General features: G+C 48.7%; 1 pseudogene; it reads left to right on the forward strand.

Moving 5' to 3' along the window:
- Positions 1 to 6,123: 6,123 nt before the first annotated feature.
- LOC148443402 (interferon-induced GTP-binding protein Mx1-like) lies at positions 6,124 to 57,593 on the forward strand (annotated as a pseudogene).
- Positions 57,594 to 72,089: the final 14,496 nt, after the last annotated feature.

The raw sequence follows: 72,089 nt of genomic DNA on the forward strand, positions 1-72,089 counted from the left end.
TCCCACACCAGGCCCACAAAGTGAGTATAATTCCGCACTTACAGCCACCAGGCAAGTGGTGGAGCGCTGTATCGGCCTTTTAAAAGGCCGATTCAGATGCCTCCACCGCTCTGGTGGCGAGCTCATGTATTTGCCGGATATGGTGTCGAAAATTGTGGTCCTGTGTGGGAAATTTCACAACATCGCCATAAGGAGTGGTGTCCCAATGCAGCCAGAGGATGCCTTACCTGAGGATGGCCCCCCCGAGGTTGGTCAGAGGTCAGTATGTGGGGGGGCCATACGCGATGATGTGGTGGCCAGATTTTTTAGGTAAGTTTGACCCAAACTACAGTGTTTATACCTAATGTGTTTGTGTTTGTTTGCGAACATCTAATTTATTTATTTTTTTTCACCATCTTCTGTTTGTTCACATAATCTTTGCCACTCCAACGCTCACTACTTCCTGCTACCCTTACCAAACCTGGATCTGGTGATTTTGTCCATATATTCTGGAACCCATATCGCAACGCCATGTTTGTGGAATCATGTTGGCATGGTCCTTCGTCAACCAGTTCTTGATTGTTTTTTTTAATTAAATATTTTATTTGTATGTGTTGTATTTGAGATTATCACTGTTTTTTTTTTTTGGGACTGACCACTTTGATTTCTCATTTATGTTGTGAATAAATGTTTGGAGAGTGAAATGGTCTTCCTTTTTTTGGACGTTAACAGCAAGTGTAACCAGGTTAACACACCTTACATTTGACTAAAGGGTAATCCAGTACTGACACCAGTTGATGTAAACTGAAATATGTTTGCAGGTTCCCAACCCACACCAAAAGGAAGCCTGTCCAAACCTTTGGATTTTGAAGATTGGCCTAAGCAGCTTGCACACCAACTAGGAACCTGTAAAATGGCGAAATATCTAATTGACACTACACCCAAAAAGGGAAATGACATTGTTACTGTTATGTGTTTCTTGTGGCTGTTTAACATACAAATACAAAATACAATCTAACTTTTAAAAAAGGGAAATCCTTGCAGGAACAGTCTACTTATGTCAGGGAAAACTATTTTTGTTTTTGAAAAAAAGAATGAGCCAGAACGTATATTAGAACTACAAAATTTATTTACAAAACGAAAAAAAACAAAAAAAACTACTGGCGAAGGATGCCAGACAGCCGGTCAAGGGCCACAAGAATGCCAATGACATGTTGGCGCATCTGGCCAACACAATCGTCCACCTCTTGTCGACGCCTCTGTTCCTCTGTGGGTGAGAAAAGTGTGTGGATTAATAAAACAATAGGGAATCCACATTAAAAAAACAAAAACACAACGAAATCACTCCTAAACCGAAAAAAGAAAAACCAAAACAAAAAGGGGGTGCTGCCAAAAATACAAGGCCTATGTACAAATTCACACAGGTGTGATATGTGTATGTTGAAATCAGCAGGAAGAGGTAAAGGCAAACTGCTAAATCACCAAAAGTAAACCAAACAAGCACGAATAAAGGCACGACACATGATTACATACAAACAGTTTGTGGTTAAAAAAAATGAGAAAGAAAAACATACCGGGAGCCAAAACGGGAGCTCCGGAAGTCCCTCCATGTTCCTCCTCGGAGGAGCCTTCATTCCCCAAAGAACGGGGAGGGGTAATGATGGACTCCGGGGAGGGGGTAATTGGAAGAGGGGTGGGTGGAGGAGAGGGGGAAGTGGGACGGAGGGGAAGGAGGCCCGACAGTTCCGGGAGAGGGTCTGGGAAGGCTGGGGAGGAGTGGGGTATAGGGGAAATATTTGGGGTGGAGTGTTGGCTGGGGGTTGGGGATAGTGGCCGGGAACGCCGTCTGGCCGGACGGTGACGGCGTAGTCTTGGCTGTCCTCCTAAAATATGTCAAACAAATTGAGGTTAGTTTCTGGGCAAATCCGGGGCCCAAATAAAAAAAAAAAAACCAGCAACAAAAAACATGCAAAAAGGAGTAGAATGAAAAAAAAAGAAATAGAGGGAAAACAAGCACACGCTGATATGAGAACAAATAATTAATAGGACAGACAGGAAAACATGCACACGCAGATATGAGGACAAATAATTAATAGGACAGACAGGAAAACATGCACACGCAGTTTGCCCCACAAACACAAACATGAAAACCACAATACATAACACTTACTTTCAAGGATCTGCATGCGAAAGCATGCCAGCAAGCAGGGCGTTCGCCGTTGCAGGTCTGACCACCTGCGCTCCAGCTGCCCGATGTTGCGGCGTGAACCCAACGACCGCAGGCGGGACCGTGCCTCCGCATACGCGGAGCGCTTCTGCCGGTTGGTGATGGGTGGAGGCTGGCTGGTGATCCGCCTATCCATCACCTCCGTAAGCACCAGCAGCTCGCGCCTGGTGAATGCGGAGGCTCTCATGATGGCAATGGTGTTTTTCATACAAAACATTTTTGATAAAGTGTGGCAAAAATTTCTGATTGGCTAATGTATTTTGGAAATTAACAGGAACAATTTTATTGGTTAGTGTATGAGTCATGTGTTCAACAGGGCCAGAAATCTCTGGAGAGTTATGATAGGCTTGATGCAGTGACATGCGTTTGCAAATTTAAATAAAGAAATGAACCCCGGAAAATATGCGGGGACCCACAGCAATAGAACAATTGTTTAATTGTGGTTCACATGTTTTTTGAACAATAAAAGCGAATGTTCTATCCGTACGTATTCTGCGGGTAAACACAAACACGGACAAGAGTAAAGTTTCTTGCATTGTGTTGAAAAAAAACAAACAATTAAGCTAATTGATACATTGATTGGCATGATACGATTGAGGGAGGCAGGCAGAATAAAGGAGCAGGTAATCGACATCTGACAAGGCCACTTCCGGTTTCACTTGTGCGTGCGTTCCCTTCAAGCCATTTCGGGGATGTACGCTCGCTATTTCGCACGCTCGTTAGTTAGAGGAGGGGTCGCCTGAGTTTAGGGAGGAATTTTAGATGCGAACGAAAATACGAGCGAGCCATTGAATTTAAATAATTTTGTACGTACGCCTAACGTACGTGCGCCCGCTTGCGAGTGGGTCTGAATGAGGGCCATTATCTGTGTGATATAAGCACCTAAGAGTTTAGCAAAGACCAGAACTCCCGCACCAAGCTATTAGTAGATGTAAATAGCACCAGGGGAATATTGTCTATAATATTCAGCTTATAGGGTAAAGTTTCATGCCTATAAGTGAGTAATTGGTGCCACCACTGATTCTATTATATATGCAAAGTTCCAGAAGAGAGAAAGAAGGGAATCAGGGCCTGATTCAGCACAGATCGCAAGGCTGCGTTCGCACGTACCCGGCCGCATCGAAAATATGCTAATGAATGCATATGCACTGCCGTCGCAGCACGAGTCGTAGACGCCCAGCACTACATAATGCCGCCCCCTTACCCTCTACTCACATCCGTACAAATGCGCAAGTATGGGAAATCATCGGTAACATTGAGTAACATCGGAGCTGCACGCACGCTTGTGGTTGACATGACCCTGCCGCAGAAGTTGTTACATTTCCTGCGCGCAGTGAGTCCTCAGGCTGCGCATGGGTTCACTGTGAATAATTTATGCACGCCCCTGCAACAGAAATTCGAGCGCACTGACACGCCTGCATTCGCACGACCACCCACCATCACCACCCACATACTGCACTTCCTGTCAATCACGGAGTGATGGGTCTGCGTACTGCCTGCGTTCGCGTTCCCTATCGCAGTGCCTGGTTCGCGCACGTGCACTGCATCTTATACGTAGAATGCAAACATCATCCGTCTGCGTGCGAACACAGCATTGCGATCCAACCAGAATCAGGACCTCAGTTTCAGTTGGGTGCACTCATATTCCCAAAACACATTTATAATTCTATTTAAAATCATTTCTTTATTCGATATGCATTATAAACAGGTATCTTAATTCCCATGTGATAATGAAAATGCTGATGATTGCTTAATATTCCAGGTATTTAAATCAGTAATATCAGTAAAAGGAATAACATGAGAAGTCTATTTTAAGTGAGAATGTGGAGTAACAGTGTTGCATAATAATGAATTTATAATAACTAGTGATGAGCGGGTTCAGATCTCGGACCAGAATTTAGCAGAACCGAGTCAGATCCAAGCAGGCTCAGAGTTTCCCGCCAGACTCGGATCTCGATACCGAGGAAAACGATAGAGTCTGAAATCTCGCGGTTCACGAGCTTTCGTCTCTATGATCAATGTAGTATATAAGGGACCACGCGACGGACGCCATTTCACTCCAGCTATGGAGACTGAACAGGGAGGGTGGGTAGTGTAGGGCTGGAAGAGGTGCTGGTGCTGTCTGCTGTGTCCTGGGCTGGTGACTGCTGATCCATTCTGGGCTGGTGTTTTTCATGTCTGCTGTGTCCATCTGGGCTGGTGCAGAACTGCAGATACATCTGGGCTGGTGCTGTGTCCATCTGGGCTGGTGCAGAACTGCAGATACATCTGGGCTGGTGCTGTCTCCATCTGGGCCCAAGTTCTGAACTAAAAAAAAATATATAGTAAAAAAAACAATCAATCAAAGTGTCTTTTATATGTTTCTGTGTGTGTGTGTGTGTGTGTGTGTGCGTGTGTGTGTGTGTGTTAGGCTTAACCGCAGTACTGCACAAGATCCAGCCAGCAACCGAAGTTGCAACCTAGTGCTGCCTGACTCCAGTCGTGATCAATCTGTGCTCTGGGCCCAAGTTCTGGAGCTGAAAAAAATAACAATCAATTGTCTTTTTTTCTAATAATTGTCTGTGTGTCTGTGCGTGTTAGGCTTAGCCGCACAAGATCTAGCAAGTTGGCAACGCAACCTAGTGCTGCCCGACTCCAGTCGTCATCAATCTGTGCTCTGGGCCCAAATTCTGGACCCGAAACCCCCCCCCCCCAAAAAAATAGTGTCTTTTGTCTATTTATTTTCTGTGTGTGCGCGTGTTAGGCTTAGCCACACAAGATACAGCAACACAACCTAGTGCTGCCCGACTCCAGTCATCACCAATCTGTGCTCTGGGCCAAAGTTCTGGACCCGAAAAAAAATAAATAGTGTCTTTTGTATAGTTTTTTTCTGTGTGCGCACGACTGCACGTGTGTGAGTTTTGTAACCGCACCTTGGCTACACTATTGGTGCTTGTGACACTGCTTCAAGACTGCAGAAAATATGGAGGGCTGTCACATGACAGGAGAGCAAGGCCAAGAACCACATGTTGTAGCTGCTGCCAGCAGTCATCACGTTAATGCAAGGCCGTCAACTTCCTTGACCTCTATGAAGGCCCATGCCTTCAATCCTCAAGGGTATCCCAACCATCATCTTTGCACAGTCCTCAACTCTATTAATAATTATATCAACCAGTTTTGAGCCAGCAAGCTGGATGCAACCTTTTGGCCCTTTAACTAGATGAAAAAAATCAATATTGTGAGCTGTGAGGTAACCAAAATTGACTGGAAACGAGTGGAAATAAATGTTATTGAGGTTATTATTACTGTAGGAACAAAAAAGGCACATTTTATGCGATTTTATCGTTTTTTTTTTATTTTTTAAGAAAAAAATCCAGATCCAAAACCAAAACACGAAAACAAAACACCAAGGAAAAAAAATCCAAAACCAGATTCAGATCAAAAAGCAGGGGAGATCCAGATCCAAAACCAAAACCTAAACATGAGGGTCGGCGCACATCTCTAATAATAACAGATACTGCTAGTTCTCTTGGTATAAGAACAATTCACTGGAAATACGGGGCCTGATTCAGACCTGGTAGCAAGGCTGCGTTCGCACGCAGCCGGCCGATGTTCGCAATCTGTGCATGCTTATAAGACGCAGTGCGCGTACGCGAACCAGTCGCTGTGATCGGAAAACGCAAGCATGAGTGACAGGACGTGCTATTTGCGGGTGGTGACAAAGGGAGGTCTATGGTAGCGGGAGTGTGGTAGTGCAAACGCAGGCGCGTCTGTGCGTTTAAACGCCATTTCAGGGGAGTACATAATTAAGATGCATCGTCAGCATACACGTCACATGGCTAAAATAAGCACAGCAGCACTCGCAGTGCTTGCGGTACGGAATCCGTACGGGTCCGATGTCAACCGATGTTACCGATTGTTTAATACACTTCCTAGAGATGACGTATGTCACTAAGGGCAAGTGGGCATCTTATGTCAGGCTAGTAGGTGTCTAATTTCATTCCGCGATCGCACGGCAAAACATAGTGGGCGTGTTAATGTCTTGCTTGCGATAGCGGGATTTGCATACTTTGAATGTGGACGGGTGCGTCTGAATTGGACACACAGTACCATCCACTAAAAAAAGAGAGATATGATTCTATGAACATAGCGACAATAGCCCCAGTATTATACTCTCACATCCTGATCATTACACCCAAAACACGGAGGCTCTAAAAAAAAATTATCACCTGCTTGTATAACCCTGTTACCTATAGATAGAACCCTGCCTGCATATATAACCCTGCTACCTATAGATAGAACCCTGCCTGCATGTATAACCCTGCTACCTATAGATAGAACCCTGCCTGCATGTATAACCCTGCTACCTATAGATAGAACCCTGCCTGCATGTATAACCCTGCTACCTATAGATAGAACCCTGCCTGCATGTATAACCCTGCTACCTATAGATAGAACCCTGCCTGCATGTATAACCCTGCTACCTATAGATAGAACCCTGCCTGCATGTATAACCCTGCTACCTATAGATAGAACCCTGCCTGCATGTATAGCCCTGCTACCTATAGATAGAACCCTGCCTGCATGTATAACCCTGCTACCTATAGATAGAACCCTGCTACCTATAGATAGAACCCTGCCGGCATGTATAACCCTGCTACCTATAGATAGAACCCTGCCTGCATGTATAACCCTGCTACCTATAGATAGAACCCTGCCTGCTTGTATAACCCTACCTATAGATAGAACCCTGCCGGCATATATAACCCTGCTACCTATAGATAGAACCCTGCCTGCTTGTATAACCCTGTTACCTATAGATAGAACCCTGCCTGCATATATAACCCTGCTACCTATAGATAGAACCCTGCCTGCTTGTATAACCCTGTTACCTATAGATAGAACCCTGCCGGCATATATAACCCTGCTACCTATAGATAGAACCCTGCCTGCATATATAACCCTGCTACCTATAGATACCCTGCCTGCATGTATAACCCTGTTACCTATAGATATATACCCTGCCTGCATGTATAACCCTGTTACCTATAGATAGAACCCTGCCTGCATGTATAACCCTGTTACCTATAGATAGAACCCTGCCTGCATGTATAACCCTGCTACCTATAGATAGAACCCTGCCTGCATGTATAACCCTGCTACCTATAGATAGATACCCTGCCTGCATGTATAACCCTGCTACCTATAGATAGAACCCTGCCTGCATGTATAACCCTGCTACCTATAGATAGAACCCTGCCTGCATGTATAACCCTGCTACCTATAGATAGAACCCTACCTGCATGTATAACCCTGCTACCTATAGATAGAACCCTGCTTGCATGTATAACCCTGCTACCTATAGATAGAACCCTGCCTGCATATATAACCCTGCTACCTATAGATAGAACCCTGCCTGCATATATAATCCTGCTACCTATAGATAGAACCCTGCCTGCTTGTATAACCCTGTTACCTATAGATAGAACCCTGCCGGCATATATAACCCTGCTAGCTATAGATAGAACCCTGCCTGCATGTATAACCCTGCTACCTATAGATAGAACCTTGCCGGCATATATAACCCTGCTACCTATAGATAGAACCCTGCCTGCTTGTACAACCCTGTTACCTATAGATAGAACCCTGCCTGCATATATAACCCTGCTACCTATAGATAGAACCCTGCCTGCTTGTATAACCCTGTTACCTATAGGTAGAACCCTGCCAGCATATATAACCCTGCTACCTAGAGATAGAACCCTGCCTGCATGTATAACCCTGCTACCTATAGATAGAACCCTGCCGGCATGTATAACCCTGCTACCTATAGATAGAACCCTGCCGGCATGTATAACCCTGCTACCTATAGATAGAACCCTGCCTGCATGTATAACCCTGCTACCTATAGATAGAACCCTGCCTGCTTGTATAACCCTGTTACCTATAGATAGAACCCTGCCGGCATATATAACCCTGCTACCTATAGATAGAACCCTGCCTGCTTGTATAACCCTGTTACCTATAGATAGAACCCTGCCTGCATATATAACCCTGCTACCTATAGATAGAACCCTGCCTGCTTGTATAACCCTGTTACCTATAGATAGAACCCTGCCGGCATATATAACCCTGCTACCTATAGATAGAACCCTGCCTGCATATATAACCCTGCTACCTATAGATACCCTGCCTGCATGTATAACCCTGTTACCTATAGATATATACCCTGCCTGCATGTATAACCCTGTTACCTATAGATAGAACCCTGCCTGCATGTATAACCCTGCTACCTATAGATAGATACCCTGCCTGCATGTATAACCCTGCTACCTATAGATAGAACCCTGCCTGCATGTATAACCCTGCTACCTATAGATAGAACCCTGCCTGCATGTATAACCCTGTTACCTATAGATAGAACCCTGCCGGCATATATAACCCTGCTACCTATAGATAGAACCCTGCCTGCATATATAACCCTGCTACCTATAGATACCCTGCCTGCATGTATAACCCTGTTACCTATAGATAGAACCCTGCCTGCATGTATAACCCAGTTACCTATAGATAGAACCCTGCCTGCATGTATAACCCTGCTACCTATAGATAGATACCCTGCCTGCATGTATAACCCTGCTACCTATAGATAGAACCCTGCCTGCATGTATAACCCTGCTACCTATAGATAGAACCCTGCCTGCATGTATAACCCTGCAACCTATAGATAGAACCCTACCTGCATGTATAACCCTGCTACCTATAGATAGAACCCTGCTACCTATAGATAGAACCCTGCCTGCATGTATAACCCTGCTACCTATAGATAGAACCCTGCCTGCATATATAACCCTGCTACCTATAGATAGAACCCTGCCTGCATGTATAACCCTGCTACCTATAGATAGAACCCTGCCTGCTTGTATAACCCTGTTACTTATAGATAGAACCATGCCTGCATATATAACCCTGCTACCTAGAAATAGAACCCTGCCTGCATGTATAACCCTGCTACCTATAGATAGAACCCTACCTGCATGTATAACCCTGCTACCTATAGATAGAACCCTGCTACCTATAGATAGAACCCTGCCTGCATGTATAACCCTGCTACCTATAGATAGAACCCTGCCTGCATATATAACCCTGTTACTTATAGATAGAACCATGCCTGCATATATAACCCTGCTACCTAGAAATAGAACCCTGCCTGCATGTATAACCCTGCTACCTATACATAGAACCCTGCCTGCATGTATAACCCTGCTACCTATAGATAGAACCCTGCCTGCTTGTATAACCCTGTTACCTATAGATAGAACCCTGCCTGCATATATAACCCTGCTACCTATAGATAGAACCCTGCCTGCTTGTATAACCCTGTTACCTATAGGTAGAACCCTGCCGGCATATATAACCCTGCTACCTATAGATAGATCCCTGCCTGCTTGTATAACCCTGTTACCTATAGATAGAACCCTGCCTGCTTGTATAACCCTGTTACTTATAGATAGAACCCTGCCTGCATATATAACCCTGCTACCTAGAGATAGAACCCTGCCTGCATATATAACCCTGCTACCTATAGATAGAACCCTGCCTGCATGTATAACCCTGCTACCTATAGATAGAACCCTGCCTGCATGTATAACCCTGCTACCTATAGATAGAACCCTGCCTGCATGTATAACCCTGCTACCTATAGATAGAACCCTGCCTGCTTGTATAACCCTGTTACCTATAGATAGAACCCTGCCGGCATATATATATACCTGCTACCTATAGATAGAACCCTGCCTGCTTGTATAACCCTGTTACCTATAGATAGAACCCTGCCGGCATATATAACCCTGCTACCTATAGATAGAACCCTGCCTGCATGTATAACCCTGCTACCTATAGATAGAACCCTGCCTGCATGTATAACCCTGCTACCTATAGATAGAACCCTGCCGGCATATATAACCCTGCTACCTATAGATAGAACCCTGCCTGCTTGTATAACCCTGTTACCTATAGATAGAACCCTGCCTGCATATATAACCCTGCTACCTATAGATAGAACCCTGCCTGCTTGTATAACCCTGTTACCTATAGATAGAACCCTGCCGGCATATATAACCCTGCTACCTATAGATAGAACCCTGCTTGCATATATAACCCTGCTACCTATAGATACTCTGCCTGCATGTATAACCCTTTTACCTATAGATAGAACCCTGCCTGCATGTATAACCCTGTTACCTATAGATAGAACCCTGCCTGCATGTATAACCCTGCTACCTATAGATAGAACCCTGCCTGCATGTATAACCCTGTTACCTATAGATAGAACCCTGCCGTCATATATATCCCTGCTACCTATAGATAGAACCCTGACGGCATATATAACCCTGCTACCTATAGATAGAACCCTGCCTGCATGTATAACCCTGTTACCTATAGATAGAACCCTGCCTGCTTGTATAACCCTGTTACCTATAGATAGAACCCTGCCTGCATGTATAACCCTGCTACCTATAGATAGAACCCTGCCTGCATGTATAACCCTGTTACCTATAGATAGAACCCTGCCTGCATGTATAACCCTGTTACCTATAGATAGAACCCTGCCGGCATATATATCCCTGCTACCTATAGATACCCTGCCTAGCTAATGTGATCATAGGATCCGGTTTATTATTCATGATCACAATAACAGCATAACATTCCACAACTACAGTGATAAGATCCATATATAACCAAGAGGGAAGTAGCTCAGTGAATGAGGGATTAGCATTTGTGACCCTCCCAAGCAAGAGCAGAACAACCGGGCTCTGATTTACACAGACTACACAGCGTGTGCGTCACATACATCTGATGTCGCTGGAAACTCCTTATCAGTGCTATAAATTATAAGTACCTGAGCAGTACAGATCTCTGTGGCTATAGGAAAAGACCTTTCATTTAATTAACACTGTGCTGACCAAAACTTAAGGACGAGTATTGACAGAGGATATCACTGACAATATCTATTAAAGGAATGACAAGAGAAGTCTATTTTAAGTGTGAATGTGGAGTAACAGGGTGTCGCATAATAATTAATTTATAATAACAGATACTCCTGGTTCTATTGGTATAAGAATGTCAGTTTTGGGGAGATATCTTGCAAAATGTGTTTAATAAATTTGCCCCGAAGGGAGATTAATAAAGTAGAGAAGTATGTGTTACCCACGTGGCTTGTACTAGAACTGAAACACATGCGACAATCACAGACCCATCTTGCCAACCAAAGAGGGGTCCTCTTCAAAGCCCCCAATCCCGTTACACCATTAGTCATGACCCCATGGTGGTACCTCCAGTTACCCAGTGTGTGACCTGCACTCATGCCACTACATGGCCATTACATGGATAGTTCCTTCCTTTAGGGGTGTTGCACCCAGTCATTTACCTAATGTTGCTTTACCTATTTCTCATTTGCAGCTCAGGACGCGATGGCTGGTACAGGTTTTGGGATCAGTTCTGATCTTATAAGCCTTGAGGTGATCTCTTCCGAGGTTCCCGACCTGACGCTCATTGATCTCCCTGGGATTGCAAGAGTGGCAGTTGGTGACCAGCCAAAGGACATTGGAGACCAGGTGAGATGTGAGACCTTTAGTGAATTAGCTGCCACTGGGCCTGATTCAGGGATGGAAGCGGAACACATCGCAGCTGCTTCTTTGGCTGCAGTAGCGATGTGTAAGAATGCTAACGCTGCAAGAGGCGCCTGAAGGGAAAAAAAGCACCCATCGGGTTTACATACATCTCTAAATCAGGCCCCTGACTGCACTCTGTCTAACACTTGGCTACTATATTACTTGTTTAAATGACTGTTCTAAGGGTTGTACGACTTCTGCAGTCACCAGTCTTATAGTTGTGTCAAATAATTAAATCCCTGTTTGCAGAAAGTAATTCCTAAGGGCTCTATTTACTACAATCCGCATATTGAATGCGGATTGTAGTGTGATATTACCGAGTGAATTCGCATTGCGAATTCAGGCAATATCACAGGGATTTACTATAAATCCCTTGCAGGGACAGAGCTTGCGATAAAGCTCTGTCCCTGCGGATCCCATCCGCACTCTAGTCGCGGTATTTTCGGAAAAAACACAGCGACTAAGAGCCCGCGCATGCGCCGACCGACCGCCGCTATTACCCCCCACCGACGCTAAGCCTCGTCCCCGGTGCTAAGCCCCGCCCCCCGCGACCGCGGACCCCCGCGACCCCCCCTCCCTTCATTACACTTACCTGCATCCTCCTGGCCTCCGGTGGTCTTCTCCAGGCTTCCCGATCAGGTGATCTCCCATACTGCACTGGGGCCCGATCACCTGATGACCGGGCCGCAGTGCACTATGGGAAACCAAATGACCGGAGAAGGAGCCATCACCGGAGGTCCGATCACCGGTCCCTGGATTCAGGTAAGTAAAAAAAAAAATGTTTAATTTTTTTTTCTTTTTTTTACAGTAATCAGCTTGCGGTCTACTTAGACCACATAGCTGATTACTGGTACCGGCTCCCGCCTCTGCTCTCCCCGTTAGAGCAGAGTGGGAGCCCGGTAACTGGGGGAGACCCTGGATAACGCCACCTCCAGGTGGCGTTATTATCACAGGGCTTCCCCCGGTATTTTTTTACAATTTATTTTTAGTAACTTAGGTCGGATCACATTTCCCATTACAATTATGGGAAATGCGATCTGCTTTACTAAAAATAAGTGATACTGGGGGTTGGAGTAGAATTTTACTAATTCTACTCCAATTGCCCTGTAATAACTACAGGTGAAGCTAAAATTATGTGAAAAGGGTGTGAAAACACCCTTTTTCACTTTATTTTAGTAAAAATAATGTTAATAAATAGAGCCCTAAATCACAGAGGACGCATCTGTTCATTTTTAATGTGCACAGATGGTATAAAGTTGAAAACAAAACTGATGAGCAGGGGTCTATTAAGTGAGGAGGGGGCCAGTGTTGAGTCGCTGTCCAGGCCCCCTCCTCTCTAGCTGGCGGCACAAGCATGGGATTGTGCCAGAGTCTACTGCCCATACTTAGGTCTCTGGGAAGATGGCTACTGCACCATTTTCCCGGAGACCAGCGCAAAACACATGCGCAGATGGGTTGCCGCCACGGAGAGTTATACAGAACATGGGTGTGCGGCATCGGCCCATGTACACCATGCACCCGTTATAGATGCGCCACAGTGATCAAGGGCCTGTTTGTTACCGCCGGGATCGTGAGTGCCGGCAACCCGTACACATCCCGTGTCAATCAGCCTCTCCCTCTGTGTCAATCAGCCTCCCCCTCCCTCTCTCCAGGGAAGAAAGCAGCCTCCATATGTTTCTATATATGGGAATGAGGTGAGAGGTGATATAAGCGTATGGTGGCTGAGCACAATTCCTTTTGAATGCCGTGAGTAGACGTTTCCCACCTGCCTGCCCCTTCCTTGACGGTTTTCTATGTGTGGAGTGAATTTATTCATGGGTGGAACAGCATCATCATCAACTAAACATGGGCAGAGTGATTCACTCTACTGGGTTGAGCCACATGGCTCAGCTCAGTGGAGTGTCTCGAGAAAGTGTCTCGGGAAATGACTCTTTGACTGAGCATTGGCCGGGTGAGTCGCTGATAGCTCCGCCCCTCCCAGCCCCGCACTGCTGCTGACGGATTAATCTGCACTGACTCTCCCGAGTCATCGCACTCACCGGGACCCAGCTCTAGCGGCGCGACTCTGAGTGAGTCACAGCTCCGCCCCCCCACAGCCCTGCACTGCTGACTCCCGACTCGAGTCAGTGAAGGCAGGCACACTGGCAGGATCACATGAATGATGACTCTCCCGGGTCCCGACTCCTGGAGCTGCCGCAGACTACAGTAATAACACACATTTACACACTGTAACCTCTGGCTCCCTCTGACTATGTAACTGTGGGAGGCTAGAGAGGTGGGTGGGTGTCTCGACTCCCCAACTTTTGAGTGACTCAAATCGTTCGAACATCTAAATGATTGGAGTCACTGTGTGGAGACACTCACTCACTAGCCATCTCTATCAGCAACAGCAGCAGATACACAGCGAGTGGGAGATATACAGTACTTGGGCTGCACCACGTGTCATGTGATGACTGGATAGCGCAGCTGACGGGGGAATGTTTTTGTCGCCACCTTATTTTGAGATTTCAATTTCCAATTAATTTTTAATAAATTGTGACAAATGTTTTCGCCAAACACAAGTCTCCGTGTCTTTATGTCTTATTTATGTATCATGTAAGATTTAGGGGCATATTTATCAAGGTCATTTTTTAAATTAATCTCCCCAAAATAGGCATTTTCGGGGGGGTATCCCACAAATATTGAGCATCCCCTGGATGTATGAAGGGGGTTCTGCTATATACATCCAGGAGATATCGGCTGTGTATATAACAATGCCGGGATTCTGCACTTTACCTGTATTATGTTATGTTTACAGATTAAAAGGCTCATCACAGAGTACATTGGGAAGCAGGAGACCATCTGCCTGGTTGTGGTCCCCTGTAATGTTGACATCGCTACAACGGAAGCTCTGGAGATGGCTCGTCTGGTGGATCCTGGCGGAGAGAGAACTGTGGGTGAGTTCAAAGGTCATCTTATAAAGGGGCTCACGTAAGAGTAAGACGTAAATGTGTCATTTGTCTAAAATAAGTGTTATCTAACTGTGCAGGTGTATAAAATAAAGTATGTATACGCCCGTATACATATTTGGGCTCATCTTACACTCGGAGATGGGAACTGTGGAGGACAGGGGGTGTGAAAGTGTTGGTCAACAACAAGGGTCAACAAGAAGGTGGGAGGGGTGTAAAATGTACACAGGACAGGCAGAAGGATGATTAACGCCCACCAGTTGGAAACATGTTCAGCTTTTGGATAGTGTATGTGATTGTGTTTCCTACCGTGTTCCCTGTAGCCCAATACTCCTGAACATACAGCCGGCATATATCTGTGTGATACGTGCAGGCTACATGTGTGGTTTTTTATTAAAAAGAAAGACACACTGCTCAGGAGGGGATCTATTTTAAACCTCCATTTTTAACCGATTTTGCTTAGATTACACCCATACAGAGCCGGCCCTAGCCCATTTGGTGCCCTAGGCAAAATTTTTACTGTTGCCCCCTAACAACTACCCATACGGAACTGAACAGCCCTACAGGAAAAAAAACAGGTGGCCCTCCTTATGGCCATGGGCCTAGTGCACGCCTACTTTATTCAATAGTGACCTGGGCCTAGTACCCAGATCACTTACACCTAATAGGGTATAATTTCCTCTAGGGCCTAATGCCCCCTATGTAGCCCGGGCCTTGCACCCGCCTATACGCCCACCGGCCTATAGCCCGACAATGCCCCCACGAGCCTAGTGCCCGACAACCGTGGTGGTCTAGGGAGGGGGTATATGGTAGACCTCATGGAGGGCCTACCTGCTCTGTTGGAAGAGGCTGCAGGGGGGAGCTTCGTTGGCTCTTTTACTTTCCACCCCACGCAGTCCTCTCCGCTGTCTTCCTTCTTGATCGCGGCGTCTTCTGGCCTCTTCCTCCTATTGGCTGCTGGCCCGCGAGCTGGGTTTGGCTCATGGCCAGAGCCAAACACCCGCCATGGCCGACGCTGTACCAAGGCTACCGGGTGACGGGCTATAGTAAGCCCGCACCCGGAGCCAAGTCCTGCCCGACAATTGACCGGCGCCAAGTCCTACCCGCCGCCTATGCTTCCCCGGTGCTGGGAGCAGAAATAGCATCCCAGCGCCGGACACTGATGTGTCCCGTAGGGAACACATCTCCTCTTGCTGTGCCGATGCTGGGATCAGCAACTTGATCCCAGCACGGCTTTCCACACGGCAGCGGCAGCAGCAGGGCAGGGGGAGGGGCATGCAGCAGGGGGGGCGGGGACTGCGGCAGAGCCCTAGAATGCCCCTAAGCATTCCAGTTGCCCCTAGGCATTTGCTTATTATGCCTATGCCTAGGGCCGGCTCTGCACCCGTAATTATAATAACGATTTGTGGTAAATTCCCATGTCGTATTCCTGTCTATGGAAAGTACTGCCGTGTTTAGACGATGGTGTTTTATTTTCTATTTGTGTTTACATGTGCATTTTAACGTTGGGTTCGTCCCGTGTTCCCCTCCGAAAATACGGAAAACACTCCCGTGTTTGCCATAGTAAATCTCTGTGTTTGAAAGAATAGCAAAATACGCGATTTTGGAAAGGGATCTAGGAGTCACTATTTCAGGTGACTTCATACTTGCCGACTATCTGGCTGCCCCTTCCGGGAGGGAGCAGCCAGATCAGCTTGAATGGGGGGGCGTGGCCAGCAAACGGGGGCGGGGGAGGCCAGACGACAAGAGTTTGCGGGCGGGGGCGGAGCCAAGCTGTGCCATTGCATTCGTCCCAACGCCGATGTAGTTGCCCATTGCAGACATCGTCTGCAATTAAATTGACCCCTTTCATTTTTATAGGTAAAAACAACAGTTGTTTATATTTAATTTGTATCTGGTTTTCGTGTTGGTATGTAATAATATTTTATATTCAGAGTGTGACTTACGCATTTATTAATAACTTTCCAGGCTCTATTATCTTTTGTGTATATGACCTGTCATTACATTACTATATTCTGTACACATAGAGTAATGCTGCTTCTGCACTTCTTACTAACACCAAACCACTTGTCTATGCTGTAACTATTGTGGGGTGTAAGTATACACACTTGTTACTGCAGATGTGCGTGGATCCCCGTATTTTTTAAGAGGTCGCCCACCAATGATCCCAGGTGTTTCAGGATACGGCCACGCCCCCTGAAGCATATAAGGTGACATTTTCATGCCTGGCAACACTCCTCAGTAATGGGCCCTAACAGAGATCCCAGGGGCCCTGCCTACAGGCACCTACTGTATAACGTGAAGGCTAGCTGATGTATACTCCGAAGCACTGGGAGAGCACATTCATATAAGGCTGATAATAGGTGCATTGCAGTTACAGGAGTTTACACTTGCTCTAAGGCACCTGGCACAGGGATTTCCTCAGCGATCTCTTTATCCTCATTATTCAATTTAGTCCCTTGTTTCCCGTTGCAGGATTTCTGACTAAACCTGACTTAATTGACAAGGGCACAGAGGAGACGATTGTCAATGTACTAAATAATAACGCTGTCCGCCTAAAGAAAGGCTACATGATTGTGAGGTGCCGAGGCCAGCAGGAGATCCAGGACAGGATCTCGCTGAAGGAGGCCATTGAGAAGGAGAAGACTTTCTTTGAAGAGCACAAATATTTCTCGTGAGTGTTTCTTTATTATTTCTCTGGGGTTTTTCTTGCTCTCAGTAAGGATCATTAGGAGAAAACAGGGGAAAACAGTGTTTTATCCTCATTTATTCATTAAATTATTAATGAGAATGAGGGTGAGCGGGCTTAGGGGCCCATTCATCAAAACATCATTATCACTTGTGATATTTATGGTATGAACTCGCTGCGAGTACAAACACCATTTAGGAGGCATTCATCATGCCTCCTGCCCTAAACTATCACTTCTGAAATACTGCTGTTACTACAAAGTCAGTCTTTTGGAAGTGAGAGACTTTTCTCCTGCTCCGCCGGTCTTCCTTCAGTTTTCGCTGCCTGTCTTCAAGCTGTGCATGTGCGGCTTGAAGACAGACTGAGAAGAGACTAGCAGCAGCATGCGAAAAGAGAACCTCCTTCCCTTCCACTGCCTATCTGCCCGTATGCCCGCCCGCTCACCAATTCTGATGGTGTCTGTGTCCAGCCCAAACCCCCCTCATCCTCCGCAGAGCTACAGCTGTCAGCATGGCCGAAATCTGTGCCCCCCTCCACTGAGACATGCAGCCCCCCACCACTGCTGTGCCCTCTCCCTTGGCCCCGGCTCACAGGAGGACTGCTCTGCGAGGCGGGAGGGAGCTGCTACAGGTAAGAGGACACAGCAGGGAGGGAAATCTGCTCAGTCAGGTACTGTACGCCATCTGAGAATGGCGTACAGTATCTGTCAAGTTCTGAAAAATAGCTTTTTCGGAACTTGATGAATTACATAATGTACACATCCCCATACTATAGTATGGGGAATTTGGAAATTATCGGGGGACAATTGTGAACAGGAGATATCAGTGATATCTTCTGCGTTACATGTATGATGAATAACCCTGACACTTAATTTATACAAAAGTAGGTGAAAATCTTTTGTATAAATGTAGTGATAATAAATAGACCCCATACAATCCATTTTTATTTCATGTGTCACTATTGTGTATTAGATAGTTTTTATTATTTTGCTTTAATACAGTACCTACCTATAATTTGGCAAATGTCCCCCTAAGGGCCCTAATAGCTCAATTCACTAAAGAAACACAATAATTGAGTGATCCAAAAGCGTTGTCTATGGTAGAATAATAGACAGAGCTTTTGGACCATTTAATGGATATTTTATATTGGCAAAGGACTGGTGCTCCTGAGTGCTTTGGGCAAAACTGTGGTTTACCGGGCACAATGAAGCAACAAACATTGTAAGAATATAGCGCCTTTTAAATGTATTGCTTTTCAATGTAATAGTGGCCTCTTTTGATCTAATATGATTAAGAAATAAAACATAATAGTACAACATCTAAGACATGGCTGTATCCGTCTTACTGTCTATAACCCACATATAGGGGCATATTCAACCTAGAGAGATATTGGATCACGATATGCGGCTGCACGCGACGCTGATATTTATGAAAGCTTCATTTTATTACCCACCCCCAAGGGGCTGCGATGTAAAATAAGCAATGTTGAGGGGCTGATTTGCCGATGCTCAGAAGAGTAGAGCAGGGGACCCTGGAGCTGATAGACAAGCATCACAGGGCCCCCCAAAATAATTTTGTAAGCGTTCTGGTGAGTGAGGTCCCATACTGGCGATTGAGTGTTACTCTGTGAGCCCAGTTGAACATACACAGTGGGAGAGGTGTATGTGAGAATGCACTGTGTACCCGGGGTTCGAGTCTACTCCCCTCACCGTCGGAAAGAGAGGAGGGGGAACACATGGAGACTACACATGGGCCCCCCCTTCTCATAAGCCATCCTTGCACCCAATGCACCTATGTTGGATATACTCCAAGCTCGCACAGCAAAAGAATAAAGAATTGGAGGTTCTTTCATTGCATTATAATTGAGACACATTGCTAAATGTATCAAATAAAAGACATCAGATATTGCAATAATTCTAATTAATTTGAAATCATTAATTTTGCTTCTACAGTATCTTCTCAGATGCCTCCAAGTTGTTTCTAAGCAAGCAGTAAGACCGGCAATAGAACTCCTGATGCTGGAAACAGAATAAATATTTGTTATTGGCTGACAGTGTATAAAAGACTATTTAAAAAAAGTAATCAGTAACGTTTACTCTTTGCACGGAAATTGACTCTTTGGGCTAAATGTAGTAGCCTCCGAACTTCTGAGGCTGTGGGGGTTTATGTGAGTCTCCCCGTATTTTTAAAGTGACAATCCTTTTTAAGGCTAAACCATCTTGTTTAGCCTTTAAAAGGATCGACACTTTAAAAATACGGGGAGACTCGCATATATTCCCGCAGCGTCAGAAGTTCCGAGGCTACTACATTAACCCTTTGGGACTGATTCTGAGGGGTAAATTTACTAAAGTGAGAGTTTTTAGAATGGAGATGTTGCCCATAGTAACCAATCAGATTCTAGCTATTATCTTCTAAAAGGTGCAAGCTAAAGGTCAATAGAATCTGATTGGTTGCTATGGGCAACATCTCTGAAACTCTCACATTAGTACATTTACCCCTGAGCATCCCATGATGTTTAGCAGCATATACATAACTTTATTCAAGCATGAGCGATTCCCGGTTGGCCACATCTCAGTCGCATCATAAGTGCGGCTGATTGGGAGTTACTAAGTGGCAAATAGGAGGTGATGGGGCATTTGCACATAATTGTCCAGTGGCCATGGCATGTCCGCGCTGACTGAGTTGTGACCTATTCTGAGGTGAGTATGCAGAGATCTGTCCGCCTTCAGTCTCGTTTCCTGCGTAGTTGCAAATGCTGATACTAGTAATGAGGGTGGCTCTCTCAAGCGGAGGGCTGGGGGCAGTGCTGTCACATAATGCGGCCAACTTAGATTTTCACATGAGACTTCCTATCGCAGTAGGCGGCCGGAATTGTAACCACATTACGTTCTACTCAGAATCAGGCCCTTTTCCGGTAGTGATGCATCTGCTAATGTAATTCTCTCATTTAATTGCTGCAGTGACTTCCTGAATGAAGAGAAAGCCACTGTCCCGTTTCTAGCACGACTCACAACGGAACTGGTGGAGCACATCAATGTAAGTTGGCCGGAATGTCATGATATTCGATGGCATTTATTTATTTTGTGTACAGGGCTTCTATTTATTTCTATATAACATTCATTTCCATTGGATTTCCACATGAAACACATACCCCATTGAAATTAATGGCCTATTGAAAAGAATGGTAACATCAAAAAACACTATTTCTACTTCAGGGTCCATAGGGGTCCACAGGGTGACCTTGGGGTATAGCTGGATCCTGGATCCTCGAGCACCACGGAGTTAAAGCTTTTAGCTGCTCCCAGGATGCACTTGGGTCATCCTCCTCTATACCCCGCCCCCGAGCCACAGGCACCTCAGTTTATGATTGTGCCCGGCCGGAGTCGGGTCACCCTGCGGGGGGGGGTCTGCAGGAGCAGCCCCCTAAGGCTTTTTTTGACTTAGTTACATTTATTTATTTTGACTACAGTTTTTTCTTTTTCTCCAGAGCGGCAGCGATGGGCTGTCTGTACAGACGCCCACGCTGCCGCTCCTTCTCCCTGCTGGCGCCGCGACGCCAGCACTGAACTGGGGATCGCGGTGGGGGAAGCCAGAGTCTGTACTAGCTGGACTCTGGTTTCCCCCGGGACTGCTGCCGGAGACGCCGGGGAGATCAAGGTAAGCCGCGCACCGCTGATTAGCGGCGGTGCGCGGGTTCCTTTTAAATGCAGTCCCATGCCCCCGGTCTAGGGGACAGACCGGGGGCGCTAGCGGTGGCGGCGGGCTCCCCCTCCATTGGAGGCATACCCCGCCAGACCACTAGACCACCAGGGTAAATAACGCGGCAAGCGGGATGCCGGCAACCCGGGGGTTAATATGCTAGCCAGGGGAGGAAGCCTTCCTTGTCTAGCGGCTCCTCCCCTCAGCTCAGCGCGCCTTTCAGCTAGTAGTCTGGCGTCGCTGAGCTGCAGATACTCGGCCACTCCTCCTCTGAGGTCTCCAGCAGCCATTTTCTCCAGTGGCAGCGCAGATACTCTCAGGGAGCACGCGGACCGGTCCCCCTGTGTACCTCTCCCCTGCTAAAGAACAGTGTACACAGCACTATAGCCCTCCCAGACACTGAATCTGGGCGGTTGATTGTAGTGGAAAGGTGCAGTGAGTATATCTTCCTGCATGGTATGTGACTTTTGCTAGTGCTGCCTGTCTGTGCTAATTTCTACTTACTGTCAGCCTATACCTATCCCTTTCCTTCTCCTACAAACCCTACAGGTGTGCGGGGGAAGGGTGTTTCTACTGACCTCACTTATATAGATGACGTATTTGTGAGGTCCGTCACATACAGTTGTGTGCTACACAGGGCCATATTGTGGGCTGTTGTCCAGCACACTGGTGAGTGTGCACGTTTTCTTCCTATGTCATAACTATATTTAATTATATAGTCTGTCATGTCTGAGGAGGAGATTGAGCACTCCGTGGCTCCGGTATTGTTCTCCTGCAGGCGCTGTTCTGCAGGAGTGGATAGGGAGGATTGGTCACAGGACGGTCTGTGCGGACGGTGCCAGGCGGTCCCTGGTACGTCTAAACCTCCTATGTTGCAGGAGCCACCATGGGCGATGTTTTCCCAGGTGCTGGTGTCCATCGCGGACTGTCTGTCGGTCCCGACTGCCGTCCCTACTAGGGCGTTGCCCCAGCCTACCATCCCCCATTCCCCGGGTGTCCCACAATTATTGCAGACTCCCCCGGGATCTCAGCCTGTTGGTCCCTATGCGGGGTTGCCAATGTATATACAGTCCACCCCTGTGGCACAGCAGGCTGTGGTGCCGTTTCAGGCTCCTGTGGCGGCTCCTCCACCCTGGGTGGATGCGCTTTCCCACACTGTCCAAGATTTGGCGGCAGCATCTTTGGCTTTTCAGTCGATGTTGCGCAGTGACGTGCCCTCCAGGGCGTCTAAACGCACAGTTATGGCGCGGGCTGCGCATTTTTCGGACTCTGAGGGGTCCTCAGATGATGGTGATGTGCAGGATGACTCAGCCTCAGATGCCTCAGTCCAGGAGGTAGACACTAAGGCCCTGATTCAGAGCCGGACGCTCTGACCAGAGCGCTCGCTCTGAATCAAGGCCCACCTCCATAAATATGGAGCATCCTCCTGGACGCTCGTATAGCTGTGGGTCACCACCCACAGCACATACGAGCGTGCAGGATGATGGTCGCGATGGTCTTGACCATCGCGACCATTGCCACTGCGAGCAGAAGCCTGCGGTTGAGTTTCTCAACCGCAAGGCAGGGAGTGATTTTGGCTCTATCAGAGCCAAAATCACTCCCACTGACATCACTAGTGATGTCAGTGGGGCCGGCTTCTGACGGTAGGCGTTCCCTTGGGAACGCCTCCGTCTGGCAGGCACGCCCCCGGCACGCCCACCAAAGGGGGCGTGCTGTCAATCAACATCGACAGCACGCCCCCTTTGATCAGACACTACGAGCGAAGGAAAGTCCTTCGCTCGTCGCGTCTCGCGCATGCGCACGACGGAGCTCCCTCCGTCGTGCGCATGCGCAGTGCAGACCATCGACCCACTTGCGAGTGGACAGCCGCTCGCGAGTGGGTCTGAATGAGGCCCAAAGTCTTCCATCAATGTGCGGGCTCTGGTTAGGGCGGTGCGGGCCATTCTTCTGACTGAGGATGAGGCACCCGCTCCCAAGTCGAGGTTTCCTAGTTTTAAAAAAGCTAAGGTTACTTCTGCAGCGTTCCCCTTGTCTGATCAGTTGACGGATCACATGGCGGTGGCCTGGCAGACGCCCAGTAAGCGATTCCTGCCACAGAAGCGGTTGGCGGCCAATTATCCATTTCCGGAGGCGCATTGTAGGAAATGGGAAACTCCGCCTGTGGTCGATTCCCATGTAACACGCCTCATCAGGAGTGCTACTTTGCCATTTCCGTCTATATCCTCTCTGAAGGATCCTACGGACAGGAAGGTGGAGACTTTTACTCTCTCTCAGGGGCTGTAGCCCGGCTGTCCATGGCCATCTCCTGGGTGGCCAAGGCCATTGAGGGTTGGGCCAACGCCTTGGAGGATACGTTTCCGGATGAAGCTCCGGATGTCCAGAGGGCGTTGTTAGGACAGATGAGAGATGCCGCTTCCTACATTGGAGAAGCATCTTTGGATGCTAGCCTGCTGACCTCTAGGGTTTCGGCGGCAGCAGTGTCTGCTCGCAGATCCTTGTGGTTGAGGTCTTGGAGAGCAGACGCTGATTCAAAGAAAGGCTTGGAGGCCTTACCTTTTAATGGAGAGTTACTATTTGGTCCGGACCTGGACAAAATAGTAGATACCCTGGCAAAATCCAAGTCAGCCTTCCTCCCTTCAGCTACGACACCTGCTAAGGTCCGGAGCTCGGCCTTTCGCTCCTTTCGGGTTCAGGGCAAGGCAAAGGGTCAGTCTTCCCGAGGCAGTCCGCAACCAAGACCGCCTCAAGGCCAAAGAAGCAAGCCTGGAGTGCTAGGCGCCCTTCATCCAAGCAAGAAGATAAGCCTTCTGCATGATGGGATGGGCCTCCCTCTAGGGGACCCCAGAGTGGGAGGCCGACTTCTTCAATTCGCCCAATGCTGGCACAATACCACCACGGATGCCTGGGTGCAAGAAGTGGTCTCCCAGGAGTACGCCCTGTCTTTTCGGCACAGGCCCCCTCGCCAGTTTTTTTGCACAAGTCCTTCTCAGGACAAAACCAAGGCCTTGCAGGTTCAGGAAGCCATAGAGGCCTTGCTGACGGCGGGGGTCATTATACCCGTACCACAATCTCAACGTGGGATGGGGTATTACTCTACGCTGTTTCTGGTGCAGAAACCCAATGGCTCTCATTGCCCCATCCTCAATTTGAAGTCCCTGAACAGGTTTCTCAGGGTTCCCAAATTCAGGATGGAAACTTTGCGTTCCATCATTCTGGCGATGGAACCGGGGGATTATATGGTCTCCCTGGATATCCAGAACGCCTACCTCCATGTGCCTATAGCAACATCGCACCAACGGTTTCTGCGATTTGCTATTCTCCACAACCACTACCAATTCAGGGCTCTACCCTTTGGCCTCTCCACGGCACCAAGGGTATTTACCAAGGTGATGGCGGTCATGGCGGCTCACCTTCGGAGCCAGGGGATACGGTTGCTACCGTATCTAGACGACCTCCTCTTGCTGGCAAGCTCCCCGGAGGTACTGATCTAGCATCTCCACCTGACGGTCGCTTGTCTTCAGGCACACGGGTGGTTGATCAACTGGAAGAAGTCCTCCCTCATCCCATCACAGCGGATGGTTCATTTGGGGGCCCTGCTGGACTCTAGTCGGCAACGGATTTTTCTGACTCCACAGAAGGTCTCCTCCTTACAGCTGCGGATTCACAGTTGTCTGAGCAGTGGCAGAGTGTCGGTGCACTCAGCGATGAGAGTTTTGGGGTCCATGGTGTCGGCATTCGACATGGTGGAGTTTGCCCAGTTCCATTCCAGGCCCCTGCAGAGGCTGATTCTTTCGGAATGGAACGGATTGCCACACAGGATCCGATCTCAGATGCTGGTGTTGTCCTCAGAGGTACGTCTGTCCCTGGCCTGATGGCTACAGACGGCTCATCTCCTCGAGGGGTGCCCCTTTTGGATCCGTAATGGGTTCTGCTCACGACAGATGCCAGTCTCCGGGGTTGGGGGGCGGTGACAGGCTCCTTGTCACTTCAGGGTCGTTGGTCGGTGGAGGAAGTGATTTTTCCCATCAACATCCTGGAACTGCGTGCAGTGTACAGAGCCCTGCAGTCGTCCGGCACCGCTCTTCACGGAAGGGCCGTTCAGGTGCAGTCAGACAACGCCACCACGGTGGCGTACATCAATCACCAGGGAGGGACTCGCAGTCGAGCTGCGATGTCGGAGGTTTCCCGTGTCCTGGCTTGGGCAGAGCGCTATCTTCCAGCTCTCTCGGCAGTCTTCATCCCGGGAGTCCTCAATTGGGAGGCAGACTTCCTCAGCCGTTGCGACGTGCATCCCGGGGAATGGTCGCTTCATCCAGAGGTATTCCAACTACTCATGGACAAGTGGGGGCTGCCAGAGCTGGACCTGATGGCATCCCGTCACAATCACAAGCTGCCCGTGTACGGGTCAAGGACAAGGGACGCAGGCGCAAGTCTGATAGACGCGCTGTCGGTGAAATGGCTGTTTCACCTGGCTTACTTTTTCCCTCCGATATCTCTGCTGCCTCGGGTCCTGTGCAAGTTCAAGCAGGACGGAGGCACACTCATCCTGGTGGCCCCAGCGTGGCCCAGAAGGCCGTGGTACTCCGATCTGCGGAGCCTGTCCATCGACGCTCCATACCTCCTACCTCAACGGCGGGACATGTTGTCTCAGGGGCCCTGTCTTCACCCGGATCTGGGTCGACTATCTTTGACGGCGTGGCTCTTGAGACAGCCGTCCTGAGGTCTCGGGGCTTTTCTAGCTCCGTTATCACCACCATGCTGAGGGCGCGCAAGCCTGCTTCCGCGAGGATCTACCACAGAGTGTGGCACACTTACTTTCAGTGGTGCGAAGCCAGAAAATATGATCCCCAGGTGTTCCGAGTTTCGCGTATTCTGGCTTTCCTTCAGTCAGGTTTGGATTTAGGATTACGTCTTTCCTCACTGAAGGTGCACGTGTCTGCTCTGTCGGTGTGGTTCCAGCGCAGGATTGCTGCTATGCCGGATGTACACACCTTTTTCCAGGGTGTTTTAAGAATCCAGCCTTTGTGCCACCTGTGGCCCCGTGGGATTTGGCGGTGGTTCTTCGGGCCTTACAGGGTCCTCCTTTTGAGCCCTTGGAGTCAGTGGAGCTCAAGTGGCTAACTTTTAAGACGGTTTTCCTCTTGGCAATTGCTTCTGCCAGGAGGGTTTCGGATTTGGGGGCGTTTTCCTGTCGTCCCCCTTTTCTGGTTTTTCATCAGGACAGAGCGGTGCTTCGCACTCGTCCTGATTTCCTGCCTAAGGTAGTTTCCAGGTTCCACATTAATCAGGAAATTGTTGTACCAGCCTTTCAGTCGCCTGATCTTTCGGCTGGGGAGGCTTCCTTAGACGTTGTCCGTGCACTCTAGCCCGTTGGTTTCGTTCTGTTATTATTGAGGCTTATATGCAGGAGGGTTTACATTTTCCAGTCTCTGTTAAGGCTCATTCCACTCGGTCTGTGGGCCCTTCTTGGGCTGCTAGCCGTGGCGCCTCTGCTGTTCAGCTGTGTAAGGTGGCCACCTGGTCTTCCATTCAGACCTTTTTGAGGTTCTATGTGTTTGACACCTTTGCCTCTCAGGATGCATCCTTTGGGCGCCGGGTTCTCCTATCAGCACAGGAGCGTCCCCGCCCTTAGTTTGACTGCTTTGGGACATCCCCAAGGTCACCCTGTGGACCCCTATGGACCCTGAAGTAGAAAACAAGAGATATGGTAAGAACTTACCTTTGTTATCTCTGTTTCTACGAAGTCCATAGGGTCCACAGGGCACCCGCCCTGACGCACCTGGCTTCATATGGGCTCTGTGACTGGTCACCGGTTTTCCGTCTCCCATTTCTGTGAGTATGGTTCTTGTGTGTTCCAGTCTTCCTTCTCTCTGTTTCGTCTCCTCCTCCGGCCTGGGCTGCTTACCAACTGAGGTGCCTGTGGCTCGGTGGCGGGGTATTGAGGAGGATGGACCCAAGTGCATCCTGGGAGCAGCTAAAAGCTTTAACTCCGTGGTGCCTGAGGATCCAGAATCCAGCTATACCCCAAGGTCACCCTGTGGACCCTATGGACTTCGTAGAAACAGAGTTAACAAAGGTAAGTTCTTACCATATCTCTTGTTTTACGCCATACGATGTTGCAGGAACCACATGGCTTCACATTAGTCACCATCGGTTGCACCATCGAACCTTGCACTAGCCGTATGGCAGGTGCAGATTATCCGTCTGAGTATAGCCTCCTATGTGAGCGGTTCTGCGTCTATGGGCCTGATTCACAGATGAACGCAATGGCGATTACATACACAAATTGAGCGATCGTTTTCCATTGTGCATGCGTATAAGCTGCACTGCAATTACGGATGCACAGAGGAATCCATCGCAAAGTGAGTGACAGGCTGTCACAGAGGAATCCATCACAAGTGGTGACGGGGGGGTGGTCTGATATACGCAGGCGTGTCTGACCGTCTGAACGCCCTTACATGGACGTGCATAAATTAGCCACTGCGATCTCCTATGCAGCTCTGTGTGTCAGGAGAGCTGCCAAATCTGCGTCCAATCAGACCTTCCGTAAGGGCAAGGTGGTCGCTCAATGTGCGTTGATGTTATAGATATTTACGCTGGTAAGCGACATCGTACGCATGTGAGAAGGCGGCAGTGGGCATCTTTATGCCGGCTGGGCTGTGGGGTGCATTAGCATATTTTTGCAGCTGCCTTCCGTGCGTAATCGCAGCTGCGATTCCATTAGCGTCCGTCTCTGAATCATGCCTTATATACGCAAATACTATCGGTGACACGCCATAGACACTACTGTGGGAGGCAACATCTCTTGAGCCACGCCCCTGTTACATCCCAGTCACCGTCCAGGAATGCCCCTTACATTGCTTATACCGTGCGTGTACATTTGATCCGCCACTCTGTGCGAACAAACAGTGGCGCCATTATTGGGGTGGGGAGATTCTGTATTGCGCGAGGCAACATGCCGGCCGCTAAGATGAAGTAAACAGCGAACAGGCACCAGTTTCCCAGAATCCTATAACTATATACAGCTAATACATACATCCTGAGATTCACCCACCACATTATTATTATATAGCACCCACATATTACATCAGTCACTGTAATGTATATATCCTATAACTATATACAGCTAATACATACATCCTGACATTCACCCACCACATTATTATTATATAGCACCCACATATTACATCAGTCACTGTAATGTATATATCCTATAACTATATACAGCTAATACATACATTCTGACATTCACCCACCACATTATTATTATATAGCACCCACATATTATATCAGTCGCTGTAATGTATATATCCTGTTATATAATATGTATACACAAGGGTTATTTTCTATTCCAGAAGCTAATTAACCTACCAGTATATTTTGGGATAGTGTAAGGTAGCTGGAGTGCCCGGGTGAAACCCACACAAACACGGGGAACATACAAGCTCCACACAGATAGCGCCCTGGTTGGAAGCGAACCCATGACTCCATCGCTGTAAGGCAGCAAAGCTGACCATTATACCACCGCGCTACCTGATTGGACCTATATGCCTAGAGTAACCCAAACAGACAAGGAGCAAGGGCCTCATTTATCAATGAGTTTTATCATATGCAACGAGATTTAAAACTCATTGTGTATGATAAATAGTGCTCCAGCCAATCAGCTCCCATCTGTCATTTCTGAGTGCGAGGGCACACTAGGGCAGTGGACAGTACGGAGGTGGTGACCTGGCATATGCATATTATCAGTTCACCTTACTATAGTGGCAGTGGGGTAGGGGCAGAGTAGGAGGGCACAATGGGGCAGTGGACAGTACGGAGGAGGTGACCTGGTATATGCATATTATCAGGTCACCTTACTATAGCGGCAGCAGGGTAAGGGCAGCGTAGGAGGGCACACTGGGGCAGTGGACAGTACGGAGGAGTTGACCCGGCATATGCATATTATCAGGTCACCTTACTATAGTGGCAGTGGGGTAGGGGCAGCGTAGGAGGGCACACTGGGGCAGTGGACAGTATGGAGGAGGTGACCCGGCATATGCATATTATCATGTCACCTTACTATAGTGGCAGTGGGGTAGGGGCAGAGTGGGAGGGCACACTGGGGCAGTGGACAGTACAGAGGAGGTGACCTGGCATATGCATATTATCAGGTCACCTTACTATAGTGGCAGTGGGGTAGGGGCAGAGTACGAGGGCACACTGGGGCAGTGGACAGTACAGAGGAGATGACCCGGCATATGCATATTATCAGGTCACCTTACTATAGTGGCAGCGGGGTAGGGGCAGAGTAGGAGGGCACACTGGGGCAGTGGACAGTACGGAGGAGGTGACCCGGCATATGCATATTATCAGGTCACCTTACTATAGTGGCAGCGGGGTAGGGGCAGAGTAGGAGGGCACAATGGGGCAGTGGACAGTACGGAGAAGGTGACCCGGCATATGCATATTATCAGGTCACCTTACTATAGTGGCAGTGGGGTAGGGGCAGAGTAGGAGGGCACAATTGGGCAGTGGACAGTATGGAGGAGGTGACCCGGCATATGCATATTATCAGGTCACCTTACTATAGTGGCAGCGGGGTAGGGGCAGAGTAGGAGGGCACAATGGTGCAGTGGACAGTATGGAGGAGGTGACCCGGCATATGCATATTATCAGGTCACCTTACTATAGCGGCAGTGGGGTAGGGGCAGAGTAGGAGGGCACAATGGGGCAGTGGACGGTACGGAGGAGGTGACCCGCGTATGATAAAACTCAAATCTGACTGTGTGTATCAGTCATTAGTAAACTTCTGTAACTGTGCCCTGTAGGTGTCAGCCTTTTGGGCACACGGCCTGATTCAGGCTGAGCGCTCGCAAGCGGGTCGATGTTGGCCCAGTGCCCATGCGCACGAGGGAGCCGGCTCCCTCGTGCGCATGCGCGAGACCCGAATAGCGACGGCCAAGCCGTCGCTATGGGTCTCATACCAAAGGGGGCGTGCTTTCGATGGTGAGTGACAGCATGCCCCCTTTGGTGGCTGGCCAGATGGAGGCATTCCCATGGGAACGCCTACCGTCTGGGGCCGGCCCCACTGACATCACTAGTGATGTCAGTGGAAGTGCTTTTGGCTCTGATAGAGCCAAAAGCACTCCAGGGCTTGCGGCAGATGAGACCCTACCACAAGGGTCTCGTCGCAAGCCCGATGGTTGCGATGGTCTTGACCATCATGACCATCATTTTGGCTGCTCGCATAAGCTGTGGGTGGTAGCTGACAGCTATGCGAGCAGCCAAGAGGCCCCAACAAAAAAAAAAAAAAACGCCCTGATTCAGAGCGGGCGCTCGTTCAGAGCGTCCGGCTCTGAATCAGGCCCACAGTGCCTGATTCAGACCCGTTCGCGAGCGCATAGCGCTCGCAAGCAGGTTGCTGGTCCCTCACTGCGCATGCACACGCCGGAGCCGGCATGCGCGAGACCCGCCAGCGACGGGCGCTTTGTCGCTATGGGTCTCGCACCAAAGCGGGGCAGCTGTCGATTGTGATTGACAGCTTGCCCCGTTTTGGAGGTGGGCAGGGGGGGTGGCTGGCCAAATGGAGGCGTTCCCGAAGGAACGCCTGCCATTTGGGGGCGGCCCCACCATCACTTGGCCGCTTGCTAAAGCTGTGGGTGGTCACCCAGAGCTATGCGAGCGGCCAGTCGGCCGTCTTTAAAAAAACAGGGACGCCCTGATTCAGAGCGAGCACTCTCAAAGAGCGTCCGGCTCTGAATCAGGCCCACAGTTACAAGAGATACGACCATAGATGGGGGGAGATTTATAAAATCGTGGAGAGAAAGAGACACCCCCAACCAGCTTAAAACTAGCACATTACAGGCTGTGCTAGGAAAATGACAGAAGCTGATTGGTTGGTAATTTATCTCTCTCCTCTTGTGTCCCCCCCTAAGGCTTAGTACATCTTCCCATGTATCTCGCTTCACTTTATTTCTTTCTAAGATTTGATAAATCTCCCCCAAAAGTAAGAACCAGCGACGCGTACAACCTTCACCCCAAGCTGCCGATTCATATGATCAAGTCGCTAAAGAAAGAACTTTTTTACTCTCTTAGAAATCACTTCCAAATCTTGAAGTTCAGATAAAAAACAAACTTCAGTTAACAAAGGATGAGCTGGAGAAATGTGGAAAAGGTGTCCCCGAAAATGAAGGTGACAAGCTGACGTTCCTGGTGGAGGTAAGTGTGATCATACTGTATATGCTAATTATTTGTCACTTTATGGATTATGGTTGAAAATGATCTAATGTTTCCACTCTCTTCCTTGACATACAAAGTTTAAATGAATGGTGATTAGCCTACAGTAAGTATTGTAATGCAAAACATCAGTGGCGTATCTATAATGGGTGCAGTGTGGCCCCGCACCGCACACCCTGCACCCATATTTGTTTTAACTTACCTGTCCGTAGTCCCGCGTCTGGTGTCGGCGCTGCTCAGAACACGGGAAAATGGTCGCCGCTGCCATTTTTCCGGTGTTCTACGCATGCGCAGTAGACACTCTAGTGCCCTGAGTCTACTAATGCTCCGATGGCTGGCCAGCCGCGTCAGTCGGCTGCCGTCCACCGGGGGGGAGAAGAGGTGGCCCCGCACGGGGAGTGCACACGGGCCCCCTCCTCTGTTAAGACGCCCCTGCAAAAAATTATATATATTTGTCACCCTAATTCTATATGTGTATGAAATAACGTGGTATGATTCCCAAATAAATGGGCTAAGCTGATGCTCTTTGCAGGAGATATGGGTGAGTGGGTCAACTTATAGCTGCACCATCCCCCTGCACCCAGCTCCAGCACCGACACTTATCTTACACTAGCAAGGTCTCCGCCATCCTGCTTTCTGTTCCTCTCCTCTTACATCGGCTTCCTCCCCTGGTCTTCAACTCCCCTTATTACATCCATTCTGAGGCATTCTGCCCCCCCATGACACCCCCTCCTCATATCACCCCTATAATCCAAGTCCTCCCCCTTACTGGTCCAGCTGAAAAGTGTTAAGGGGATGTAGTTAAGTGCGGTCACAATCCCGATGGCAGAATGCCGGCTCGGGATGTATGATAGGCATCAAGATACCAGAATCCAGAACGATGCGGGCCCGAACGAGGTAAGTCCGGGGCCGCGTCTACTTAGCCACGGGGGGAGGGTTTGGTTAGGGGGCTCCCGGGGGGACATAGGGATAGGCACCCTCCCCGGGAGGGTTAGGGTTAGGCTTGGGGAAGGTGGGGTTAGGGGTAGGTACCCCCGGGGAGAGGTTAGGGTTAGGAACCCCCTTAGGAGGGTTAGGTTTAGGCACTGCTGGAGGAGGTTAGGGTTAGGCACTGGGGGGGAGGTTAGGATTAGGCACTAGGGGGGGTGGTTAGGGTTAGGCACTAGGGGGGAGGTTAGGGTCAGGCACTAGGGGGGGGAGGTTAGGGTTAGGCACCCCTAAGGGAGGGTTATGGTTAGGGGGGGGAGAGGGAAGGGGTAGCTTTACTTACCTCCGCTGTCGGCATTTCATCCTTCCGGGCTCACGTTGTCAGGATTTGAATCAGCGGCATTACAATCCCATCCCCTGTTAAGCAGGAGTCATGACTGTCCATTCACACGGCCTCAGTATAAGAGGCAGCTGCCAGATATTGCCATTCCTTAATAAATAATATATATATATATATTGCTATTTTTCAGCAGGAGCTCAGGGCCTGATTCAGACCCGGTCACAAGTGCTGAGCGCTCGCAACTGGGTCGATGGTGGCCCAGAGCGCATGCGCACAACGGAGCCGGTTCCGTCGTGCGCATGCGCGAGACCTGGATAGCGACGGGCAATCCGTCGCTCCGGGTCTCGCACCAAAGGGGGCATGCTGTAGATGTTGAGTGACAGCACGCCCCCTTTGGTGGGCGGGCCGGGGGACGTGGCTGCCCAAACGGAGGCGTTTTCATGAGAATGCCTACCGCTTGGGGCCGGCCCCACTGACATCACAAGTGATGTCAGTGGGAGAGCTTTCGGCTCTGTAAGAGCCGAAAGCTCTGGGGCTTGCGGCCACGAGACCCTACCACAAGGGTCTAGTCGCAAGCCCAATGGTCGCGATGGTCTTGACCATCGCGACCATCATCCTGGCCGCTCGCATTAGCTGTGGGTGGTCACCCACAGCTATGCGAGCGGCCAAAAGGCCGCACCAAAAAAAAAAAAGCCCGGCGCTGATTCAGAGCGAGCGCTCTGTCAGAGCGACCGGCTCTGAATCAGGGCCTCAGTTCCTAAACCTCTCATTAACTATTATGTAATGTTCTGGGCCAAAATGTATTTTCCATAAGATAAGTTCTATTTTTTTTCTATAGCTCCGCCCCCAGTCCCTGAACCTATTTTTACAGGAAAATAGCCCTGTATATGTATGCATGTGTGTTTGGAGGAAGGGTCAAGGATTAAGGGGGCCCCGGAGATATCAGTGTACCGAGCCCCAAGAATTCTGTTGCCGGCCCTGATGACACGCCCCCGTTTCCAGAAACGCCGGCCGTCCCCGCCCCCGCACCACCCTTTAAATGCCTCTGCCTGCCAAATCAAGCAGATGCATAGCAGGGGCTGCGTGCAGTCACATAGGACCCGTTCTGCACATTCACAGAACGGGTCCTGCGCACGCGAAGATTCAGCAGAGCAGCTCTGCTATTTTGGTGTCACCCCCTCGGATGGTGTCACCCAGTGCAGCCCGCACCCCCCTAGTGACGCCAGTGGTAGTAGACTCACATCACCATTTTCCCGGTGGTTTCTCTACTGCGCATGCACCAATCTCTGGAATAATGTCTGCTGCATCATATTCCTGGTGACTTCTGCAGCGCTGACACTGGACTCTGGAGAGGTGAGCATAGTATGTTGGTGCAGGGTGTGGGGTGTGGGCCGTTGTGAACCGAGGGGGCTGTGTGTACCGCACGCCATGCATCCATTATAGATCCGCCACTGTGGTGAATATGTGTAGTTGCCCAAAACCATACAGCGCCAGTTTCCTAAGCAGGGTGGTTCTGAAGGCTTCGGTAACTCACACATTAGTATAAGGGCACAGAAAGGAGAACTGCGTTTTTTCAGTCCCTTTCATGTCAGTAACATTTATCAGGTTTACTAACACTTATTATTGTGCCGCAATACAGAAAATTCAGCAATTTAACCAGGACATCGGCCGCGTCACACGAGGAGAGGAATTCGTGTCTCTAAGAAAAACTCTATTCAAGACTTCGACGGTTCTTCAGCAAATGGAAGAATGATTTGGACCAGTCCATCATGCAGTGTAAGATATGGCAATGATCACCCGTTATTGTATTTGTATGATGTACATGACCCCTAGAGACTTTACTAACTCATGATTTAAATAAAGGCACGTGAGTAAATAAATAAAAATATATATACTGTATCTGCCCTGGCAATTCAACTTATAATGCAGCACACAGCTTGCTCCAGTGCCCTCCTCGAGGGTCACCCCCAAATACACTCCAGTAACACACGAGGCGGCACTCAGACTTCCAAACAGTGAACCCTATGGGGTATATTCAATTGGGCGCGAGGTTTAGTGAGGCTAAAACCTTGCGCCCCTCGCGGTCAATTTCGGAAATCCCGCGTGTATGCGCGCTCCCGATACCCGCGGGATTCAATTAAAACAGTGGACGCGGGGGTTTCATCAATGAAAACCCCGCGCCGTGTAAATTTTTTTTAAAAAAAACCTCACTTACCTGCCCGGGTCTCCGCAGCTCCCGGTGGCTTCCCCTCTCTCTTGTTACTGGAGAAGGGGCTGCTGGGAGTCCCGGGGGCTGATGGGAGGAGCAAGGGCTGCTGGGAGATTTAGTTCTCCCAGCGCCCATTCCGGGGGGCCACACACACCGCACCGGGGTCACACATACACACACTCATTGACCACACACACTGACATACTCACCGCTGCTGCAGAAGAGCCGGCTCCCGACGCTGGTTGCAGAAGAAGATGTAGAAGACAGCGCTGAGGAAGGTGAGTAATTAAGGACTAATTAAGCTAACTGGATACTTCCAATTGCTTAATTAGTCCTCGGGGGGTGCCGCGGGGGTGTCAGAGCAAGTCCCGGTGATTTTTCCTTAAATCATCGATTTTAGGAAAAATCACGCTTGCTCAGGAGGTGCGTGAAAAAAAACCTCCCAGTGCGTGTTTTTTAGAAAACCTCGCACCTAATAGAATAGCAAAAAACCCGCACCTGCAGGAAAAACCTCGCACCTAATAGAATAGCAAAAAACCCGCACCTGCAGGAAAATCCTCGCACCTAATAGAATAGCAAAAAACCCGCACCTGCAGGAAAAGCCTCACACCTAATAGAATAGCAACAAACCCGCACCTGCAGGAAAAACCTTGCACCTAATAGAATAGCAACAAACCCGCACCTGCAGGAAAAACCACGCACCTAATAGAATAGCAAAAAACCTGCACCTGCAGGAAAAACCTCGCACCTAATAGAATAGCAAAAAACCCGCACCTGCAGGAAAAACCTCGCACCTAATAGAATAGCAAAAAACCCGCACCTGCAGGAAAAACCTCACACCTAATAGAATAGCAAAAAACCCGCACCTGCAGGGAAAACCTCGCACCTAATAGAATAGCAACAAACCCGCACCTGCAGGAAAAACCACGCACCTAATAGAATAGCAAAAAACCCGCACCTGCAGGAAAAACCTCACACCTAATAGAATAGCAAAAAACCCGCATCTGCAGGAAAAACCTCGCACCTAATAGAATAGCAAAAAACCCGCACCTGCAGGAAAAACCTCGAACCTAATAGAATAGCAACAAACCCGCACCTGCAGGAAAAACCTCGCACCTAATAGAATAGCAAAAAACCCGCACCTGCAGGAAAAACCTCGCACCTAATAGAATAGCAAAAAACCCGCACCTGCAGGAAAAACATCACACCTAATAGAATAGCAAAAAACCCGCATCTGCAGGAAAAACCTCGCACCTAATAGAATAGCAAAAAACCCGCACCTGCAGGAAAAACCTCGCAGGTGCGGGTTTTTTGCTATTCTCGCACACAATTGAATATGCCCCCATGTGTAGGTATATATTAAGTGGTCGACGTTTCAGGGACTGTATCCCCTTCCTCAGGCCAGAAATACCCCCAAATAGGGTTCACTGTTTGGAAGCCTCTGAGTGCCATCTCGTGTTTTACTTAGGGGTGTGCACCGGCCACTTTTCGTGTTTTGTGTTTTGGTTTTGGATCTGGATCTTTCTTCGTGTTTTGGATCTGGATTGGTTTTGCCAAAACCACCCTTCCGTGTTTTGGGTTCTGGGTTTTGTGTTTTGGATCTGTATTTTTTTGAAAAAAAGCATAAAAACAGCTAAAATCACAGAATTTGTAGGTTTTTCTGCTCCTATGCTATTATTAACCTCAATAACCTTAATTTCCACTCATTTCCAGTCTATTCTGAACACCTCACACCTCACAATAGTGTTTTTATGTCCAAAAGGTTGCACCGAGGTAGCTGGATGACTATGCTAAGCGACACGAGTGGGCGGCACAAACACGTGACCCATCTAGGAGTGACACTGCAGTGGCAGGCAGGATGGCAGTTAGAAAAACTAGGCCCCAAACTGTACATAATGCAAAGAAAAAAAGAGGTGCAAGATGGAATTGTCCTTGGGCCCTCCCACCCACCCTTATGTTGTATAAACAGGACATGCACACTTTAACAAATCAATCATTTCAGCGCCAGGGTCTGCCACACAACTGTGGCTGAAATGATTGGTTCGTTTGGGCCCCCACAAAACAAGCTGGCAATTAATGTGTCCCTGCACAAACTGGCTCTACGGAGGCAAGATGTCATCCTCATCCTCCTCATCCACCGATTCCTCACCCTCTTCAGTGTGTACATCCTCATCCTCACAAAGTATTAACTCGTCCCCACTTGAATCCACCACCACAGGTCCCTCTGTACCTTCTGGAGGCTGGTCTCCCTGGAAGAGCTGATAATTCATTTTGATGAACATCATCTTCTCCACATTCTGTGGAAGCAACCTCCTACGCCTTTCGCTGACAAGGTTCCCGGCTGCACTAAACACTCTTTCGGAGTACACACTGGAGGGGGGGCAACTCAGGTAAAATAGAGCCAGTTTGTACAGGGGCCTCCAAATTGCCTCTTTTTCCTGCCAGTACAGGTATGGACTGTCTGACATGCCTACTTGGATGCTGTCACCGATGTAATCCTCCACCATTCTGTCAATGGTGACAGTATCATATGCAGTGACAGTAGACATGTCAGAAATTGTTGCCAGGTCCTTCAGTCCGGACCAGATGTCCAAACTTGGTCCTGCCTGCCCTGCATCACCGCCAGCGGGTTGCTTAGGATACCTAAGTTTTTTCCTGGCAGCCCCAGTTGCGGGAGAAAATGAAGAAGGAGCCGTTGACGTGTCACGTTCCGCTTCAGCTGACAGTGTGTTCACCAGCAGGTCTTTGCACCTCTGCAGGCTTGTGTCGGCCGGAAAGAGAGACACCACATAGGCTTTAAACCTAGGATCGAGCACGGTGGCCAAAATGTAGTGGTCTGATTTCAACAGATTGACCACCCTGGAATCCTGGCAAAGCGAATGAAGGGCTTCATCCACAAGTCCCACATGCCGAGCGGAATCGCTCCGTCTTAGCTCCTCCTTCACTTTCTCCAGCTGCTTCTGCAAAAGCCTGATGAGGGGAATGACCTGACTCAAGCTGGCAGTGTCTGAACTGACTTCACGTGTGGCAAGTTCGAAGGGCTGAAGAACCTTGCACAACACGGAAATCATTCTCCACTGCGCTTGAGTCAGGTGCATACCCCCTCCTTTGCCTATGTCATAGGTGGATGTATAGGCTTGTATGGCCTTTTGCTGCTCCTCCATCCTCTGAAGCATATAGAGGGTTGAGTTCCACCGCGTCACAACCTCTTGCTTCAGGTGATGGCGGGGCAGGTTCAAGAGTGTTTGCTGGCGCTCCAGTCTTCGGCACGCAGTCGCTGAATGGCGAAAGTGGCCAGAAATTTTTCGGGCCACCCAAAGCGTCTCCTGCACGCCCCTGTCGCTTTTCAGAAAATTCTGCACCACCAAGTTTATTGTGTGAGCAAAACATGGGACGTGCTGGAATTTGCCCAGATGTAATGCCCGCACAATATTGGTGGCGTTGTCAGATATCACAAATCCCCAGGAGAGTCTAAGTGGGGTAAGCCACTGGGCGATGATTTCCCTCAGTTTCTCTAAGAGGTTGTCGGCGGTGTGCCTCTTACTGAAACCGGTGATACACAGCGTAGCCTGCCTTGTAACGAGCTGGCGTTTCTGAGATGCTGCTACTGGTGACGCTGCTGCTGTTGCTGCGTAAGGTGATACATCTACCCAGTGGGCTGTCACAGTCATATAGTCCTTAGTCTGCCCTGTTCCACTTGTCCACATGTCCGTGGTTAAGTGGACATTGTGTACAACGGCATTTTTCAGGACACTGAGGACACTTTTTCTGACGTTTCTGTACAGTCTCGGTATCGCCTGCCTAGTGAAGTGGAATCTAGACGGGATTTGGAACCGGGGACACACTACCTCCATCAATTGTCTAAATCCCACTGCACTAATGGCGGATACCGGACGCACGTCTAACACCAACATAGCAGTCAAGGCCTCAGTTATACGTTTTGCTTCAGGATGACTGCTGTCGTACTTCATCCTCCTCGCTAAGGACTGTTGGAGGGTCAATTGTTTAGTAAAAGTAGTGGTGTTCCTACTTCCTCTCTGGGATGATGAACGACTCCCAGCAGCAGCAGCAACAGCAGCAGCGGCAGCAGTAGGCGTAGCAATGCAGGATCCTCCGGAGGAATCCCGGATAGGAGAGTCAGTCATGCCAGTGATATGGCCTGCAGGACTACTTCCGATCCTGACTAAGGAGGAAATTGACGAGGAGGGAGTTGACGGTGTGGTTTGCAGGCGCTTGGATACAACAGGACAACGGGATTTAGGTGTCCCTGGACTGCTTACGGTCTGAGCCAAAGTTTCTGAACTTGACAGTAACTTTTTATGAACGCGCTGCAGGTGCCGTATAAGGGAGGATGTTCCTAGGTGGTTGACGTCCCTACCCCTACTTATTTCACCTTTACATATGGTACATATGGCAAGACAGTTGTTGTCCGGATTTGGATAGAAATATTGCCAGACCAAAGAGGTGGAATGTTTGGTCTTCTGCCCAGGCATGACCGTGATGGGCTTTTTCATCCCACGGACAACAACTGTCTCCCCCGGAGCCTGATTTAAACAAACCACATCACCATCAGAATCCTCCTCGCCAACTTCCTCCTCAGCGCCAGCTACACCAGTATCCTCATCCTGTTGTACTTCAACAGTGACATCTTCAATTTGCATATCAGCAAGTGGACTGTGGGTGCTCCTTTCAGCACTTGCAGGGGGCGTGCAAATGGTGGAAAGAGCCACCTCTTCCCGTCCAGTGCTGGGAAGGTCAGGCATCGCAACCACCACCACACTTGGACTCTCTTTGGGGATTTGTGATATCTTCTTAGAAAGCACAGTTCTTCGCTGTGCTTTTGCCAGCTTAACTCTTTTGATTTTTTTAGTGGGAGGAGTGCTTCCATCGTCATGTGAAGCTGAACCACTAGTCATGAACATACTAGGGATCGACCTTAGCCGTTCCTTGCCACTCCGTGTCGTAAATGGCATATTGGCAAGTTTACGTTTCTCTTCAGCTGATTTAAATGTCTTTTTCAAGGTCATTTTCCTGAACTTTGCCATTTGGGATTGTATGTGCCCTCTACTATGACATTGGGCATCGGCCTTGGCAGACGACGTTGATGGCATGTTATCGTCTATGTCATGACTAGTGGCAGCAGCTTCAGCACTAGGAGGAAGTGGTTCTTGATCTTTCTCTATTTTATTTTTATCGGAGAAAGTTTGGTCCTCCATTTATGTTATATCGATTTGATATATACGTGCGGCTAAACACAGAAAATAAATTTTTTTTTGGTTCGGACTGGAGTGTACTTTGTGGGTTACAGCACCCTTTAACGGTCAAGCCAGCCGGCCCTTTACTTATGACACAGGCGCACGCTTGGCACTACTTTGTTGATGCACGTGCGGCTACTGCGCACACAATTCACAAACACAGAAAATAATTTTTTTTTTGGTTTGGACTGGAGTGTACTTTCGGGGGTTACAGCACCCTTTAACGGTCAAGCCAGCCGGCCCTTTACTTATGACACAGGCGCACGCTTGGCACTACTTTGTTGATGCACGTGCGGCTACTGCGCACACAATTCACAAACACAGAAAATAATTTTTTTTTTGGTTTGGACTGGAGTGTACTTTCGGGGGTTACAGCACCCTTAACGGTCAAGCCAGCCGGCCCTTTACTTATGACACAGGCGCACGCTTGGCACTACTTTGTTGATGCACGTGCGGCTACTGCGCACACAATTCACAAACACAGAAAATAATTTTTTTTTTGGTTTGGACTGGAGTGTACTTGGGGGTTACAGCACCCTTTAACGGTCAAGCCAGCCGGCCCTTTACTTATGACACAGGCGCACGCTTGGCACTACTTTGTTGATGCACGTGCGACTACTGCGCACACAATTCACAAACACAGAAAATAATATTTTTTTTGGTTTGGACTGGAGTGTACTTTCGGGGGTTACAGCACCCTTAATGGTCAAGCCAGCCGGCCCTTTACTTATGACACAGGCGCACGCTTGGCACTACTTTGTTGATGCACGTGCGGCTACTGCGCACACAATTCACAAACACAGAAAATAATTTTTTTTTTGGTTTGGACTGGAGTGTACTTTCGGGGGTTACAGCACCCTTAACGGTCAAGCCAGCCGGCCCTTTACTTATGACACAGGCGCACGCTTGGCACTACTTTGTTGATGCACGTGCGACTACTGCGCACACAATTCACAAACACAGAAAATAATATTTTTTTTGGTTTGGACTGGAGTGTACTTTCGGGGGTTACAGCACCCTTAACGGTCAAGCCAGCCGGCCCTTTACTTATGACACAGGCGCACGCTTGGCACTACTTTGTTGATGCACGTGCGGCTACTGCGCACACAATTCACAAACACAGAAAATAATTTTTTTTTTGGTTTGGACTGGAGTGTACTTTCGGGGGTTACAGCACCCTTAACGGTCAAGCCAGCCGGCCCTTTACTTATGACACAGGCGCACGCTTGGCACTACTTTGTTGATGCACGTGCGACTACTGCGCACACAATTCACAAACACAGAAAATAATATTTTTTTTGGTTTGGACTGGAGTGTACTTTCGGGGGTTACAGCACCCTTAACGGTCAAGCCAGCCGGCCCTTTACTTATGACACAGGCGCACGCTTGGCACTACTTTGTTGATGCACGTGCGGCTACTGCGCACACAATTCACAAACACAGAAAATAATTTTTTTTTTGGTTTGGACTGGAGTGTACTTTCGGGGGTTACAGCACCCTTAACGGTCAAGCCAGCCGGCCCTTTACTTATGACACAGGCGCACGCTTGGCACTACTTTGTTGATGCACGTGCGACTACTGCGCACACAATTCACAAACACAGAAAATAATTTTTTTTTTGGTTTGGACTGGAGTGTACTTTCGGGGGTTACAGCACCCTTAACGGTCAAGCCAGCCGGCCCTTTACTTATGACACAGGCGCACGCTTGGCACTACTTTGTTGATGCACGTGCGGCTACTGCGCACACAATTCACAAACACAGAAAATATATTATTTTTTTAGCACTTGGGGGGAGCACCCCTGATGGACAGAGCACCCCCTGGACAACACTACAGCACTCCTTTAGGACTGGGACACTGCACAGGACTTTGGAGTGGACACAGCCCCTATGGAGAACTGACTGCACAACACAGTCCAGCCAGCCCCTATGGACTTTGAAGTAGTGGACACAGCCCCTATTAACAACAGCAGCACAGCACAACACAGCCAGCCCCTATGGACTTTGAAGTAGTGGACAACAGCAGCACTACACTACACTACACTACACAGCCCTAACTCCCACCCTCCCTCTTCACTGTCCACAGCCGAGTGAGAAAATGGCGCCGACGTGTGTACCTTATATAGGATCCAAAACCCGCGAGACTCGGAAGGCGGGAAGATGACGTTTTGCCTCGATTTCAGATCCGAGTCAGGCGGGAAAAGTCGAGCCTGACTCGGATCGGACTCGGATCGGGGGGGCTCGGGGGGGTTCGGATTTCAGAAATCCGAACCCGCTCACCCCTAGTTTTACTGAAGTATATATATATATATATATATATATAAATATATATATATATATATAGTATATATACACACACATACCCAATAAACTAGTAAATCACGGTCATGAGCAATATTATAAAAACAATAATAATGGTATAGCGGATTATGTGGAGGTGAAGCACTGCTAGCTTAGCACTCACTATAGAGGGGGTCCACCTTCATGGCTGGCAACAGAAATCTTGGGGCCTGGTACACGTTTTAGGGCCCCCCACCCCAATTTTGTACAGGCCAGATGTCCACTGGCTCATCCCCCGTGTTGCTCTAGCCATGTACCAGTGTCTTCAGCACCATCCCCCCATTTCTCCATCACCAAACCCCTATGTCTCTCCAGCCTCATCCCCTTTCTGTTCCTACATCTCCAGCCTCATCCTACTCTCTGTCTCTCTGGCTTCAGACCACACCTTCTGTCTTCTGCTGCTCCTCACGGCTTCTCTGCTCTCTAGTGGTGCAACATGTGCTGTGCCGCAAAAAAAGAAAACCTTTATTGTGCTGACTGCCGGGCTCCCTCTTCATGTCTGCACCATGAGTATTCACTGCAGAGACTCAGGCAGAGCAAACGGCAATGGTCTGAATGTCTAGAGCTGCTTTGAGTCTCCCATGTCTGGTACATGTGTCCACCATATGCACCTCTGCCACTGGGCCTGCACTCCTTATGTTTTGCCCAGAGCTGAATTTTGTTTATAGCATGCTAAAAATATACTAGTATTATTGAACCGCTAGTTAGTGTGGTTGCCGTATATCCTCATCCCCCGTATATCATCAGCACCGATCTTACAACATTCTATCCAGCCTCAAGCTCCCAGTCTGTCTCCAGACTCAAGACTGCCTATGTTTCTCCATCCTCATGCCTACCTGTATCTCTCCATCCTCATGCCTACCTGTATCTCTCCATCCTCATGCCTACCTGTATCTCTCCATCCTCATGCCTACCTGTATCTCTCCATCCTCATGCCTACCTGTATCTCTCCATCCTCATGCCTACCTGTATCTCTCCAGCCTCGTGCTCCACCTCTGTCTCTCCAGCCTCATACCCAAATGTCTCTCTAACCTCATGCATCCCTGTATCTCTCCATCCTCATGCCTACCGGTATCTCTCCATCCTCATGCCTACCTGTATCTCTCCATCCTCATGCCTACCTGTATCTCTCCATCCTCATGCCTACCTGTATCTCTCCATCCTCATGCCTACCTGTATCTCTCCATCCTCATGCCTACCTGTATCTCTCCATCCTCATGCCTACCTGTATCTCTCCATCCTCATGCCTACCTGTATCTCTCCATCCTCATGCCTACCTGTATCTCTCCATCCTCATGCCTACCTGTATCTCTCCAGCCTCGTGCTCCACCTCTGTCTCTCCAGCCTCATACCCAAATGTCTCTCTAACCTCATGCTTCCCTGTATCTCTGCAGCATCATGGAGTGCCTGCTCCAAGCACTGATGGGTATCTTTCCCTACTTTCCCATGTCTGTCCCCCCACAACCCACCCCTGTCCCTCTGTCTGTCTTTCATCTTTGTCCCTCCACTCTTTTATTTCTGTCCCCTTTATCTCTCTTTCATCTCTGTGCCCATCCCCATATTTCCTCCATGTTTCCCTCTCACCTCTCTTCCTCCTCCTCTTTTTTGAAGGGTATCATGAGAGGGGGAGAGTGAAGGAGGGGAGTGCTGGCTTGAGAAGTGAGGCTGTGGCTGTCAGGCAGCCAGTGAGAGCTGTGAATGGAGGAAGGGGGTGGGGCCCTCAATGCAGCCCTCTTCAGAGTCTGCTCTAGATGGACAACGACAACATTATATAATAGGTTATACGGAATGTTATATTTAGTGAAGTGATAGCTGAATAACTGATAAATGGTATATATACAATACGATTTCCTTCAATCCCTTCATTTTATGATTTATTTTAGTTAACAAAGTGCTAAAGAGTGAAATTGAGGAATATGAGCAGCTGCACCGTGGGAAGGAGCTCCCGGAGTTTATCAATTATAAGACCTTTGAAGCAATTGTTAAAGAGAGGATTGGTAACATGGAAGATCCTGCCAGGGAAATGCTGAGCAGTGTGACTGGTGAGTACGTCCTGTCCCTTTTGTGTTTTTAGATGTAAATCAAATGTGCAGATGAGCACCCTTCCCCCCCCAACTGTATAACATGTATAATGTCTTGTTACCGTCACACCATCTTCATTACAGAAGGAGGCTGCCAATCAGACCCAGAGAGTCACCCTGATCAGTAGTCCCAATCTCTACAGGTCCTTGTGAGCTGGAAGTGCTCCCGCCACCTCCTCACCCCTCACCCCCAGGGGGGCTCTTGGCCACTTCATTACACTTTATCTGCACACTTGTTCTTCCTGCACAATTATTCTTGTTGCCAGGATACGGCTCAGTACACGAATATGGCTCTGCACATTATCCTCCCTGCCTTACTATGGCTCTGCACATTATCCTCGCTGCCTGGATATGGCTCTGCACATTATCCTCGCTGCCTGAATATGGCTCTGCACATTATCTTCGCTGCCTGAATATGGCTCTGCACATTATCCTCGCTGCCTTACTATGGCTCTGAGCATTAACCTGGATACCTGAATATGGCTCTGCACATAAGCCTCGCTGCCTAAATAAGGTTCTGCACATAAGCCTCGCTGCCTGAATATGGTTCTGCACATTATCCTCGCTGCCTGAATATGGCTCGGCACATTATCCTCGTTGCCTGAATATGGTTCTGCACATTAGTGTCGCTGCCTGAATATGGCTCTGCACATTAACCTTACTGTCTGAATATGGCTCTGCACATTAGCCTTGCTGTCTATGGCTCTGCACATTAGCCTTGCTGCTTGAATATGGCTCTACACATTATTCTTGCTGCCTGAATATGGCTCTGCACATTAGCCTCGCTGCCTGAATATGGCTCTGCACATTAGCTTTGCTGTCTGAATATGGCTCTGCACATTAGCCTTGATGCCTGAAAATGGCTCTGCGCATTAACCTTGATGCCTGAATATGGCTCTGCACATTAGCCTCGCTGCCTGAATATGGCTCTGCACATTAGCCTCACTTCCTGAATATGGCTCTGCACATTAGCCTCACTGCCTGAATATGGCTCTGCGCATTATTCTTGCTGCCTGAATATGGCTCTGCACATTACCCTCGCTGCCTGAATATGGCTCTGCACATTAGCCTCACTGCCTGAATATGGCTCTGCGCATTATTCTTGCTGCCTGAATATGGCTCTGCACATTAGCTTGCTAACAGGATTTGGAACAGGCCATTTGCAGAGATGTGGCATTCCAGCTATATACAGTATTTCAACAGCATTGCTATAGTAATAAGTCACCCATTTGTTTTATTATTCCCTTTTGTTAACGTAACTTAATCCTAAACCTAGGAATAAACACACTGACACATGTATATGGAATTAAAAGAGGTCACAGCCAGAATTTATTGATCAAATTGAAATTTTAGAATAGGTGGCAAGAAGAAAGCAGTGCTCCGAGGCCACAGCCCGATGGATACCAATACTAATAATAGAGGCAGATCCCTGTCCTGCACAGACTGACCTGGGGCAGTACCATCCTCCCCTAATTGGCACAGCATTGGTCCCTCCCTTGGAACAATGACCGTGTCCCCCATTTAGGCGGTGACATACTGGCCGCTCTCAAAGGAAGAATGCTACCACAGGCACTCCTGCACTAATAATAGGCCGCCCATAGGCACTGCTCCCCGCCAGGCTGCACCTCAACCTGTTGGAAGCAAACACAGACAAACGCACAATCCAACAACAGAAAAAGTTACACAAACCATCTTACACGGGTGGGTGGGGTTGAAATAAAACTGGAAAGAGGAAGATGGTTCCCTTCACCAGGCTATTTATATGGGACCTCTAAGCCCTCCCCTAAATCCTACCATAGGCTTATACTCCTCAAGTGACGAATACTAACCGCAACCCCCCCTCCAGTTTTTAACCCTTAACTTACCTAACAAAATTACATATCAAACAGCGTGCTTATCTATCCTCAAACTTCTTCAAGTATTCGGATGCATTAAGTAGGACAGCTTAATACTGGTATAGGTTATTTATTTGTTTTGCCTATTGGCTAAAACAGTAATTAACCGTTTAAGAAATGTTTTGTTACGTTGTATTAAGTAACCGACTTTCTTAAATTTAGAAATAAAAAAATGTCTGGTCAAAGAAACGTAACTAAGTCACTAACACTCGCTGGCGGCCAGACTTCCTGTCTCAGACCGTGGGCTAAATTTACTAATCTGTTTTTTAGGGGATGCGCCGCACAATTACCACCGGTTCTAAAATCAAAATACAGCATTCAGTATAGGTCGGTTTGAATTTATAAACAGAAACCTCCATCTATTCCCATTGGTTAATAAACCCTTATCCCACTGCAAAATCGCTGAGAGTCTGCCACCAAGTTATCGCAAAATGGATTTGTTGTAGGAGCCTGCACAGATCAGTGGGATCTGTATAATGTTCAAAAATTAAAAAAGCAATGTTAGAAATTAAAAAAACAGGATGGGGTCCTTTCCAAAGTGATAGCCTAGGCTGTGATTGCAAAATAGGAGGGGGTTTCATGGGGTTCAAGTTATTCTTCTCAAACCAGTTCTAGGCTGGTGAGACTATAGCAGGGTATATATATATATGGCTTGGGGTACCCCTGGTGGTCTTTTGCTATTGCCACATAACCTTCATAGCTTACCTATCTAGTTACATCCCTTCTTACAGTCTGCACATAATCTCACATATATTCTCTTTCTTCAGTCTCACATCCTCCTGACCCTAGGTCACTTTCCTGTGTGACTGGACCATACAGCTCACCAATAACCTCTGCAATCGGGCTGGACCAATTTGCAATATATAGCACCTACCCTTGTGTATCAATGCCTATTTCCTTATAGATTGTAAGCATGCGAGCAGGGCCCTCTTACCTTTATGTCTGTCTGTTACTACCCAGTTTGGTTCTATTCATGTTATTTCCATTTGTAAAGTACAACAGACTATGCTGCGCTATATAATAATAATAATATTGGGGTCAATTTTTTTGGGTAGGTTCCCCTCTTCCCCAGAGATTCCAACCCCGGGCTAACCAGTCTAGAGCTGTTTAACATTATATCTGGGGGACCCCACACTATAAGCAGGGCCGGCTCTAGGGGTGTTCGACCTGAGCGGTCGCACAGGGGCGCCACCCATAGAGGGCACACCCCTCCCCAACATCCCACGGGTGGTTAAATCGGGAGGTTGGGGACCCCCACCGCCGCAGCTGTGCGGCGGTGCCGGACCCCGGAGACTCTGAATGGATGTTGCGTGCATGCGCGCGGCATCCATTCAGTGACGAGAGAGGGCTGGGGGAAGCCCAGCTAGTGAGGCTCCCCCCAGCCTGACGTTATTTGGGGGCGGACACGCCTACTAATAACGGCACATAGGGGGCGTGGCCTATGGTACTTAGGCCACGCCCCCATTTTTGCGCGAAGATAGGGCGCTCTGGAGGGGGCCGGCACAGGGTGCTCCGACCCCTGGAGCCGGCCCTGCCTATAAGTGTCTCCCTGCTATAGTGTAACATGTTAAGTATAAAAAAGAAATTTGTTTTTATTATTTTAAAAAAAAGGAAAAAAAAGGCATGCCAGAAAACCTCCACAAAAGCAAATATAACCCTTAGGGGTAGATTTACTAAGTGAGCTGGTGTATACTTCTTGTAGATGCCGTCTGCTCGAGAGCCCCTAAAATCATGGGGCCCTGGGCAGCTGCCCAATGTACCTATACGTTAAGATGGCCCTGCAGTGGGGCAGAGTTATGTGCAAAATGGTACCAAATATGGTTGATCTTATTGTACCCTGGTAAGAATAGTGTATTTCTATTTGTTTTAGGGGTTTCTGTTTTTGTTCATAGATATTGTACGAGACACTTTCAGCGACATCGCAGGATCACATTTTAAGAACTTTCGGAAGTTTTGTAAAGTTACAAAGGTGAGTACTGTTATTCTGATACCATTTTGTTCTATGAGTGCTCCCATAAAGACACATAAAGATATCTAAATTAAAGCGTTTTTGTATAGATTTGTTTGGAAATTAGTTTTTCATCAGTGTTTTATAGCGTCATTGATTCTAGTGTTACCATACCCACTGGTATATTACATGCATATGATGATGAGAAATACTGTACATATACAGTATATCACAGGGGGCTCACCGGGCTGAATAAAATCATAGCCTAATGACACTTGGGTCATCAGGTTTTGCATGATGACCTAATCGCGGCTAACATGCACGGCGCGCACAACAGCTAACACTGTGTGTGCTGTGCACATTAGAGGACCGGCAATAGGGGAAAGGTAAAACGGGATGGGAGGGGGCAGTGATAGGAGTGAGAGGGGCAGTGAAGGGAGGGGGAAGGAGGCAAGGACTGGAGGGGGCAGGGATGGGAGTGAAGGGAGGGGAAGGAAGGCAAGGACTGGAGGGGGCAGGGTTGGGAGTGAGGGGGCAGTGAAGGGAGGGGGAGGGAGGCAAGGACTGGAGGGGCAGGGATGGGAGTGAGGGGGCAGTGAAGGGAGGGGGAGGGAGGCAAGGACTGGAGGGGGCAGGGATGGGAGTGAGGGGGCAATGAAGGGAGGGGGAGGGAGGCAAGGACTGGAGGGGGCAGGGATGGGAGTGAGAGAGCACTGAGGGAGAGGGAGGGAGGCAAGGACTGGAGGGGGGAGGGATGGGAGTGAGGGACAGAGAAGGGAGGGGGAGGGAGGCAAGGACTGGAGGGAGCAGGGATGGGAGTGAGAGGGCAGTGAAGGGAGGGGGAGGGAGGCAAGGACTGGAGGGGGCAGGGATGGGAGTGAGAGAGCAGTGAAGGGAGGGGGAGGGAGGCAAGGACTGGAGGGGGCAGGGATGGGAGTGAGGGGGCAGTGAAGGGAGGGGGAGGGAGGCAAGGACTGGAGGGGGCAGGGATGGGAGTGAGGGGGCAGTGAAGGGAGGGGGAGGGAGGCAAGGACTGGAGAGGGCAGGGATGGGAGTGAGGGGGCAGTGAAGGGAGGGGGAGGGAGGCAAGGACTAGATGGGGCAGGGATGCGAGTTAGGGGGCAGTGTAGGGAGGGGTAGGGAGGAAAGGACTGGAGGGGGCAGGGATGGGAGGGGGAGGGAGGCAAGGACTGGAGGGGGCAGGGATGGGAGTGAGGGGGCAGTGAATGGAGGGGGAGGGAGGCAAGGACTGGAGGGGGCAGGGATGGGAGTGAGGGGGCAGTGAAGGGAGGGGATGGGAGGCAAGGACTGGAGGGGGGAGGGATGGGAGTGAGGGGGCAGTGAATGGAGGGGGAGGGAGGCAAGGACTGGAGAGGGCAGGGATGGGAGTGAGGGGGCAGTGAAGGGAGGGGGAGGGAGGCAAGGACTAGATGGGGCAGGGATGCGAGTTAGGGGGCAGTGTAGGGAGGGGTAGGGAGGAAAGGACTGGAGGGGGCAGGGATGGGAGGGGGAGGGAGGCAAGGACTGGAGGGGGCAGGGATGGGAGTGAGGGGGCAGTGAATGGAGGGGGAGGGAGGCAAGGACTGGAGGGGGCAGGGATGGGAGTGAGGGGCAGTGAAGGGAGGGGATGGGAGGCAAGGACTGGAGGGGGGAGGGATGGGAGTGAGGGGGCAGTGAATGGAGGGGGAGGGAGGGAAGGATTGGAGGGGGCAGGGATGGGAGTGAGGGGGCAGTGAATGGAGGGGGAGGGAGGCAAGGACTGGAGGGGCAGGGATGGAAGTGAGGGGGCAGTGAAGGGAGGGGATGGGAGGCAAGGACTGGAGGGGGCAGGGATAGGAGTGAGGGGGCAGTGAAGGGAGGGGGAGGGAGGCAAGGACTGGAGCGGGCAGGGATGGGAGTGAGAGGGCAGTGAAGGGAGGGGGAGGGAGGCAAGGACTGGAGGGGGCAGGGATGGGAGTGAGGGAGCAGTGAAGGGAGGGGAAGGGGGAGGGAGGCAAGGACTGGAGGGGGCAGGGATGGGAGTGAGGGGGCAGTGAAGAGAGGGGGAGGGAGACAAGGACTGGAGGGGGCAGGGATGGGAGTGAGAGGGCAGTGAAGGGAGGGGGAGGGAGGCAAGGACTGGAGGGGGCAGGGATGGGAGTGAGGGGGCAGTGAAGGGAGGGGGAGGGAGGCAAGGACTGGAGGGGGCAGGGATGGGAGTGAGGGGGCAGTGAAGGGAGGGGGAGGGAGGCAAGGACTGGAGGGGGTAGGGATGTTAGTGAGAGGGCAGTGAAGGGAGGGGGAGGGAGGCAAGGACTGGAGGGGGCAGGGATGGGAGTGAGGGGGCAGTGAAGGGAGGGGGAGGGAGGCAAGGACTGGAGGGGGTAGTGATGGTAGTGAGAGGGCAGTGAAGGGAGGGGGAGGGAGGCAAGGACTGGAGGGGGCAGGGATGGGAGTGAGGGGGTGGTGAAGAGAGGGGGAGGGAGGCAAGGACTGGAGGGGGCAGGGATGGGAGTGAGAGGGCAGTGAAGGGAGGGGAAGGGAGGCAAGGACTGGAGGGGGCAGGGATGGGAGTGAGGGGGCAGTGAAGGGAGGGGGAGGGAGGCAAGGACTGGAGAGGGAAGGGATGGGAGTGAGGGGGCAGTGAAGGGAGGGGGGAAAGAAGTGATGGGAGTGAGAGGGCAGTGAAGGGAGGGGGAGGGAGGCAAGGACTAGAGAGGGAAGGGATGGGAGTGAAAGGGCAGTGAAGAGAGGCAAGGACTGGAGGGGCAGGGATGGGAGTGAGGGGGTTGTGAATGGAGGGGGATGGAGGCAAGGACTGGAGGGGGCAGGGATGGGAGTGAGAGAGAGGGCAGTGAAGAGAGGCAAGGACTGGAGGGGGCAGGGATGGAAGATAGCGGTGATGTGATGGGTGGGGTGGTGAGTCTGGAAGAGGGCGGAGTGGTTGAAGTAACTCAGTCGGAAGATGGTGGGTCCATGTATGTGAGGGGGCAGTGAAGGGAGGGGGAGGGAGGCAAGGACTGGAGGGGGCAGGGATGGGAGTGAGGGGGCAGTGAAGGGAGGGGGAGGGAGTCAAGGACTGGAGGGGGCAGGGATGGGAGTGAGGGGGCAGTGAATGGAGGGTGAGGGAGGCAAGGACTGGAGGGGGCAGGGATGGGAGTGAGGGGGCAGTGAAGGGAGGCAAGGACTGGAGGGGGCAGGGATAGGAGTGAGGGGGCAGTGAAGGGAGGGGGAGGGAGGCAAGGACTGGAGGGTGCAGGGATGGGAGTGAAAGGGCAGTGAAGGGAGGGGGAGGGAGGCAAGGACTGGAGGTGGCAGGGATGGGAGTGAGGGGGCAGTGAAGAGAGGGGGAGGGAGGCAAGGACTGGAGGGGGCAGGGATGGGAGTGAGAGGGCAGTGAAGGGAGGGGGAGGGAGGCAAGGACTGGAGGGGGTAGGGATGGGAGTGAGGGGGCAGTGAAGGGAGGGGAAGGGAGGCAAGGACTGGAGGGGGCAGGGATGGGTGTGAGGGCGCAGTGAATGGAGGGGGAGGGAGGCAAGGACTGGAGGGGGCAGGGATGGGAGTGAGGGGGCAGTGAAGGGAGGGGGAGGGAGGCAAGGACTGGAGGGGGCAGGGATGGGGGTGAGGGGGCAGTGAAGGGAGGCAAGGACTGGAGGGGGCAGGGATGGGAGTGAGGGGGCAGTGAATGGAGGGGGAGGGAGGCAAGGACTGGAGGGGGCAGGGATGGGAGTGAGGGGGCAGTGAAGGGAGGGGATGGGAGGCAAGGACTGGAGGGGGCAGGGATGGGAGTGAGGGGGCAGTGAAGGGAGGGGATGGGAGGCAAGGACTGGAGGGGGCAGGGATAGGAGTGAGGGGGCAGTGAAGGGAGGTGGAGGGAGGGAAGGACTGGAGGGGGCAGGGATGGGAGTGAGTGGGCAGTGAAGGGAGGGGGAGGGAGGCAAGGACTGGAGGGGGTAGGGATGGGAGTGAGGGGGCAGTGAAGGGAGGGGAAGGGAGGCAAGGACTGGAGGGGCAGGGATGGGAGTGAGGGGGCAGTGAAGGGAGGGGGAGGGAGGCAAGGACTAGAGAGGGAAGGGATGGGAGTGAGAGGGCAGTGAAGAGAGGCAAGGACTGGAGGGGGCAGGGATCGGAGTGAGGGGGCAGTGAAAGGAGGGGGAGGGAGGCAAGGACTGGAAGGGGCAGGGATGGGAGTGAGGGGGCAGTGAAGAGAGGCAAGGACTGGAGGGGGCAGGGATGGAAGATAGTGGTGATGTGATGGGTGGGGTGGTGAGTCCAGAAGAGGGCGGAGTGGTTGAAGTAACTCAGTCGGAAGATGGCGGGTCCATGTATTTAGTGAAATACACAAAAATTTGATCTGGCATGATTCAGAGATGGACGCACTTGGGAAGCAGCAGTGTTTTGCAGATGCAGCATCTGAGGAGAAAAGACACCTCCTGACAACATTGGTAAACCGATTGCTACATCCCAAGATTAAAGCATTGAATCACCATCGCATCCATCGGCCATCTGAGAAAGCCAAAGCAACTCAGAATGGCCGTCTTATCTGTTTAACTGAGGCCTGGAAATCTGCATATTCCGACGCAGATCCTGACCTCGGCACTCTCAAGAAAACGGGGGCGACATGCGCCCATCTTCTTACAAAATTATTTTCAGCTACAGGGTCGAATGATTGGGTGTGTTTTATTTATGTCCTGTGTTTAGAAGGGCCGGAAGGGCTTAGGCTTTCTGCTGGTGATAGTTCCTGTTGCAGCATTGACTACCTGCGCTCCTGAATTTAAGTTCAATATATTGCTTATTTTGTGATGAATTTGTTCACTGCCTGCCCTGACCCTTGGATTGTTTTTTTTTTTTTTAAATCTGCCTGTCTATATTCCTTGATTTTGGATTGTTCGACATTGATTATTCTTCAGTTTTAGATAAGAACCATGTATTATTTACATTGTTGTGGTGAACCTGGAAATCATTTATTATTTCCACTGCTGCTCCTGAATTGCTTGCCGTAGGCTCCTGTTTGGTGTTCCATCATACAATGGATGGGCCTATATTCCTTGCATGGGTTGCCTAAATAGTATATTTCTGCCGTGATTGTTATTCAATATTTGTATTACATTGTATGCTGTATTACATGTGTGCATTTTTTTTATCTGAGTTTACATTACTCTTGTATATTTACTAAAGTGCGGGATTTTAGAAGTGGAGATGTTGCCCATAGCAACCAATCAGATTCCATCTATTATCTTCTAGAAGGTCCTAGATAAATGATAAGTAGAATCTGATTGGTTGCTATTGCCAACAACTCTGCTTAGTATAAAAAAACCTTGCACTTTGGTAAATATGCCCCTTAGTGTCCAGTTGCCTAGTACATTGAGGTATAATTTAATAGGCCCAGTTTAGTGTAATGTTTAACCTTACCTACTGTATATAACATATATCTGTAATAAATCCTGGCGGAACCCACGTATCGGTAAGCATATCAGGCTTTGAGGTTAAGGCACCTGTGATAGGTGATCATCTGGGTTCTGGTTATAAAGTTTTATTATTAGCGTATGGATGTAATTTTTAGCGACAGACAACAATACACCTTTATTTTCATGCACACAATGAGGGAAGCTCCGTACCAGACCCCATGAGTCTGAAGAAACGTGTATTTTTCTTTCTCCCAGGATAAAATTGAAAAAATGAGACAAATACAAGAAACCTCTGCGGACAATCAGATCACAATCCAGTTTTTCATGGAGAAGATGGTCTACGCTCAAGACAAATCTTACAGGATTGATTTAGTTGCTGTCCAAGCTAAAATGCCCAGCAACACACCCTATAAAGCCTATGCTGATCAGTGCTCTATCAAAGAGATGACGCATCATCTAGAAGCTTATTTTAAAGTAAGTTTCGGAACAGTTCATGGGGGATAAGTTGGGATGTTGCCAGTTTATAAAGCGTTTATTTCAAATTCAACAACTACCATTGACGAACATGAATCAGGTGAATTCATCCATTTGTTTGGCTAATTTAGACCAAAATGGTCTGAAATAGCTGTACATGTGGCATTAATTTGGATAACTCTAAAAATGTAGTCAGTCCGTGACGGAGATCAACATGTGCTTGTGTGATAATCACACTTGTGGTTTCCCGTGAGGCTCATCACCACCACCATTGGTTGAGCCTTTCCAGTTGGCCAACTAGTCCCAGCTCACAGCATATGTGGTCAGCTTAAACTAAAATGACATATTGCTCTATCACAGAGGCCTACAATATTGAGAATATTTTTCAGATTTTTGGGACAACAAGCATTGCCCTACAGAATTTTTCTATTGTCCAGCTAGAGTAGCCCGTACAGTACATTAGAGCGCTCCTACATCCTGGTTTTTGGGAACTGGCAGAGGAAAAAGCAATTTTGTGGGACAGTGGATTCACTGTCCCACAAAATCTGTACTGTGTTGAAAATGTGACTTCAAAGTCCACCCTGCAGCCACTTATTCAGCAGAACATTCATTAATCTCACCTCTTCCTTGTTTTCCTTATAAAACACTGCTCATTTCAGCCTCATTATTTCTTGATAGTATCATTATCATTTAATTGTACGGCACCACAGATTCTGTAGAACAGTGGTCTCAAACTCGGGCCATCCAGCTGCAGTGGAACTACATGTCCCAGCATGCACTGCCACAGTTTTGCTCTTAGGGCATGCTAAAACTTTGGCATGGCGTGCTGGGATGTGTAGTTCCACTGCAACTGGATGGCCCGAGCTTGACATCACTGCTGTAGAACCTGACGGAGTCATGCAGATATGTCATACGTGAAGCCAGCAAACATAGTAACATGCACGTGGGCACAAAGCAGAGTATTATAGGCAAGGAGACAGGGGCTGGCTGGCAACTTTTAGCCTGGGGGGCAAATGCATGCAGGCGGCCCTGGCAGAGGGGTAGCGTGTAGCCAGGGTGCCCGAAGAAAGTGCGTGCTACGGCGCCCCCCCCACCCCTCAAGTGTTCCAGGGAGGAGGCGGGTCCAGATGGGATTAATGTAAAGTAAAAATAAAGATTAGGAACAGCCCCGTCGTGGTGCCCATATGCAGTGCCCCCCTGTGCCCCAGGAGAGGACCCCCTTATGCAGGCCCCCAGTAGTGATCCCCCCTATGCAGTGCACCTAGTAGTTGTCCCCTCCCCTTGTAGTGCCCCTAGTAGTAGTAGTCCCCCCTTCTAATAGTAGTCCCCCCCTTGTAGTGCCCCCAGTTGTAGTCCCCCCCTTGAAGTGCCCCCAGTTGTAGTCCCCCCCTTGAAGTGCCCCCATAATCCCCAGTAGTGGTCCCCCCTTGTAGTGCCCTCCCCCCTGTAGTGCCCCCAGTAGTGATCTCCCCCTTGTAGTACCCCCAGTAGAGGTCTCCCTCTTGTAGTGCCCCCAGTAGTAGACCCTCCCTCTTGTAGTGCCCCCAGTCCAGTAGTGGTTTCCCCTTTGTAGTGCCACCAGTAGTCCCCCCCCCTTGTAGTGCCCCCAGTAGTAGTAGTCCCCCCCTTGTATTGCCCCCATTAGTAGTAGTCCCCCCCTTGCAGTGCCTCCAGTATTGGTTCCCCCCTTGTGGTGCCCCCAGTAGTGGTCTCCCCCTTGTAATGCCAGCCTCCCCCCCAGTAGACACACGTAGTAAAAAAAAAAAAAAACACTTACCTGAATCCCCGCTCCCGCCGTCGCTATCCGCTACTCCGTCTGTCCTTCCCGGGCCGGGCCGCTCTGCATTATGGGAGAGATGTCATATGACGTCATGACGCCTCTTCCATTGCCCACTGCAGGAGCCGGAAGATGGAGCGGCTCCTGCAGTGGGTGCAGCAGCAGCTAATGAGAGTCTGACAGACTCTCATTGGCTGCTGATCAAAACAAACACACAGCTGCCGGAGCCGGCGGCTGTGTGTTTGTCACTTGTGTAGCGCTGACCGAACTCCGTCCGGTCAGCGCTACACGCGCGGTGCAGTCTGTGTGACAGTGACAGTGTGTCACAGTGACACAGACTGCCCGCGGCCCGTATGACGCTGCGGCCCGGGGGGCACATGGCACCCTGCCCCCCGGCCCAGCCCGCCACTGCAAGGAGGTAATAACCTCTCCCATCACATACAGAGCATTAGACATGACAGAGACAGACAAAGATGGCAGCCAACAGGAGCTGTGTGGCCCTTCGTAAAACATTTTCTGCTGCATGTGCACGTCCCTCTGGGTGACATAATGTGGAGTAATTTTTGTCTACATCGCTGGTCCAAGAGGACAATCAAGGGAGAATACAAAGCCTCACTGATGACCTCATGATATAATAGGCACCATGAGCAGGGGCCAATACACTGTAGCCAATGTATGTTGATTTAATAAATAGCTCTGCCTACTTATGGCCACTAACATGCCTGGACACCAAGACCCTCTACAGAGCCGCTCACTGGAACATACATCACAAACATAAATATAAAGGAGTAGTTAGTTATTTGGAAAGGTGAAGTAAGAAGTTTGAAGAGTCAGCAAAATACATTCTCTCTTTTTCCCCAGCAGCCCGTAGGCCAGGGGTGCTGAACCTTTTTTCTGCTGAGGGCCATTTTGATATCTATATAAAAAATTTTGCGGGCCCGGTGCAGGCCACACCCCCTCCATGTGACGTTACATGGGGGCGGGGCCACAATCGCCGGTGATTATAGCAATGCCTGGAGCATCCTGTGGATACTCCTGGGAGCTGTAAGGGCAGCGGTGTGACCATCTGAAGACTCCTAAGGACGCTCCAGGCAGCACTGCTGCATAGATTCTGGCTGCAGGGTTCCATTCTAGGCTCCCTGCTAGTCAGATGAGGATAGCAGAAAAAAGCTCAGAGGGCCAGACGAAATGACTCCGGGGGCCTTATACAGCCCCCGGGGAAGAGGTTCCCCATCCCTACCATAGGCACAGGTCTGCATAGCCCATTGTGAAATGTAGTTGGCTGTCATCCATCACAAGGGTTGTATTTGCCTTACAGGGAGCAGCGGACCGCCTCTGCAATCAGGTCCCCATGATCATCCAGTTTTATATTTTGCAAGAACATGGGAAAAGGCTGCAGAGAGAGATGCTGCAGATTCTGCAGGAGAGAGACCAGTACGTCGATCTCCTGAAGGAGAATAAAGATCTCTCGGGCACCAGGAATTTCCAGAAGCAAAGGATTCAACGGTTGACCAAGGCACACAGGCGTCTGCTCTGTTTCCCAGACTAAAGAATAGTTGTGCACTTTCTTTATACTGTCCAGTCACTGGCGGCGTTCACAAAACTAGAAAGCTACGTTGTTAACTTGCCGGCCATGTTTTTGTACAAATTGCTTTCTTAGTTAGTACTCTGTAAGTGAACAAATGCTCAAAATGTGTCACAGACTTTGCCTGGTATCTCCTATGTATTTATTAAAAGCAATAACACACAGGGAAATATTTATAATGTGACCAATGCTGGCACTGGCTAATATGTAATATAGCCACCGATGATTAAATGATAATATATACCCATGGTTGATACTGTATGTTGCATTATGGTTATTTAGTTCAGAGGTGCATTTCCCACCATACACCCCCTGCACCAGACAGGAGCCTCATCTACATTTTCTGTGCTATCGGGGGGCTTTCTGCTCATCCTGGGTCCTCGTTCACCAATCCGTTTTTTTCCATATGGCGCAAGTCGCTTGCAGTGTTTTAGACGCTCCGTTACGGGAAGAGATTATTCAGCTTTCACATCTATTTCTTCATTTAACATCTGTGTGGCATTGTAGCTACATCCAAAGTAGTGTCCTAGGGGAATGGGTATATAATGCCGGCTTGTCGGGATGCCTCCGGTCAGAATTCCGATAGCGGCATCCGGATGGTTGGTATCCCGACAGAGGGCCTGATTCAGAGCCGCTCCGAGCGATGTTCACACATCTGCGCATGCGTATGGGTCATAATGTGCATGCGCGAACCAGTCAGTGCGGTCGGAAATCGTGTGCTCGCAAAATAGCGAGTGCTTGCTAATTTGAGTGACAGAATGAGGCGTTTGTGGGTGGTAACAGGTGAAGGTGCTTGAAAATGGGGGAGTGGAGATCCGAACGCAGGCGTGCCAAACGGTCAAAATTGGCGTTTAATGGGAGTGCATAATTAACAAAGCAGCGTCATCGACCACGTCACTTGGTTGTCTTTTAGTCTGAACTGCTCGCATGATTGCGGTAGGAAAATGCTACCACAAGAATAGCGAGCAGTTCATACGCCGTTCGATGTTCTCGATTAATCTAATAAATAGCGGAGATGACGTATGATGCGAGCGGCCAGGGGGCGTCTTTACAAAATAGCGAGCGCATGTTTCGTTCGCTTGTTCAGACATAGAGGCGTCAACAGACCGCAAAGAGCAAGCGCTCTATTTAAATATCCGGCCCCTTTTTCAGAACAACCGTCCGCAAATAGCGTCCGGCTCTGAATCAGGCCCAGAGATCGGGTAAGTATACACTCCCCCATCCCCTCCTAACGCTTCCTTTTTGTAGCCTAACCCTAAGCCTCCCCACCCGCATGCTAACCCTCCCCTTAAGTGCGTAAACCTATCCCTCCCCCCTTACTGCCTAAACCTAACCCCCCACCAGTGGTGCCTAACCCATCCCAGGGGGTACCTAACCCTAACCTCCCCCTCCCCTAGCCTAACCCCCAGTGGCTAAGTCTTTACCAGCCCGCTATACTCACGTTCAGCATCCTGGCTGTCACCTCCTGTCGGTATTCCGGCGCCGGTCTTCTAGCCACCGGCATTCTTCAGCTGGGATGCCGCACGTTGGTATTATAACTGCATCCCGTCCTGGGCACTTAGGATTAGTATGTTTGCCACAATGGAGTTGGTATAAAGTTGCATATTAAGCACAACGCAGCGGGGCGGGATGCGAGTCGCCGCTCACCCGTATTGGCCCTCCTTGGTTTTTTTTTGTCTTTTACCTCCGGTTAGCATCTCAGTTGTGCACAGCACCAGCATATAATTCCAGTGCCAGTGTACAGGGTACCCGTGCATTGTACAGATCTGTCCTCTTGTATCCTTGCCGCCGCTGCGGCAAATTGCAGCACACATGCAGCAAAAAATGCCCACTAGAGGGCACGGGCACTGCATAGGATTGCATGGTGCGAATGCTCCTGCATTGTGGTGTAACATGCGCAGCAAATCGCATGCCGCGATGCGTGCCAATGTTAGCTGCATCAGCGGCAACAATGGAGAAGGACACATCTGTTCTTTTGTCACATTAGAGATGCAGATACGATGCAAATTCGGTACAAAACTAAGTGGCGGAACGCTTGGCGTGGCTTAAACGCATTAACTGTGGTGAGCCAAATGGAGCTACTGTACATGGCGAGATTTGAGGATACATTAGTGTGGACATATCTGTACTGTATATCTGCATATTAGTGATGTGCGTGGACCCGTTTTTGATTCTAACTCATCGTTGTATTTTGGATCTGGATTTCCATAAAATTGGATAAAAACAGCTGAAATCATGTCATTTGGGCCTGCTTTTGTTCCTGCAGTATTATTAACCTCAATAACATTATTTTATCATCATTTCCAGTCAATTTGGACCAGCTCACAATATTATTTTCAGTTTTTACTCATATTGGCCAACTGGCTACACTAAGTGACAAGATCAGCGGCACAAACACATGCAGTTTACAAATGAATGTATCACACCTAAGAAATAGAGTGGCACTGCAGTGGCAGACAGGATGACAGTTTAATATAAACTATATGATGCAATAGAATGTGTTCCTTAATAAAGAAATAGATCAGAGGCCTGAGGCCAGCACAAGTCAATGGAGGGTGTAGTAATAGTGGAAGCCAGGTAAATGATTGATTGATGTATTTTAATAGTTTATTCTATATCAATCAAATAATCCAAATTAGATTGATTACAGTATATCACTATAAATAATAAAAAATGACAAATGGAACCATTAAAATACAAGAATCCAAATGAGATTGATTTGATTGATTGAGGAATATAACTATAAAGAAAAACAGATCAGAGACATTGAAAACACAATCAAAAACAAGCATCTAAAATCTCAATGAGATTGATTCCTCGGGGTTCAAGGCAGAATTACAGCCTACTCAAATCGAATAATTATATGATTATATAATTTGATTATACTAGTCTGTATATGCTGAGAAGCTGCAGGAAATGGGGTCTATATGCCTGGATGAAAAGCTGGTGATGGATATCATTGCAAGATACAAAAGAACACAACGCCACAGTAAAATATAGTAACATACAGTACACTGACTGTCAAATACACACACTCTTGGCAAAGCCCATTATGAAAAGTGGTGCACGATGGAATTGTCCTTGGGCCACCTACCCATCCATATGTTATATATTAAAAAGGACATGTACAGTTTAACAAATTAAGCACTTCAGCAACAGGGACTGCAACTTCTGTGGCTGAAGTGCTTGGTTTGTTTGGGTCCCCACAAAACAAGCTACCAATGGGCTTAAGGCAGCTAACAGTCTTGTTAATCATTTCTACAGTTGTAAGATGTAATTTTTATCCTCAACCTCATTGTTTTTATACTCATTACACAATATTAGTTTATCCACACTGGAATCCACCTTTACAGTAGTCTCTGTACTTGGTTGTAATTGGTGGCAAAGGTCTTGCTTATAGAATTTGTAGTTCATTTTTATGAAAATCCACATTTTAAGGAAGTAGCCTCCTATGCCGATTGCTCACAAGGTTCCTAGCTGTGCTAAATACTGTTTCCGAGTACACATGCTGGAGGGTGGGTAGCTTAAGTAAAACAAAGTTAGTTTTTTCAAGAGACTCCAAAATCCCTTTTTTTCCTCCCAGTATTCAAAGTGACTGTGTGACATGCTACAGTAATTTGTACATTTTCATTAAAATAGTCCTCCGCATTCTATTGATGCTTAGGGTTAAATTTACTAAGAATCGAGATAGGTCGAGTTTAGTTTTTTTTTATCTCGATTAGCATCGCCAAATCTTGGGTGATTTCCTGTTTTTCATCTTGCAAAGTCAGTTTAGCTGAAAGTGAGTTGGCCGATGGTGAAGCAGATCGAGATATCTCCCCGAGTTGCAAGTGAAGATGAGATTATAATGTTTACTCTCTGCAAATCTCTCCCGAGCTAGCAGCCTGCACATATCAGTGAGATACAGTATGTGCTGGCTGCTTGTGTATTAAGACCTGTAAAAATCGGGTCAAATGTTATAATAAAAATGATGTAGGTTTCCCTCCCCCCTAAATCATAAACAGCCCCGGTGTCACGATCCCTAAGTTTTGTGTGTGCGCATGAAGTACTCAAAATACTTGAATAAGGTTATTTACAGCAGTCAGGTGAAATTAAATAAAGATTTATTAGCAACAAGGGTTACTCATAAATGCAGGGATTGTCAGAAAGAAAACAGTACAGGAGTAATGCAGATGGATGATCACTGAATATAGACAAAGTTCTGTTTGCTGATATTGATGAGCAGTCACTGAGCTACAAATGGATATAGAACTGGCAATGTGAATACAGGTATACTGGCTGGACCCGGACTGGATTCACACACTAAAGTCCAAGGTAGCAAATGCAGTGCAAAACAGGTACAGATGAAGTGAGGTAGATGTAGTAATTGCTGATAATAAATCCAGAGGAATTGTAATGCAAATAAACAAGCCCTGGTCAGTTGGTGCAAGGTAAGAAATAATGATAATGTCCTTGATTACTCACACAGGGAAGGTGAAAACCTTGGTTGCAATGAGCCAGGATCCAAGGTGGTAACAAGCAGAGATAACTTTGGAAATGGTAACCTTGGGATACAGAGATAGACTAGATGACCTGGCACTGATAGCACAGTTCTGAGGAGATATATATATATATGTACACCCATAGTTCCCAGGTGCAAACCACTGCTGCTTGATTAAGGTAATCAAGACTAGGCAGAATGGAATAGGCTAGACAGGGCCTCAGGCAAGAGCGACACCATAGGTAGGGAGGAGGAACTACACAGACCGTGACAGTACCCCATCCCTAAGGAGCGAATTCCAGACGATTTCCTTTCTTCCCTTTCCCCTCTTCCGAGAACCTTTAGACCCCTTTGAGGATGTCGAGATTTTTTTCAGAGGAGAAAACGTGACTTGGTAATACGGGACCCCCAAATACAAGACCAGAATCATCCACAAATTCACTTTCAGAGTCAGAATCAAAATCCATAGTTTGCAACAACCACTTACTTCCTCAGGACCAGGTAGCATTTTTGCTGAATCTGAATCCATCAAACGGTCAGAAGAAAAATCTAGTTAAGTAAACCCGATTTTCATAGAAACTTGTGAATGATGTACAGGCTCTGCAGGCTTAGAACTATAGCATGTGGGAGATTTTATAGAAGCAGGTGGACACTTGGAAGATTGGACTGCCAAAGGACACCCAGAGGACTGAGAAGCAGGTAAACCAAACTTCTGAAATACCGCATCACAGAAGGCTAAGGGATCTTGAAGCATTGGATCTTTTGATTGCATTAATTGATTGGCCCACTCCAAGGCTTCCCCTCTGAAGGCTAGAAGAAAATAACCCTCTATCCAAGCTGGAGTGACAGAGCCTGAGGTTGGCTCTTGAAAATACCTGATGCATTGGCGCACTAAAGTGCTAATCTGGCCAATATCCCCATCAAAGTAATTAGATGGCTGGGTATTAGCTGGACACTCAGGGGTTTGAAACGAAACCTCAGATGACTCTGGAAGGGTAGCAGACTCAGATGACCCTGGTTTGGCAGGTGACATTGGCTGGTCTGGAATCTCAGATAGCTAGGCAGAAACCTCGGACGTCCGCGGCTGGGCAGAAACCTTGGATGGCCCAGGCTGGGCAGGAACCTCGGACAGCCCCCGCTGGGCAGGAATTTCGGACAGCCCTGGCTGGGCAGTAACCTCGGACGGCCCTGGCTGGGCAGTAACCTCGGACGGCTCCGGCTGGGCAGGAACTTTGGATGGCCTTGGCTGGACAGGAACCTCAGATGGCCCCGGCTGGGCAAGAACCCCAGATGACTGGTTGACCATGAAAGAAAAAGTAGAGAGAACAGCACATGGACTGGTGACCAACACTGTGGCACTCAGAACAATGGATGAAACCGCATGCCTGAAGGCAAGGGCAGATGGGACCTCATGCACGAAAGCAAGGGCAGATGGGACCTCATGCACGAAGGCAAGGGCAGGTGGATCCTCATGCCCGAAGGCAAGGGCGATACTGTCGAAATTGGCAGCGTGCTGATAAGATGACTCTTCCAAATATACGGGCAGATGAGAGTCCGCAACTGAGATGGACGGATTCCCTAAAGGCTGATGGGAACACGGGCCAAATTTCTTAAGTACAGCAGTGTTCTCATGATCAGATGCAGAGGCTGTGCTGTGAGAAGCCAAGATGCTGGACTCCCCTCCTGAAATTTACTTTGTGCTCAGTGCCCCCTCCTGGGGCCCAAAACTTGAAACCTATTCTTGGGGCAAAAGACTTGAGACTCCCTTCTGGGGTATAATACTTGGAAACCCCTTCAAGGGTATAATGATTGAAAACCCCTTCTGGGGTGAAAGACTTCAGATTCTCTCCTGGGATGTGAAACTTGAAACTCCCTCTTGGAGAGAGAGACTTGAGACCCCCTTTTGGGGTACAAGACTTGGAACCCCTTCTTGGGGCTGGATACTCGAAACCCTCTTCTGGGGCAGGACACTCGAAACCCACACCTGGGGCTGGACACTCAAAACCTCTTCCTGGGGCTGGACACTCAAAACCCCCTCCTGGGGCTGGACACTCGAAACCCCCTCCTGGGGCATGGCACTCAGTGATCCCTACTGGGGCACAGCACTCGGAGACCCTTCCATGGGCATGGCACTCAGAGACCCCTCCAGGCCTAAAGCACTGTAAACCTTCGCTAGGGCTGAGGCACTAGAAACCCTTCTTTGGAGTTGGGTTTTTGAGACTCCTCCTGGGGCTTTGGAACTCGAGATCCCTTCTGGAGCTTTAGAACTCTTATGAGGTGAATCAGACTTCAAATTACTTATAGGAGTGGCAGACAGAAGTCCCTCCTCAGGACAGGTAGGCTTCAAACCCCCATTTTGGGCTGGAAACTTGGAACCCCCAATTGGGCTGGAAACTTGGAACCCCCACTTGGGACGACAGGCTCGGGACCCCCACTTGGGACAGGCTAAGTGAATGGTGGGAACTGCAAAGTAAACTTTAGTTACCCTGTGGCTCTCCATTGACTTCAATGGAGGAGCCGCTCATTGGCTGGGACCCACGTGGGTCCCAGCCAATGAGTGGCCACTAATGTGAAGCCGCCGCTGATTGGCTTGCAGCCCGGTACAAATGACAGCTCATTCCCATGAGCTGTCATTCATGTACTGTAACAACATGCTGAAGCGAGTTGTCACAGTGTGTCCATGGGCCTTATTGGATTTCTGCAGAGAACATCGTGAGACAAAAGGAGACTATTGGATCTTTTTTCAGGTACTTCCATAGGATACTTGACGGTGACAAGGAGATGTAAACATCTGGGAGCAGGTGAGTATGTGTGAATGTGTATGTATGTAATAAAACTTTATTTTCATGGTGTGTGTGTCTTGCGTTTTTGTACACATTTCTTTACAGGTGAGCTACAGTTACCAGCGGGCCCTTAATGCCCCACACGCTGGTACTTGTAGTTCTTCAAGTACCAGCATGCTGGGGAGGCTTGCCGGGACCTGCAGTTTTACTGTAAAGACAATGTGAACAATTCACTATTATTACACTACACCTACATTATCAACCTGCCACCCACTGCCCAGGGGTGGCGGGGATAGCCCCGGGCTATCAGCCTAGACCAGGGGTACATTTATTGGGGGGGTCACCAACTCCCCAGGGATTCCTGGCCTGGGCTGACTAGCGGTCAGGGCTGATGCTGCGGCTGTGGGACACGGTGAAAGGGCTCCCCTGGCTGTGACATCAGTCCTACATTAGAAAGGGTCCAGAGCTAGTTTTAAATATAGGGGGACCCCTACGCAATTTTTCCCCCCTATAATTAAAACCAGGACTGGCCCTGCAGCCTGGTGCTGGTACCTTATTTGCAGTGGAACCCTACTCATTTTGTTCCCCGTAATTTTAGGTACCAGGACAGGCTGACAAGTCCAGGGCTGGTTAGCCTTTTGGGGTGGACCCTATGTTATTTTTGGGGAAATCAGCCTGACACCCCCCAAAAGATGTTCTGACATGGGGGTTCACTAAGGGTACCCCCGATTAGCCCTGCTGAAGGTATTTGGGGTCTTTGAATGGTCTCAATAGGCGCTATTAAGCGTCTTTGGTGACAGTGGTGAAGGATAGCATTTAGCCATTCTGTTTTTGGAAAATAAGTAGTCCCATCAAATTTGGGGTACATGAAAATGGGTGCAAGCATATTCTAAGGTTGCTAAAGTAAAGCATTAAAAAGCACCAAAAACGCACCTTCAGCAAACACCAGCAATCCAAAAAACACCTCCCCCATTCTTGCAGACCCCCCCAAAGGCTATTTCGCTAGTTTTTTATTTTGTACCCCCACTTTGATTTTTTTTCACCCACTTTTTCAAAGTGCTTTTTTGGGGTGTCCTTTGTTGGTTTTTCACATTTTTTGATGCAGTTAGCGTCAAGGGGGTGTTAAAAGGGGTTTAGGGGGGTTGCCGCAATTTTGTACCCCAAAACCCCAATTCTGCACTGTTTTCCACCGGGTATTCAATGGCGAAACTTTTCCACTGTCTTTTTTTTTTTTATAAACATCCCCTATTTAAAAGATTTACAGGCAGAAACATACACAAAATACACAATCACAGTGATTTGTGTATGTTTCAGCCAAACTCGCAGCTCTGGAGGTGAGTGTTTAAAACTTCAATTTGGCAGAGAGTTTGCAGGCATCTCACCCGAGATTGTCATCTCAATTCTTGGTAAATTTGCGAGTTGTATCTTTTAGGTGAAAAGTACTTCCGAGTTTGCCCAATGGTGATAAGATTTGAGTTTGCTATCTCACCCGAGTTTTATGAGTGAGATGAGAGAAATCTCTCTGTACCTCACCTGACTTTGCCCTTATTCAATTTGCAAGTTGAAAATCATACCTAAACTTTACTGAGATGGTCATCTCGACCTATCTCGATTCTTAGTAAATTTACCCCTTAGAGTATCATATTGAGTCACTGTAGACGTGTCAATAAATTTGGGCAACACTTTTAATCCTAACTAGATGTCTTAATGTTGTTTCACTCTGGTGCACTGAATTGACTCATCCTCATCACCAGTGGGTCTCTTGGGAAAGGTAAATTTTTTCTGGCAGTAGCATTTGATGTAACATGGAGGAGGTTCCTAGATGGCTAATGTCCCTACCTCCTACTTTGACCTCACAAGCAATACAGATGGCTTGACAAATGTTGTCAGGATTTAGCTAAAAATAATTCCACACAAAAGAGATGGCTTTTTGGTCTTATTGCCAGGCATGACAATAGCCTTCTTTTCACAGGCAAGAACTGCTGCCACTGGTGGCTAACTTACTTTGACACAAACAACATCCTCCTCCTGATTTGATCAACTTTTTCTTGTCCAACACATTCATCAACAATATATTCAGTATTGACAGATACTCAAATATCCCCCAAATCCTGTTGCACTTCCATAGTATCATTCTTCAATTTATATGTAACCATTTTTACTTTTACTTCTACTCATCCTCATATTTGCAGAGGGTGCAAAAATGGTGGAAGGAAGCTTCTCCACAATTAGTTTCATGAATGTCAGACTGACACATAACACATGTGGACACCCTTAGACTCTCCTCGTGGATTTGTGAAGTTTTGTTTTTCAGGCTCAGAGGGGTATTCAATATGAAACGTTAACTTCACTGCCAAAGTTAACGTTTCATATCGGAGTTTTTACCTGCGTTAAAGTATCGGGCGCGCTCCCGCTTATCCCCGTATTCAATATAAAATTATCGAAAACGGGAAACTCCAAAGTTGGATTTGCGTAAAGTTACGAATTTTTCCTTAAAATAATTGTAAGACCCCCCTAAAGTTGTAAAAACATGGGGGATCACTCTGGGTACCCCCGTTTTAGCCTTTAATTGAAAGTCGGGGATTTAAATAGCCGCAGCAGGTGTTTTTTTCCCGACATTGAAGAAGTGTTGCAGAAGAGCACTTAGGTTATTTTTTTCTTTTTTTTAAGTGGTCCCATCAAATTTGGGGTACATTAAAATGGGTACTAGCATATTTTTAAGTCCCTAAAGTAAGTTTTTAAAAATTCTGCATATGTGCACATGCCGCTATAATTCTATTCTTCAAAACACCTGCCGCATACTTGCAGAATAGCCCTGAACCTATTTCCCTATTGTTAAACAATTTTTTCCCAATTTTTTTTTTACCCCAATTTTTAAATACATTTTTTGGGGTGTCCCTATTTTTTTTTTTAAACCCAAATTTATTTTTTTAAGGATGTCCCGATTTTTTGTAGGACATTTTTTTTTTGAACATTTCCTTTTAAGGGGACATTCCCAAAACTACAGGCTATTTTTTATAAGCCTACACCCCCAAACCCCTATTCTGCATTTTTTTTTCACTTGCTATAGTGCTTAGAAAAATTATCCCTGTTTTTCAAAAAATGACCCTTGAGCCCATTTAAGGAAAAAAACTGGAATTTTTGGGAAATATGCCTGGGACCCCCCTAAAGATGTCCTGACATGGAGGATCACTGTGGGTAACCCCGTTTTTGCCTGCAAAAGAAAGTTGGATTTTTAAATAGCTTTGCAAGGTGATTTTCCCTGCCGCGGCTATTAGAAACCCCGACTTCCTTCAGGAGTTAAAAAAGGGGGTACCCATAGTGATCCCCCATGTCTAGACATCATTAGGGGGGTCCCTAGAATATTTCCCAAAAATTCCCGTTTTTGTTAACCTTTAAAAAAAAATTTTTTTAAATTTAGAAAAAAAATGACATAAGGCCCCCCCCCCCAAAAGCCAAACCAGCCCCAGGCTTGCCAGCCAGTGGTGGTTTCTAAAATTACGGGGAACAAAATGTGTAGGGTTCCACCGTATTTTAGAAACCAACACCAGGCTGCAGGGACTAGTGCTGGTTTTAAATATAGGGGGCAAAACGACGTGGGGTACCCCCTATATTTAAGACCAGCACCAGACCCAACCGACCGGGGTGCAATGCCACAGCCCGGAGACCCAATCACTGGGGCTCCAGGTCCAAAGCATTACACCCCAAGTCGGTCAGCGCAAGCCGGTGATCTCGGGGGAGTCGGGGACCCCCCAAAAAAGTGCCCCCCCTCTCCTGAGCAACACAGGCTTACGCTGAAGCCTGGGGCTCATCCCCATACCCCTGGAGCGGTGGGTATGGGGGTAATAGGGGGGCCAAATAATGTAACACTATTGTACTTTACAGTGGAACTACAAGTGCCAGCATGCCTGCCATTTTGCACTTGTGGAACTACAAGTGCCAGCAGACATGCGGCACCTGTAATTTCACTGTAAAATAAATAGTTAAAAAAAGACAAAACACACACACCGTGCCCAGTATAAGTTTATTACATACACCTACCCATTCACACATACTTACCTATACCAGACGTTTCTGTCCCCTTCTCCACGTAGAGATCCATGGTAGCTGGCCCTGCAAGAAAAATTTCATACTAACCTACATCCAGCGCTGGTCTCCGCAGTAATCCATGGGATTAAAATACAAAATAAACGTGTTACCCGATCCACGCTACTAGCTATGTGTATGTGTTGTTGTCACACATACACATAGCTCCCGAATGGCCGCTGCCGGCACCTCACGGGGCATTGCAGTCCCGTCAGCCAATCAGCGGCAGCGCTCACTGTAGAGCGCCCGCTGATTGGCTCCGGCAACTGACAGTTCCCATGTGGTGTGACTCACGAGAGAGGAAGTAGGAACACCATTACTTTTACTAAACAATTGACCCTCCAACAGTCCTTAGCGAGGAGGATGAAGTACGACAGCAGTCATCCTGAAGCAAAACGTATAACTGAGGCCTTGACTGCTATGTTGGTGTTAGACGTGCGTCCGGTATCCGCCATTAGTGCAGTGGGATTTAGACAATTGATGGAGGTAGTGTGTCCCCGGTTCCAAATACCATCTAGATTCCACTTCACTAGGTAGGCGATACCGAGACTGTACAGAAACGTCAGAAAAAGTGTCCTCAGTGTCCTGAAAAATGCCGTTGTACCCAATGTCCACTTAACCACGGACATGTGGACAAGTGGAACAGGGCAGACTAAGGACTATATGACTGTGACAGCCCACTGGGTAGATGTATCACCTTACGCAGCAACAGCAGCAGCGTCACCAGTAGCAGCATCTCAGAAACGCCAGCTCGTTCCAAGGCAGGCTACGCTGTGTATCACCGGTTTCAGTAAGAGGCACACCGCCGACAACCTCTTAGAGAAACTGAGGGAAATCATCGCCCAGTGGCTTACCACACTTAGACTCTCCTGGGGATTTGTGATATCTGACAACACCTCCAATATTGTGCGGGCATTACATCTGGGCAAATTCCAGCACGTCCCATGTTTTGCTCACACAATAAACTTGGTGGTGCAGAATTTTCTGAAAAGCGACAGGGGTGTGCAGGAGATGCTTTGGGTGGCCCAAAAAATTTCTGGCCACTTTCGCCATTCAGCGCCAGCAAACACTCTTGAACCTGCCATGCCATCACCTGAAGCAAGAGGTTGTGATGCGGTGGAACTCAACCCTCTATATGCTTCAGAGAATGGAGGAGCAGTAAAAGGCCATTCAAGCCTATACATCCATCCATAGGCAAAGGAGGGGGTATGCACCTGACTCAAGCGCAGTGGAGAATGATTTCCGTGTTGTGAAAGGTTCTCCAGCCCTTCGAACTTGCCACACGTGAAGTCAGTTCAGACACTGCCAGCTTGAGTCAGGTCATTCCCCTCATCAGGCTTTTGCAGAAGCAGCTGGAGAAAGTGAAGGAGGAGCTAAGACGGAGCGATTCCGCTCGGCATGTGGGACTTGTGGATGAAGCCCTTCATTCGCTTTGCCAGGATTCCAGGGTGGTCAATCTGTTGAAATCAGACCACTACATTTTGGCCACCGTGCTCGATCCTAGGTTTAAAGCCTATGTGGTGTCTCTCTTTCCGGCTGACACAAGCCTGCAGATGTGCAAAGACCTGCTGGTGAAAACACTGTCAGCTGAAGCAGAACGTGACACGTCAACAGCTCCTTCTTCATTTTCTCCCGCAACTGGGGCTGCCAGGAAAAAACTTAGATATCCTAAGCAACCCGCTGGCGGTGATGCAGGGCAGACAGGGCCAAGTTTGGACATCTGGTCCGGACTGAAGGACCTGGCAACAATTTCTGACATGTCTACTGTCACTACATATGATACTGTCACCATTGACAGAATGGTGGAGGATTACATCGGTGACAGCATCCAAGTAGGCATGTCAGACAGTCCATACCTGTACTGGCAGGAAAAAGGCAATTTGGAGGCCCCTGTACAAACTGGCTCTATTTTACCTGAGTTGCCCCCCCCCTCCAGTGTGTACTCCGAAAGAGTGTTTAGTGCAGCTGGGAACCTTGTCAGCGAAAGGCGTAGGAGGTTGCTTCCACAAAATGTGGAGAAGATGATGTTCATAAAAATTAATTATCAACTCTTCCAGGGAGACCAGCCTCCAGAACGTACAGAGGGACCTGTGGTGGTGGGACGAGTTAATACTCTGTGAGGATGAGGATGTACACAACACTAAAGAGGGTGAGGAATCGGTGGATGAGGAGGATGAGGACGACATCTTGCCTCCATAGAGCCAGTTTGTGCAGGGACAGATTAATTGCCAGCTTGTTTTGTGGGGGCCCAAACGAACCAATCATTTCAGCCACAGTTGTGTGGCAGACCCTGGCGCTGAAATGATTGCTTTGTTAAAGTGTGCATGTCCTGTTTATACAACATAAGGGTGGGTGGGAGGGCCCAAGGACAATTCCATCTTGCACCTCTTTTTTTTCTTTGCATTATGTACAGTTTGGGGCCTAGTTTTTCAAACTGCCATCCTGTCTGCCACTGCAGTGTCACTCCTAGATGGGTCACGTGTTTGTGACGCCCACTCGTGTCGCTTAGCATAGTCATCCAGCTACCTCGGTGCAACCTTTTGGACATAAAAACACTATTGTGAGGTGTGAGGTGTTCAGAATAGACTGGAAATTAGTGGAAATTAAGGTTATTGAGGTTAATAATAGCATAGGAGCAGAGAAACCAACACATTCTGTGATTTTAGCTGTTTTTATACTTTTTAAAAAAAAAATACAGATCCAAAACACAAAACCCAGAACCCAAAACACGGAAGGGTGGCTTTGGCAAAACCAATCCAGATCCAAAACTCGAAGAAAGATCCAGATCCAAAACCAAAACACGAAAAGTGGCCAGTGCACACCCCTAGTGGTAACCCACAGCTTAGCTAGCGACCAGGAGGCCGCACTAAAAAAAAAAAAGCAGCTGCCCTCATTCAGAACGAGCGCTCGCTTCCTGCGACCGCCTCTGAATGAGGGCCAAAGTTCTAGTAACAGGTATATTCTACTACTTGTTAGGGAACAATGAGCAAACAGCCCAGTTAGAATATCTGCATTATGCTCATAGGCTATGAAGCTGCAGTACTTGTACTGTTTTCATTGATAAGTTCAAAGGCGATGGAACGGCAAATATCTATTAATTAAAAACCTCAT

The sequence above is a fragment of the Taudactylus pleione genome, unplaced genomic scaffold (assembly GCF_031769625.1).
Source record: "Taudactylus pleione unplaced genomic scaffold, aTauple2 ptg001279l, whole genome shotgun sequence".
Taxonomy (NCBI): Eukaryota; Metazoa; Chordata; class Amphibia; order Anura; family Myobatrachidae; genus Taudactylus; species Taudactylus pleione.